The sequence below is a fragment of the Mytilus galloprovincialis genome, chromosome 12 (assembly GCF_965363235.1).
Source record: "Mytilus galloprovincialis chromosome 12, xbMytGall1.hap1.1, whole genome shotgun sequence".
NCBI classification, from domain to species: Eukaryota; Metazoa; Mollusca; class Bivalvia; order Mytilida; family Mytilidae; genus Mytilus; species Mytilus galloprovincialis.
The window spans coordinates 28,604,780-28,676,868 of NC_134849.1; the positions used below are offsets into that span (position 1 = coordinate 28,604,780).

A 72,089-nucleotide genomic window follows, 5' to 3' on the forward strand; every position below is an offset into this window, starting at 1 on the left:
TTATTGAAAGTAAAGTTCTTTGTGGACAATTCAAGTCAGACACCACAACTGTAGTTCGTTTTGAAACAATCAGAGGAGCATTAGATTTAATTGCCCTGTATGGTACGTCATCAGAAACTATTTCATTCTCGGGGAATAAGTACGGCTTATGGTCAGTTGATGCTAGAATTTCACCAAGCACCTTTTCATCAATACTTTCAGCTTTAAATGATGGGTTTTCATTCGAATTTATTATGACATGGTACTTAGTTTGTAGTGTTCCTTTGCATGTGTCGTAAAATCTTAAATCCTGTAAACAAAAAAGAGATATGCTTGATTTATTTAAAATATAAACTTAAAAATTCTTCACTTTATAAAGATGCCCATCAATAAAAAAAACTATAGTAAGTTTCAGCATTACAAAGAGCCCCCATGCATTGAATTTTGGTTGAAATCTAACAAAGTTCAATTTTGACCCGGATTTGGAACAACTTGTAAACGAGGCCCATCAATGAAAAATTTTATACATTCTAAATTACACAATTTCTATTCAAAGGAATATAAATAAAAATTTAACAAAAATCACTTTTGCTACTGAAAGGTCAACAACTCAAGAACGGGAGAAGCTAACGTATTGAAAAATAAATTTGATCGTCACATGATACAACATATCCACTTTTGGATAACGTCAAAGTGTTTTCATCATGTTCATGTTGGGCGTCTGTCCGCCTAAACTATTTTATCCTGGAAAATTCAGAAAAAATATTTGAACGACTTAATGCAAAACAAATATATTGTTCTCGATCAAAAAGGGGGGATTTAGAAGTATAACTAAGACATACATACTTGTTCTAAGATTTTGTTGTATATTCCTTTGTTAATCAATTGAGGTAACGGTGAATGTGTTGTATTTCCTATAGTTTTATGCCACAAGACTTCCGGACGGTAAAGAGGACTGTCTTTGTCCATCCATTTTAACATCATTCCAGCAATGCCTTTGCCAGCGTATTCTTTTGAAACTCTCCCTGCCCTAGTTACTATACTTCTCCTATCATCCACAGTTGTCATCAAAGTGAATCCTACCTAAAGTATGAAAATAAAATTGAGAATGGAAATTGGGAATGTGTCAAAGAGACAACCACCCGAAGATCATAGAGCAGACAACAGCCGAAGGTCACCAATGGGTCTACAATGCAGCGAAAAACTCCGGCAACCGGAGGAATCCTTCTGCTGGTCCTTTTACAAATATATATATATTAGTTCAGTGGTAAAAGACGTCATACTAATGGAATCTGATGTACAGTAGGTGTCGTTTGTTTATGTAATTTATACGTGTTTCTCGTTTCTCGTTTTTTGTATTTTATATATATTAGACCGTCGGTGTTCCCGTTTGAATGGTTTTACACTAGTAATTTTGGGGCCCTTATAGCTTGTTGTTCGTTGTCAGCCAAGGCCCCGTGTTGAAGGCCGTACATTGACCTATAATGGTTTACTTTTTTTAAATTGTTATTTGAATGGAGAGTTGTCTCATTGGCACTCACACCACATCTTCCTATATCTATAAACTCCGAATTATACACAAGAAACTAAAATTAAAAAATCACATAAGACTTACAAAGCCAAAACGCTCCTGACTTTGGACAGGCGCAAAAATGCGGCGGTGTTGAGTTTAACATGTCTTTTGAGATCTCAATCCTCAATATCTATTTAATATTAAAAAAACCAGTTCATTTATAAGTTTTCACTGCTTCTTAATTTTTGTTTTCATCATATATATATATATCAAAAAACATGCAATTGGCAACAATACCGTAGAGGCCCAAACAAATATATTTTTCTAAGAAAAAGGAAAATATTGAAAATATTGAACTCCGAGAATGAAGCATGTGACGAGTTGATATGGGATATGTTTCGAATTTCGTTACTACAATACCCTTCCCTTTTCACGAATGTGACCCATCGAATAAGACTATTTACCGGATTTGTAATAAAATAAGCAACACAACGGGTGTACCTTTCCGGAGCACCTGATATCACCCCTGTTTTTGGTGGGGTTCGATTTGCTTAGTCTTTAGTTTTCTATATTATGTTTTTCTGTACAATTATTTGTCTGTTTGTCTTCTTATTTGTTTAGCAAAGGTGTTGTCAGTTTATTTACAATCTATGAGTTTGACTGCCCCTCTTGTATCTTTCGCCCCTCTTTAACAAAGTTTTAAGATAAAATGTATAAATGTAATGACGAAAAACAAATGTAATAGGTGGAACACATTTGCCGGGCCCTTGTCTTTTATCTGTTTAAATCAAACAGATATGACATAAGTAAATCAAATACTCGTATGTTGAATAGGGAGCTAACTAATCTTGTAATTTAATAAATATTAGTTAATAAAATAAAATATAATCATACAAATTTATCCCCAATGACAGCAGCATACATCTCGTTGTTTGGCATATCAATCAGCATATGGAAATAATCAGGAAGATAGTCACCGCCATTATAAATCTCAGACGGTGGAAATATAGCCATCACTTTCTCATAGTCTTCTTTTGTCAACCTTTTACATCTTATCAGGTTCCTGATCATTGTGTTTACTTATGCAGTTAAAGTTATAAATTTCTTCATTTGTATCTGTCAATAAAAAATAAGACATCAATCATTTAGATTTAAGACAATTGAATACATGATGAATAGCTTACTTATAGAAATAACATAATGCATGATTCTAATAAGTCAATTCTCCACAAGAGACCAAATGACACAGAAACAAACAACTATAGGTCAACTTACGGCTTTCAAAAAAATCCATACTGCATGCATAGTCAGCTATAAAAGGGCCTCAAATGACAAATGTAAAACAATTCAAGCGAGAAAACAAACAGTCGACGAAGTGAAATCGCAAAAAATCGCACTGAAATCGTAGTAGGGTAGCATTAAAATCGTAGTAAGGTCGCAGCGAAATATTTTCCACTGGCCTATCTGGTTGCACCAATACAATGATTCTATGACCATCCCAATCTTACTACGTCCTGACTTCGACAATCCGATGCTTTTACCTTACTTCCCTACGCCTATTTCATCCGGCTCAAAACCTCTGTAATTAACGTATTACGGTTTTGAAACGTGAGCAGGCATTATCAGCGAGGTGATCACAATGTGAGAGGAGATATCAAGCTTGCTTTTCTCAAGCGCAGGGGCGGATCCATCCATTTTAAAAAGGGGGGTTCCTAACCCAGGACAAAGGGGGGGGGGGGGGGGGGGGTTCCAACTACATGTCCCCATTCAAATGCATTGATCGTCAAAAAAAGGGGGGTTCCAACCCCCGGAACCCCCCTTCTGGATCCGCGCCTGAAGCGTAAAACTGTTTCAGGGAAATGAAAACGACCAGTAATAGAACGATAAACAGATAATTGGGTTTTCTTCGTATACATATCTCAACATATAAGCCGCTCGATACAATGTGAAGCTTTTTTGTTCGTTAGCTACGCTCACTGTTCAAAAAGGTTCACATTGTGGCTGATATTTTACAATATTAATGTGTAGAAAATCCGATAATCTATAACTTCTACAGCTAATTTTTGTCATGTCTGCACTACATTATGAGCTAGTTTATATACAAAAATGCAAAAAATACACGTCGTTGTGCTGCTGTTTCTGTGACTGCTACAACACACATTATGATGATACTATTTACACACGTAATTAAGGTGTTAGACCAGCAATTACTCCCTCAAATTTAGAGAGTGAACGTAGGCCTACTCGGACAAAAAATAGTGCATTTGATGTCATTGTTTATTTAAATTAACCAACACATTTGCAGAAATGAAACCTTTGGTTGAAAGGGAGATAGATACATTTAGACCATTTTGAACCAAAATTCACTTGTCTATGAGTTTGCATTAAAAAGTTAGGATCAATGCGCTACATAGAACACTAAATTAAGATTCCCCGAAAACCGGGAGTTATTTTGGTAGTACCTGTGTTTTCAAGATCAGAAATTTCTAATAAAACTTAAATATTGGTTGAAAATTGACATGTAGAAAGGTGATACATGTACAATTCAGGATATACCTGCTTTCCTTGAAGTAAAACTTAAGGTTAAATATTTAGAAAGCTGCAAATTTTGGTTGAACAGATAATTTTAATTGGTGGTCTGACACCTATAGTTGATTGGTAGTATAAAAAAGAAGATGTGGTATGATTGCCAATGAGACAACTATCCCCAAAAGAACAACATGACACAGACATTAAAACAACTATAGGTCACCGTACGGCCTTCAACAATGAGCAAAGCCCATACCGCATAGTCAGCTATAAAAGGCCCCGATAAGATAATGTAAAACAATTCAAACGAGAAAACTAACGGCCTTATTTTTGTAAAAAAAAATGAACGAAAAACAAATATGTAACATATAAACAAACGACAACCACTGAATTACAGGCTCCCGACTTGGGACAGGCACATACATTAATAATGTGGCGGGGTTAAACATGTTAGCCTGCATGTTCATGTATAATTTATAATAAGAGATCATATCCTTTTGGTTAAAAATACTGTTCCAGTATCAGTTCTAAATCGGCAATAAAATTAAGATAAATAATTTATAATCATTTAAATCAGCAAATGCAACAACAATTTTCCGGAAGATTAATTATTACATTTTCACTTACTTTTCGTCCGAAGTAAGCTGTGTGGTTAATTTATAGATTATCGATCGTTTAACCGTAGTGTTGTAAACAAGTATAACGGTGTATCATTGTATCATGTGTGTATATATATAACGGGAAAGATTAAACAAGATTTGTATGCAGATCAAAATTGTGTCCTGAAATAGTAAATTGTAATCGTGCGTTATCTTTAGTAAATAAATGTCTATGACACTACTCTTTGATACAATTTGTAACTTTACATTTGACACACATTGCACCTGGCTCTTTTGAATTCTAATTCTTCAACTCTTCTGTCAAATAATGTCAATTAATTGTTGTTGTGCTTGTTATTCCAGTAAATGATATAATCATATATTAACTCATTGCCATACAAAGAAATGTATATGATGTAGACAAAAAGTCACATAATCTTTTAATCGGTTTAATTGAGGTCTCAACCTGGCATGTCAGTAACTACTGGTTGTCATTTGTTAATTTAAGTATCATTGCCATTTTGTTAGTTTCTTTTGTTACCTATTCTGACATCGGACTTCTTTAAAACTGAGATCTACATTGACTAGAGGTACATGTACATTGTATAGGGGAGGGTTGAGATCTCACAAATAAAATTAAGAATGGAGATGGGGAATGCGTCAAAGAGATAACAACCCGACTATAGAGCAGACAACAACCGAAGGACAAATCACGTTTAACCTCGCCGCATTTATGCGCCAGTTCTAAGTCAGAATTTATTGTGCCGTCCATTTTCACTGAACTAGTACACAATTTTATGTAGAAGCCAACTGAGGACACCCTCCACGTGCGGGATTTTCTCGCTGCGTTGAAGACCTACTGGTGGCCTTTGACATATTCCCTAGTTTTATTCTCAATTTTATTAGCAAATTGTGAATTGTGGAAGTTTTTTTTTAGTATCACAGACCAGCAGCTATACTTGTTGAGATCACACTTCATTCCTACTGGTGCTTTCATAATCAAACTTAAAAAATGATTATTTTGAAGGCGTGCCAACCTTCCTGTATCTTGAAACAACAACTATATATAAGAACAAACTATTATAATCAGTTGAAAAGGGCTTAATTCATCAGATCGATTCAAAGCAGAAATACAACTCACAAAAAAAAAGAGTGGACGTGGCCGGGTACTTATACATCCCAACATAAAAAACACGCTTGGTAAAGATCGGAGACTACTCGCAGTTACTGACAACCATTTCACAACCATTAACGACTAAAACAATATCCTATATCTAAGACTTAAATATGTACTTCCTTCGATATTTTACGGTGAAAAATAGGTCCTGTGTTTATTTTTTAATTTCGTTCCCACATCGTATTCCCGCAAGAAAATTGTCTTCGTCCAACAATATGAGATCTTGATACCAGAAGATAATATTCTACTTGTACCAACACGATGGCTTACTTTTTATGGGAATAAGCTGAAACATAGTTCACCACTTCAACGTACGAGATAGTACACTTACTTTACGAAATATAAAAACTAAAAGTGAAACACTAGGCTAAATCACATCGCACAGACTATGAAAAGCAACACCGAGGTCTTATGTTATCCACCCAAAATCATTATCCAGCTCATAATGTATCATAACGTGTTAAAACCCCTTTACATATAAAATAAATTGTTGATTAGACACATATTAACACGCTTTACACCTTTTTAGCTCACCTGGCCAAAAGGGCCAAGTGAGCTTTTCTCATCACTTGGCGTCCGTCGTCCGTCGTCGTCCGTCGTCGTTAACTTTTACAAAAATCTTCTCCTCTGAAACTACCGGGCCAAATTTAACCAAACTTGGCCACAATCATTAATGGGGTATCTAGTTTAAAAATTGTGTCCGGTGACCCGCCAAACCAACCAAGATGGCCCCCATGGCTAAAAATAGAACATAGGGGTAAAATGCAGTTTTTGGCTTATAACTCAAAAACCAAAGCATTTAGAGCAAATCTGACACGGGCAAAAATTGTTTATTAGGTATTTGCCCTGAAATTTTCAGATGAATCAAACAACCTGTTGTTGGGTTGCTGCCCCTAAATTGGTAATTTTAAGGAATTTTTACTGTTTTTGGTTATTATCTTGAATATTATTATAGATAGAGATAAACTGTTAACAGTAATAATGTTCAGCAGAGTAAGATTTACAAATAAGTCAACATGACCGAAATGGTCAGTTGACCCCTTTAGGAGTACTTGCCCTTTATAGTCAATTTTTAACCATTTTTCGTAAATTTTAGTATTCTTTTACAAAAATCTTCTTCTCTGAAACTACTGGGCCAAATTTAACCAAACTTAACCACAATCATCATTGGGGTATCTAGTTTCAAAATTGTGTCCGGTGACCCGCCAAACCAACCAAAATGGCCGCCATGGCTAAAAATAGAACATAGGGGTAAAATGCAGTTTTTGGCTTATAACTCAAAAACCAAAGCATTTAAAGCAAATCTGACAGGGTAAAATTGTTTATCAGGTCAAGATCTATCTGCCCTGAAATTTTCAGATGAATCGGACAACCCGTTGTTTGGTTGCTGACCCTAAATTGGTAATTTTTAGGAAATTTTATTGTTTTTGGTTTTTATCTTGAATATTATTATAGATAGAGATAAACTGTAAACAGCTATAATGTTCAGCAGAGTAAGATTTACAAATAAGTCAACATCACTGAAATGGTCAGTTGATCCCTTTAGGAGTTATTGCCCTTTATAGTCAATTTTTAACCATTTTTCGTAAATCTTAGTAATCTTTTACAAAAATCTTCTCCTCTAAAACTACTGGGCCAAATTAATCCAAACTTGGCCACAATCATCATCGGAGTATCTAGTTTTAAAAATGTGTGGCATGACCCTGCCAACCAACCAAGATGGCCGCCATGGCTAAAAATAGAACATAGGGGTAAAATGTAGATTTTGGCTTATAACTCTAAAACCAAAGCATTTAGAGCAAATCTGACATGGGGGTAAAATAATTTATTAGGTCAAGATCTATCTGCCCTGAAATTTTCAGACAAAACAGACAACCTGTTGTTGGGTTGCTGCCCCAGAATTAGTAGTTTTAAGGATATTTTGCAGTTTTTGGTTATTATCTTGAATATTATAATAGATAGAGATAAACTGTAAACAGCAATAATGTTCAGCAAAGTAAGATCTACAAATAAGCCAACATGACCAAAATTGTCAGTTTACCCCTTAAGGAGTTATTGCCCTTTATAGTCATTTTTTAACAATTTTCATAATTTTTTGTAAATTTTTAGAATATATTTTCCACTGTAATTACTGGGCCAAGTTCATTATAGAAAGAGATAATTGTAGAAAGAAGAATGTCCAGTAAAGTAAGATCTACAAACACATCATGATCACCAAAACACAATTTTGTCATGAATTTATCTGTGTCCATTGTTTAATATGCACATAGACCAAGGTGAGCGACACAGGCTCTTGAGAGCCTCTAGTTTTTTTAAATTTGCCATACGCGAACATTCTGTGCAAAGGTAATTATTTTCTAGGATATAAAGCTGCTAACTCAAGGCACTACTTTGCTTGTTGTTCCGGTGTAAATCATAATACATGTATGTTCTAGTAATTGGAGTGTAAAACAAATCTTGATTTTACAAAATGTACGTAAAAAAACTATACACAATGGCAGTTTATTTTTAAAAAAAAAAGGTTAAAAGAGTTGTACTTTTCAGTGGAAATTATTTATAACTTGTAAAGCAAAGTGTAATTTATTCAAGTATAATGTACTTATATATTTATAAAGTAATTGTTACATAATCATGGGGTAATACATGGAGTACTCTGTATAAATCTGCCTTTGCATTCACAACTTCTCATTATAGTAATTATAATTAACTTTTTGTAATTAATCTAGGGAACGTTATACTTCTGAAGTTCAGTGGTTGTCGTCTTTTCATGTGGTCCAAATTGTTTCTCGTTTTTATATAGAGTAGACCGTTGGTTTTTCCGTTTGAATGGTTTTACACTAGTACTTTTTTGCGCCCATTATAGCTTGCTGTTCAGTGTGAGCCAAGGCTCCGTGATGAAGACCGTACCTAAGATAAGATAAGATAAGATAAGAAATTTTATTTCAAGTCGGGTTACATTAAATACAAACATAAGCTCTGTAGACCTATAAAGGTACCTATAAAGGCACTTTTATTAATTATTACTTGGATAGAGAGACAGTTGTCTCATTGACACTCGTCCATTTTGTACCACATCTTCCTATATCTACATGTACTTACATACCTTAAATATAATGGACACAAGCTCAGGCTAGATCTGAATAGTTGAACAACTGAAGTTTTATTATAAAAAATTATCCCTTTTCCTCACGTGGTAACGCCAAAGATCAACCTAAAATGGCTTGTCCAATCAGATGTTAACTTATTCCCAAATTTACAACTAATTTGAGTTACTCCTCCAGTCACTATTGTAATCACTATTTAACAATAGACAATTTTAAAAAAAAAAATGCTTTGCCTTCGGCGGGACACTTTCCCTAATGATAATGATGTATATAATTGTCTAAAATGTGCCCGTTTTTCATAATTACTTAAGCTTAAGCTTTCTGGGGGATTAACATGTCACAATCTTTTATAAAATTTCCTGTTACATAATATTGTGTTGAAACTTTTTTTAAATCAATTTAACATAGTTTTACGAAAATATGAACCTTTCTATTTTAGATCATGATTCTAAACTTCTTTGAAAAACTGACAAATTTTTATTTTTTTTTTTTTTGTTATTTTAATTCTTAAATTTTCATTAATCAAATATTTTTTTATTTTTGAATAAAAGAATAACTAAATTACAGAAATCGCTTAAATTTTACAATTATTTAGTTTATGTAACAGCTTATTCGAAAACAACAATAAAAAAATATAGGTCACCGATGAGTTAAAAAAAATATTTCAATTTTAATGCCAAAAAATGGCATTTTTGCACCAACGGGAGATAATCTGGAGCTTTTTCAATGATATCTACATTTTAAAAGTCATCTGGGGCCAACAAGAATTGATTTTTTGGAATGATTTTTGTACCATATGATAAAGTAACAGCTACTAAAGGTAATAAATAAAATTTGTAATGAAAAATAAATGTTAAAATTCAACTTTAATTTTTTCTGAAAATCTTATACTCGCGAGCCTCCTTAAAATGAAATTTAGAATTAAATTATAAGAAACGACTGTAATATTTTTTTTCTGTCTATTCGAAATAACATAAAAAATGTGGTGCACTCTGATAAATAACCCGCTACGTGCACTAAATTTTTTATGTTATTTCTTCGTAGACAGAAAAAATAGTATAGTCATTCCTTAAATGAATATTTACTACGTCACAAATATCTGAAACAATAGTGTAACATCACAACATAGAAAGACATCAAGTACGTTATCGATATGAATATTATAAGAATAAGTCTACTTTAGTTTCCCCATTATGTAGGGCTCATAAAGAGCATATAAATCAAGTACATCTAGAAATTCATTCAGATATATATACGCTTGATATTGTGTTATCTTAATGGCCAGTGTCAAATATTTCACTTTTTGGGGGGCTCACATCAATAAATCATAAGACATTGTCAAGTTTTAAAAGAATGTTGATTGGTTGTCTTATAGGGATGCACCGGGAACGGTTCATTCTAAGTAAGTGAAACATTTTGCCTTGCAATGATTAATACTAGAGGTCTTTTAATTTACAATGAACGGGACATGTTCCATAGACATAAATATAACATTCATTTGTATTTACATGTACTACAAAACGGGGGCGAGCCTTCAGGGTATATAAAGTGCGAATCCAGTTTGTTTATTTTCACTGTCGTATGCATGTATGTCTATATATTGTAGAATAAAGGATGTTGGGAAAAACTGCGTTTGTTTACATTTTGAAAACACGAAATAATTCATTTGAATGTATGTTTTAACACAATTTCATTAGAATATAACCTTCTAATGTATAATATCAGGATTTAAGTCCAAAAAATTGTAATTAAAGCAGCTGAATCCATAATATTGATTACTGAATGTGATTCATTTTTACTATAGATCCGATGAATTATCACTGTAAGTGCAGTCATTTCTGATGTGGAATTTTTGGAGGTGCGATAAATTTTCATTGTTGTTTTATATGATAATTCGATATGCAACAACTGAAAATAGTCTTAAAATGACTAAAATAATATTGATGATATTTACAATGCACTTTAGACGTAGATGTTATCATAATAATTTGAATATACACGGGTATAAATTATGGTTGACTCCGGACATTGTGAGTTATGTACTGTTCGTCGATATTTTTCTGTATGTTCGTTGTATGTGTTTTTTTCGCAACAGTTCTGTACTGTTCGTAAGTGAAAGCTCGAGAACATCGTTACCTGTTTCTCTTGAAATGCCTATCTTTTATTCTTGTTAGCAAGTATTTGCAACTGTTAAAAATATTTGACATTCATTTAGAAGATTAAAATAACCTGAATCTTGTATTTGTTTGATGTGAAACGGAAATTACTGGAGCTAGAGAAACCCATTCATCTTGAGGTTAATGGTCAAGCTCACACGAAGGTCAGGTTGATATACGTCACGTCGCCTTAAAAATATGTTTGACGAGTTTGCTACTACTGTGTTATGGACTCGAAAATTTACTGGAGCAGAACATCCATGAATTTAACGTATTTTTATGGCGAACATTACTTGAAAAGATTTTGTACTCGCTTTAAAAAGCTTTGAAAATTTGTCAAGCCGTTTCATACATATTTCTACCATATTGATATGCTTTTGCACAACGAACAGTACAAGAATGCACAACGAACGGTACTAAAGAAAGAAAACAACAAACAGTACAAGAATGTACAACGAACGGTACTAAATAAAAAAAAAAACAACAAACAGTACAAGAATGTACAACGAACGGTACTAAAGAAAGAAAACAAAGTACAAAAAGAATAAATCGTACATTGCAAAATTCTGAGGTCAGTTTTTCAAGTAAATGTCTGCAAATCAACAGTCAGGAGCATAACTTAAACAAGTAACATTTAAAATTACCTATACAAGTAATGTTGAAAACGAGGCTATTTAGAATATTACTTATATAAGTAACTTTTCTAAATATTATTTTTATAGGTGTCCAACTATACAGGGTTTAATAGCTTTAGCAAATTTTCACGGTCATCTGGTTATTTTTCCCATGAAATATAAAATCTAATCTTTCTGAACCACTAATTGCCTTTCTGACGCACTTATCTTTTATATCGACGCTTTTGGGTCAAAGATTGGTCTCTTGGGACTATTAAAATATCATTTTCTTCAAAAATCTTGAAGGTAGACAGATATAAATAGATAGAAACTTGTGAATTAATTAAGACTTGATGTTATTTACAATTTGTAACCCAAAACAATTACATATGTTCCTTAAATAAGTCTTATTACTAATTCTTTCGAAGATGTATAAAATAACTTATTCAAGTAATATTTTTGTCATTATTTTCAAAGTAACCCTTTATCTCTATACTCCTCCTAGATCTAATAAATTCTTCATTTTATGATATAAAATGCTGTAAAAATTCATGAAAACTACATTTAGTTCACGCTTCTATTGAAATTTAAAATAACTCTATTGAGTAATTTTATATTTTTTTAAAACAAAAATTACCTATATAAGTAACTAAAAAAAAATTACTTGTTTAAGTAATGCCCCTGACTCAAATTTAAACAACGGGTTTCTCTTTCGCAATATGTACTTTAAACAACAACAAATCACAAAATACACGGCTGCATTTAGTGTAAGAGCCAACCAACTATGATCTAATTGTTACAGTAGTTTTATCAAGTTTGAGTTACACAGAGTGTTTGTTTCCCGATGTTTACCAGTAATTCACAGACCTGTCTATTTAAAATAGTCGCAGGGTGTACATGTAATATAAATATTATACAATGCTGTCAGAAACAGTACACTTTGTTTTTATAAGCACTGAATACTTAACTGCATGAACAGTACGTCAATTAGTCTTTGCTGAAAATGTTAGAACGGTCTATCTATCAATATTGCTTCGCGATGCAGCGATTAACGTCCGGAGTCAATTGCACGGCGGTTATACTAAATATATCCTTGTATTCTTAAAATTACGAATTTGCTTATTTGTAACAACGATTTATTAGAAATTCAAACATAAATTAAGGTGGTTCGATTGTTGCTCGAACTTTCTTTACTGTATAAGACGTAAATAGGAAAGAATAAATCTCATCCTACATATATATCTGGTTTGAACAAATTATCAGAGAAAAAAAATGACAATATTAGCAATAAATACCATTTTTACGGAATTTATTGATATATTACCTCAAACTTTCACTCACTTAGTATGCATATATAATCAATTTTGTTAGAGAGTCGGATAAATTACGACTTTATGTGATGAAAATTAATTAATATCCTTCTGTGAAAATGCATCGCACATACAATAGAAATGTATCGCCTTACAGTGAAAATGAAAGTCTAGTATCATTATTCGACAGTAAACATGAATCGCATCACAAAAACAACACAGTGGAATTTTATTCAATATCAACAAACTGAACAACAAACCCTGTTTTAAGTTAATATACAAAATTATTAATAATGTTAAAAGGTACATTTTTCTGCAAATGAATCTTTACTGCTACTTTTAAATCTCTTAAACGCTCTGTTAGTGAATTTTTTTTTAATATTAATTTTGATTATTAAAGTAATTATTATTTAACACCTTACTCACTGTGAAGTGCGATATAAACCTTTCTGCATCTCTTACCTACATGTGTATGATCCTATATAACAAGTGTATTAAAACAATCCATATGATAAATTATTTATTATTTCATTCAAAAATCATAAATTGTTATTATGTTTATTTATCATTCTACACCAGAAATTCATGGCATAAACAGTGAAAATCGTATTTCAGGATTCGCATTTACATACACTGAGCCTTGGTTTCCTTCATATTTCTAAAGCTCGCACACATAAATTGTTTATGTCCCTATAATGTGTTTATATTCTATAGATATTGACGTATAATGTATGTAAACTTTAATAATCTACTATACAAGATATATGATGATTATATAACGTTGAAAAGTACATCGTGTTTATGAATTGTTTTTTATTAAGTGATTATTATAACCAAATTCAGGCATCTGTATATAATTAAATGTTTCCCTGTGTTTTAAGGTGTATATAGTTGCTAAGATTACACCCTTTGGGTAATGCTCCACAATAAATGGAGGAATATACAAGCAACCGAACTGAGCTGTTGATACCTTTGTTACACAAGAAATGCGTTTTAATATCATTCATCTATCTGACGATCATGGACATGAAATTGATAAATGGTTAATCAGTTGTTAAATAATTTACACTAAAATTGACAAATACATTTTAAATAACAACATATATCAATTATTCGACACTAGGTGATGTTTTTTTCCTGGTTCGTTCATTTTTTCAACCGCATAACAACTATATATATATATTAATAATGTTTTTGAGATTTTCGTCTGATATTTAATGCCACCATAAAGCAGATAATTTCATGCTTTATCCATGTATAAATCCGTTACCTCTAAAAGTGCAGTCTAAAATAGTTCCTTGCAAGAAAGGGAGAAAAGGTATGATTGCCAATAAGTAAACATCTGAAAATTTTTGGAGAAGACGTTACTAAGTTGAAAAACTTGTGTCTAATTCATTTGACATTCTGAACAATAAAATCTGTCTAAGTTCAAATGAAGTAGATGTAAGCAATGTTCGACAACCATTCGGCCGTCAAAAAGAAGAGAAATACATCAGGCTATTAAAGTCACCGAAATGAAATATATAAAACAATTCGATTGACAAAGAACTGAAAAACGGCATAATTTCAGAAAATATATTAAGTAAATACCAAAAATCAAAGACGATAGACAAATATGAAACAATGAGATCACTGAACTACATGCTCCTGACTTGGGATAGGCACATACGATTGCTGCAGGGATTAACATGGCGTCAACCCGCCCCCTCCCCCCGAAACTAGTGTAGTCACTGTGGTGCAACAACATGAGAACAAACGTTATAATATACTCCCACTTTGAAAAAGTGGTTCAAAGTGGGGGTAATATATATGTCAGCTATACCATGTGATGTGTTTTCGGATTCATCACTCAACAACATCCTGTTTACCGGACACTTACATCATTTAACACGAGACATCCAGATAGAAAATTTTCGTCACATTTTCCTCAGGAATTACATTGCAAGGAATTCGGAAATTTGGTTTCATGGTTTATATCAGTTAGCTATACCGTGTGAAGAATTTTCAGATTCATCACTTGACAACTTCCTGTTTACCGTGAAGTATTTGGGCGGGAATATGGTCAGTGAGCATTAGTTCACACTTTCACTTTTTTTTTATCAAGGCAAAAAACGAAAAACAATTTAAAAAACGGCTATAAACGGTATCCACTAAATTACAGGTTCCTGCCATGGGATAGGCACAATCTATTATTTTTTTAATCTTAAGGATTCACCAAGGAACAAAATATTAAAGTGTTTTAGTCTGCTTCTGGATTCTTTGAGTATAAATGTTTTACTCGAAACACCCATTCAAGTTTGTTGATTGGTTGAATTCCGAGTCTGAGTAGGACTATCATGCTCGAATTTTTACTGACCACATGTTGTTTGGTTGCTGTCTCTTTGATAAATGCTCCATATCTTCTTTGATTCGAAAAGTCTGCATGGTGATATACTGATATCGCTTTTCTTCGTTGTTTAATAATTCATGAATCGTGAAATGATTTGTATTGAAAAAAAGTCATGCACATGTACTTGTTACCTCAGTTATGTAATACACATTCAGTGCGTGATATAAATATTCCCAAGACACTAACTGCATCATGCTTTACTTATATTCTTTTCGTTATGTAATAGTTTACAGATATAAAAAGTAATGTGCACCTGTAAGCGCGGTTAGGTAAGAGAATCCATCGCGTGATAAGAATAATTCTAAAAACAATTGTATTTATTTGATGTGAATACAGGTCGTTCAGATGTAGGTAAAATGTTACGAAACAGTCAATGAATCGTATGAGCTTGCATTAATTCACATGGACAGCGTGTACTTTGCTATGTCCGCAATGTAGAACTCATTCTGCATTCATATCGTTCGTTTATATAAACTTCGCACCACCTACAACTGGTCAATAAACGTGAGACTTAGAGTGTTTTTACAGTACATGTTACTGTTAAAATGTATAAATTGCATATAGAAATATTAAAAGGGATATTTAACCCGAGACACCGAAGACAAACTGACATCGCCATTGCGCAAACCACCAAAAAACATCGTCATAAAACACAACATAGGAAATAAAAGAGCTACACGAATCATCCCCCCCTTTTTTACCCCCAAGTTAAAATAACGGGAGTGATATCAGTTGCTTAGGAAGGATATGCAAAACCGGGTAAATTATGGCACCCGTCATGTTACTCCTGTTCGTACAAATTCGATGATATAAAAATAAAAATTCACTTTTACATATTTATACCAATAACGTGACAGACACCAGTAATATTAATATCATAACATTATAACATGTATAATCCAGTAATTCATGTGTCTTTACTTGACTAATGGCTGACAGAATATACCAACAGACCCAAGAATCAAACCGGAACCCATTAGAAAAAACGATCCTGCATATGAACCAGTTGTATCACGGATAAAACCTGGAAAAAAACAAATGAAATCTTGATCAGTTTGAATTTTACAAAAGTACATTATTATGGTAATGCGACATCGGACAACACCCCAATTCGCCGTTTCAGAATCTATTGCATTCTGGGTAATATTTTCAAAAATGTACACCGAAACGTCGTGATTGGTTGAAAACGTCCAAAACAATGGAAATTCAACCAATGTCGTGACGTTATTTTCATTTTGGGGTACGAACAATGAAATTACCCATGATTCTTTAGATTCTGAAACGGCTAATTGTTCAGTTTTGAAGAGAGACAAATGTTTCTACGATATACTTTCTTTAATCCCCACCTCCAAATAATCAAAAAAACTAGACAACGAAAATATTGTTTTCAAAGTTATATCCTACCCTTTTTATCACTCAAAACTCCTGTCCTGCTTTTTTGTTTCATCCTAGCCCCTCCCCCTCATAAAAATCAAAATGGTAGCCCCCTTACTATACAAGCGGCCTCCCCCTAAGTTTTGATATCATCACTGGACAGTACAAATTCGTGTGTGCCGAGTGTGTCTTTTTACAAATGCATCTACCCCTATAAAATGTACAATACAAATCATATGACTGGGCAAGTTTATTTGACTATATATTTTTCACCCTTAAAACATACAATAAACATGATAATCATCACGGGCCAGGGCAAACTCAGGCGATTGTTCATAGGGCGGAACAAATTCATGTAACCGCACGTCCGACCTCAAACATAAAATAAATCATATAATGAAAACTAATTTAATATTGGAATATGACCTCGGTAATACACAAAGAAACAGGTGCACGTGCATCAATACAGTGAAACCTTGACATTTTAGGGCATATGAACTACATTTTGGCTTTTGTTCAGAGAAAATTGATGGGAATTGAAAAAAAATATCATTGCGAATGACAGATTATGTCAATAGGCGACACGATGATGTTGTTTACATGTAGTATATGTACACTAAGGGAGCTACCATTTGATTTTTATGGGGGGGGGGGGGGGGGTGGGGCTAGGATGAAATTTGAAAAAAATAGGCAGGACAGGAGTTTTGAGTAAAAAAAAAAAAAGCAGGATGAGACAATTGCCAAAAAAAAAGTCAGGACAACAATTTAGGTAAAAAAAAGTCAGGATAAACTAAAAAAAAAAAAAAAAAAGCAGGACCAAACAGAGTGAAAAATAAAAAGGCAGGACAGAGATTACAGCTAAAAAAAAATGCAGGACAAAATTTTTCATCCTAGCCCCCCCATAAAAATCAAATGGTAGCTCCCTAAAATGGTTATACTGTTATTGCAATGAAATACACATAATCAGTTGCTTTACTATACGCAGATCCTTGAACATGTTGAATAGATAAAATTTTATAGATTTACCCAATTCCTTTTTTTTACTGACCAAACAAGATTTTATTTTTGCCTTACCAATAATATAAAAAAGTCTTTACTTATATCTTAGAAACATAAGATGTTGTTATCCGTGGATAGGTTTCCGAATTACCGATTTATTTTCATTTTTTTGCAAATTTGTCAATTTACCGGACTCAAAAATGAATACCATCTATTTTAATCAATTGAACACAATATAAAAGTTTTTTTTACGAATAATACATCGTATACCAAAGGTGTAATCCTAATAATTACACGACTGTGCGAATTTACATTTGTAAATGCGATTGAATGCATTTTTCTATAGTAACTGTTTCTTTTTTCTTTAATTTAATTTTGATGTTTGCTTGTTGTTGTTTTTTTTTGTAATTTCTTGTACTACAGATTTTTCTTTTAATAGCGATCTAGCAGGTGCTTTCGATTTCAATCCAAACTGACTAAGGTTCTATCCGGGCAACCCGGCCCTGTCTACCACTTAAATCTTACCAACACGATATAGCAAAAAGTGCTGAAAGTGCCGTTAAACACCAAACATCAATCAATCACACTGAGACTTTTTACTCTTTTTACACATACTAGACAATATATATATGTACTTACCAACAGACGGTGCAATTATTACAGATGACAAACCATGAATTGTAATCATCAGAGATAAAGCCGCCGATAAATTTTCAGCCCCTACACAGTCCCGGAGTACAAGAATTGACATAGAGAAATAAATGCTTCCAAACAGTCCATAAATAACAGAATATCCTATAAAAGCTGAAAAACTTGTGTATAACGGGTTCAACATGGAAGCTACACCAGTAATTCCTAAACAAAATCCCATTATATGGTGGCGTCTTATTTTTTGTGAATCTGTTATCCAAGCTAATGTAAATCGTGCAAAAAGGTCACACCCACCGATTATCGTAATTAAAAGTGTTATTTTGTCGTTTGAGATACCATTATCTCTAGCAAAAGGTGGAATGAATGTTATTATCATACCGCTTCCGCAAAATGAGAAAAATGCCACAAACAGAAATAGCTGTAATTTTCGATTCCGAAGAACTGTCATATCTATGATGTATTGGTTGAAACAAAATTCAGACGACTTGCTTTCTTTGCTTTCAATAGAACTTTCCTCTGATGTCTGTTGTGGTAAAGATCTCACACTACACTTGGATGTTGTCCAAAATGTTTCAGGTGTCCCCATACTACCATTAATATTAATGTTTTTACCTGTAAAACTCCCAACCAAATAGTCTGAGTTTTCTGGTACTTTGAATTTATTCTTTTCATTTTCTTTTTTATCCAAAAAGAAGTTGTATGAAAGGCTTCTTTTAATGTCTACACTTTTATCAGTTAGGTTCATAAAAAGCTCTTGGTCCTGGTTTTGATATTTTTGTCTGGAAAAGTATCCAGAGACATTATCGACTGAAACGGAAATTTCGTCGTTTAACAGATTCCTTTTCATTATCAATACATCCGCCTCGCTTTCAGAATCATCAGCCTCGGTTTCAACGACAACTTCCGACAAAAAAGGACGCATCAAAGACCCAACGATTACATTGTTTAAAATTAGAGCAGAAACAACTAACAAAGCTCCTTGTAAACCATAACTATCTAAAAGTTTCCTTATAATCACAGGCCAAACAAGACTTCCTATACTCCCTCCCACGTAGGCAAAACTATTAGCAAAACCAAGATGTTTCTCAAAGTATGTATTCAGTACAACAAATACTGGTCCTGTTGTGCATGCGCATCCAACACCTGAAATATTTATTCAAATGTTTAAAAACTGAAAATGTGTCAAATCATTTTATATCTTCATTATTTGATTATTAGATTTTTAATATTTTTATGTGGTACTAAAAAACAATTTGATGAGGCCATATTTATTTAGTTTAACTGCATGGTTTTTATTTATTTTGATCATACATGATAACTCTTAGATCTATACTTCAGTGTTGTTGTATTGTGTGGATGTATTTCTATGTTATCCAGATGAAGAGTTAAGCCTTTTTTTAACTGAGTTTTATAGTTTGTTCTTATGTTGTACTGTTTCATCGCTATTCCAGGTTAGGGCGAATGTTGGCGTCGTCACAATACACATGTAGTTAAACCACGTCCCATTCAATGTATGCATGTCCGAAGTCCGGAGTCTGTAGTGCTTGTAGTTTTAAAGTTGTTCCTCCTGTTTCTTATTCTTTTATTACTTTACATAGTGTGTCCATATGTAGTACTGTTACACCATTGTCCCAGTTGACGGAGAGGGTTTGGCGATAACAAACTAGATTAACCCAGCAACATAATGCATGTGCATGTCCCAGCCCAGGATCCTGTAATTCTGCGATTGTCGTTTGTTGCTGTGTAATATGTCTGATTTTTTTGTTCATTATATGTTCATACATTAGGCCGTTAGTATTCATGTTAAACAGTTTATAATGTTTTACATTTTTCATTTCGGGGTTTACATGATAGCTGACGTTGCAGTCTGAGCCTTGCTTGTTGTTAAAGGCCCTGCTGTGACCCGTTGTTGCTAATTTCTGTGTGATATGGTCTCGGGTGGAGAGATGACTCATTGACAATCATTCCATGCACGTCTTCTTATGTTTAAATGAAACATTTGTCACTGGACGTTCATTTAACAATTCTTACATTGCATATATGTATTATGATACATTATTGTGATTTTTTAATTGCTATCTCCCGTCATTCTGAAACTAACCTTCATTCCAAAATGAAACATAACATTTACGATGACACAGGCTTTCGCAATAAAGTGATCTGTTTCAGTTCCTTAATTTTTTCTGATTAAATATTATCGATTATAAATACAGAAAATTTACCATAAAGTACGCTTTGTGACAACACCAACACTCCAATGTTTGGCGAGAAAGCACTCAGCAGGTATCCCGAGAAAGATATCAAGCCTCCAATTATTATCAACCTCCGGTTTCCTAGAAGTTTAGAACCAATATTTAACACAAACAATGCTGAAATGAAAAAAAAAATATATTGTTGCATTTTGATTGGTTAATAATAAAAAAAAAAATAATCTTATGAATTAAAAAAAAAAAATGGAGGACAATAAAAATTTTAAAAAATCAAATTTAAACCCGGCCCCGTTTTCATGTTTTTTTCCCACTAGCCAAGTACCTCCGCAGTGACTGTCTCATGATATATCTTAATGGTGTGCTGGTTTTTGTTTGTTTTTTTATGCTAAATGGCTGATTTTTGATTGTCTCTGTTTAAATTTGTTCACAAGTTTTATGAACAATTCAGGCTTGACACTTTATAAAGACACATTTCTATTGGTTTAGTCTGTCTGATTCCCATTGTATGTCTATTGGTTAAATGTGTCGTTTGGATGCTGTCTCCTTTTAGTACCAGTACAGTAAACACACCGTTAATTTGTCGTCTGGTTTTGTTTTTAACAAAGTATGCATACAGTCATGTTGTTGTCAATTCTTAAACACAACATATAGTAACTATATAGCATGTATACCCATGCTCGCAGTTAAGTTAAGACACATAGTTAGACTTTTTTGTCAAATTATGTTTTTTGGTCCGAGTCATTTTTGTAAGTTTTTTTGCAGTGTTATCAATCAAATCATTTTTTTTTTAAAATTTAACACGGTATGGGAAAAATCTAGTTTAAGAATATATTTTTTTTGTATTATCTTACATTTTGTTTTAGATAAAACAATACCCCCCTTTTTTTAAAATTAACTGGTCGTTTCCTGGAAGTTTGCATACTTACATGATAAGCTTACTGTAAGTGTTTGTGCGGCCAGCATTCCGGACAAAATTGACGAGTTGGTGTCGTAGAACCATAGAAATTCAACAAAAAATAATCCAAATGATTTTGCTGTACCAATAAGAATAAAAACGTGTAACGTAGCTCCTGAAATACGATCGTAAAAGGTTTTCATATTATACAAATGATGGCGATGACGAATGACAACATAGATTTTATTCCTATGGTGAAAGTTAAAAACTTTTTAGACTAGCCTCGAGAGCTCGACATATTGTTAAGATACATGTCTACCTCTGGTTTCTTGCCTCATTAATGTAATTTAAAACATAATATATCCTAGTACTTATGACATATTTGAGTAATTTCTTTTGAAACATATAATCACCATTATAAAAATAATAATTATATATTTATAAGTATGTGCATATATTATAAACTCGTAAAATATAAAGGCAACCCAATATAAATAATCATAATAAGCAATAGAAACATATCGACTGCGCGTGTTTTTTTATATTGTGTTTATGTTGTTTTTGGGTTGCCGTCTCAAAGTCTTTATCCGATACCCCACAATCATCTATTATAGCATTACGCATATTTAAGAATAAAAATAAACAAATGCTAGGCATAGAAAGACATAAAAAATCCCTTTCCCGAAAAAAGAAAGATAGTACATGTACATTTAATATGTTGTTCTTACCTAGCGATATAATCCATGCCCATCCTGTATCTTTTTCACTTCTTCTCGGGATACAGATTGAAGAAGCTTCGTCCATAGTCATTTATCAACTTGTGTAACAAATCTATTAGAGGGATACATATTTAACCTTAGAATGAACTTCCACATGATAATGAATTAACTTTATTATGATTCAGTCAGTTACCTCATTGGGTATAATCTGTTCATTCATAAAAAATATAATACTACTATACTGGATGGGTGACTCGATAGTATACTTTAATAACATTTTGTAATGCTATATAAAGTGAACTAAATTGTCAGTGCATACATTCGATACACATTATATGCCTCATTAAAGGGTATTAAGGAATCACAACTCCATGACATCCTATAAATCATAACTTCAAATTGTTAAAAAAAACTCCGGTGCTAATATTTGTTTGGCCGTTAACCCCGGCTTGTGTCTAATAAAGGACCTACCTATAATTGCTTTATTATTCATTTGTTCATGTCCTGAAATATTAGCCACTGGGTGTTACGCAACTATAAAATTGAGAATGGAAATGGGGAATGTGCCAAAGAGACAACAACCCGACCATAGAGCAGACAACAGCAGAAGGTCACCAACAGGTCTTCAATGCAACGAGAAATTCTCGCACCCGGAGGCGTCCTTCAGCTGGCGGCCCCTAAACAAATATATACTGGTTCAGTGATAATGAATCATTCTACAGTTTTTGTTTCATTTTGGTTATGTATATATAAAAAAAGAATATGTGTTATGATTGCAAATGAGACAACTCTCCACAAGAGAACAAATGACACAGAAATTAACAACTATAGATCACCGTTTGCTATATAGAAAGCTGATAATTCATGTCAAACGATTGAAAACAGAAAAAGGCTCCAAATGCAATCTATTAATTTTCATAAGTCGAGTTCGGTTTGGTATCAAATCGTCTTTTGAAAAGCACCCCCCTTTTTTTTTTTATTAAAAAACAATCTAACTGAAAATATTTACTTTATCCGGCTTGACCTGTCGCACATTGTCTAAGTCTGTATTTCCTGATGAATGCGGTTTTCTTTTGCGTAAGACACATCGATATAGTTGCTCGTCAAATTGTTGCCAAATGTCAGAAAAGGTCTTAGTATTCGTTGGTATTACTATACGAATGAAGATCATCATAAATTCTACTTACTTTTAAATTATCTAATTCGAATATACCTACCATTTTTATAGTAGGTCGTTCCTGTAAACATGCATATTATGATATTAGCCTGGAGTAGTAGTTTACATTCATATCACTTTATAAATGAAATATTCATCCTAATCCAGACTAAATAAGTTTTAAAGTCAACTTAAGATTTAAATTAAATTTAATTTTAGTAATACTAAATATGTGTATTTATAAAAACCAGATTCAAACGTCGTTAGTCTCTTAACAATATACAATCCACGTAGTGCAAAAAAGAAATGTTAAAAAGGGAGCAACCATTCATCTTCTAGGTGGGGGAGCGGGGGAGTTATGTTTTTTTTTCTTGGTCCAATTTTTTTTTTTTTTTTTTTGCGCGGAATAACGAGCTGTCGGAATAATGAGCTGTTGGAGTATTGGACTGTCGGATAATGAGCTGTCAGAGTATTGGCCTGTCGGAATTATGGGCTGTCGGACCAATGAGCTGTCTACCAATGGGTTGTCGGAACAATGACCTGTAGGACTAATGGGCTGTCGAAAGACATCCCATTAGTCCGACAACCATTATTACGACACCACATTACTCCGGCAGCCCAATACTCCGACAGCACACTTCTCCGACAGTTCAATACTACGACAGCTCATTATTCTGATAGCCCATTATTCCGACAGCTCATTATTCCGACAATTCATCAGTAATAATGGTAGCGGTTAATTTTTCTTGAAAAGAGCAACTCCGCTCTCGAAAATATTTGTGGTTGTCCGTTTAGATTCGTTTATTCTTCTCCTACCGGATATGTGTCTCAGTGCCTTGGATTGATAAACATGCTTATTGCAAATACTGAACCCTTACCCTCGTTTCCCTTTTTATGTCGTATGTGTGATTGAAAAGTGGAGCCATTGCACTTGGGGTCTCTATAATAAAGTTATCATTTTTTAGATACTTCTTGAAATTTGGACAACGATCATCACTATAAAATTAGATTTACAGTACGATTTCTGGCTAAAATCACATGACATGGTAACTTTCTTACTTTAATATTTTAAGTAAAAAAACTTTATCATGGTAGTACATGTATATATACTGACCGACTATAGAAACGCAACACTAGATTTTTCTTTGTAATTCCCATTTTTAAATATAAAATTTTTTGTTGATAAACTTATGAACAGAAAAATCTTTCATTATTTCAATGTTTAAAAAAAATCCAGGTCAAAAGTTGAATTGATTACGTCATTTTCAACCGTTCAAATATTGTGCTATACACCGAAACACTAGTTTTACCCTTACCAATTAACGTGTTACCGTCAGAAACAACGACTGCCTGTAGCAAACGCCAATTTGAAATGATTATCAAAAATGTCAACCAATTCTGTTCGGCATGTTTTGGGTTCTGTTTTTCACTTTCTGATTTTACAGTTGTTTAACCCATTACAATTGGTTTTGGCAATTATGTGGTCGAAACTTTAAGGCTTTAATTTTTTTTTTTTTTTTTGCAGTCGATTCTTTGGTAGTTCAGTTAATGGGAAACATTTATGACATAAATCTGTACAAAAATGGCATCTTGCAATTTGATTGGCAGTTGACGTTTCGGTCGTACATGTAGGTCTGTTTCGCAAATGACGTTGCGTAATCAAATTCTATTGAAGTTGCATTATCACTACATGTTGATCTGGTCGTTGATGGTCTTCAACAATTCCCTTCTACCGGTATCATTGTCAAAAAGACGAGTTTCTGACGTAAAATTATCTGGTTGCAGCACGTTTTCCTGTTTGCAGTAATCTAATGGGTTGATTCAGTTTTTAATTTCTCTGTCTTTGCAATATGATGATGCAACATTTTTTAAATGATTTAAGTGGGGCCAAGTATTGAAAGAACTGTTTCACAAAAAAGAAAAAAATGAAAAAAAATCTTTTATTGGCTCGAAATTGTGCTTTCTGAAATTCGTGAGATCTCAATAAGTCGGTTTATCTTACTCATATGCATTTCCAGGAATATGATTGGTTAAAAGCGTCCCCCTGCAAACCGTGTATATTTGATATTAGGTTAGTAGGGAGGCGGGGCTTATCTCATACACGGTAAGTAGTGGAGTTACGTCCCTTTATATTCCATATTAGGGAACAAAGCGGTACTGAGAGAAAAAACTTAAAAGTTCCAACAGACGAAGAAGTTGATGATTAAGATTGAAATAAATTCATAAAACACATTTAAACCTTACAAGTCGTTATTGTTCGCATCTGTTTTTGTAGGATCAATGGAAGTATTTTCTTACTGCTAATAGTACTGGAGACTTGATCATTTTGAGAATCACTTGTCTTAATTTCACACGTTAAGATAGTCGATAAGATAAATTCGTTACATAGTGTGCTAGTGACGTAATACGGTATATATGGGCTCAGTAAATTCCATATGGGGATCCGAGCTTCGTTCTCACCCCATATGGAATTTATTGGCCCCATATATACCGTATTAGGTCACTAGCATACTATGTAACTAATAATGTTTAATAACCATAGGTAAGTTAGATGTTGATTTTTTCGAAAGAGAAAGAATTATGATAAGCATGAATAGTAGTTGTTTGAGAATCAAACATGATTTGGTTAAAAAAGATCTACAAAATGAGTGTTGCGTTTCTGTAGTCAGTCAGTATATAATAATGATTTAAAATACGTGTTACCTGGTTCAATCTTCAGTTTGTTAGTATGGTACACACACGAAAAGCAGCATAGTTCCTAGAAGATTTATACAACCGTTCCACCTTCACTGCTTCCTCAGACTGCTTTATAGCCTATATGCTAAATAAAATAATTTCTTTCGTCAAAAATACCTGTTCGAATGCAAGACTATCGTTGTATTAACATTTGTTAAAATGTTACACATATTTCTTAGAAATACGACGAACATTTTGATGAATGAGCAATACATATAATACTTGCACTTTTTTTTTTAATCTACTGTTATATCTGTATGATATATATATGACAAGGAACTAAAATGCATAAACTTATGTTTTAACGTGACATCACCTTTAATTCTTTATAAGCCAAAAATAGTTTTTCTTAATGATTTTCACTCTGTACATGTAGTGCATGCTATTCATATCGGAAACACGTATAAGCCTATTTTCTCTGGACATGTAGTGCATGCTATTTATATCGGAAAACGTATAAGCCTATTTTCTCTGTACATGTAGTGCATGCTATTTATATCGGAAACACGTATAAGCCTAATGTTATTAAACTTCCTTTTTTGTTGGTTTCACAAATCATGTATAACATATGTTTCTTTCTCGTTCGAGCTATTTATATTCTATGAACCATTAGACCTTAAAAATTAACGCATAACAATGTTCAAAGAAATTATATCCATTTAGATTCCAATCTCTTTTCCAAGAAAAGTGTAATGACTTTGTATGTTTGGATACCATATTCATCGGCAGATATATATCTATTTCACGAAAATTCCTTTAATTCGGGGTACACAGTGCAGTTACATTGTTCTTGGCCGTATTTATTTTTAACATTTAACCGCAGAAATTTAAAGACTTGACATACATTTTACCTTTTGTATAGTATAAAACCATACAGAAGTAGTTTTCAAATTATATTATCCTCCAACAAGAATGTTAATGAACTAATTTAAGCACACATTATTATTTGTCAGTTTGACTTAAACAACTTTTTAAACAGTCAACTGCTTTTTAATTTGGGATAACTTAAATGGCGTTTAACTCCTAAAGTCCCGAATTCCCGACAAACCTACCCCATATTTTTCCGATCCCCAAAAGTAACCCAATAATTCAGGAGTCTCAATAGGAGTAAATCCCGAATCTCGAGAGAAATGAGGGGGGGGGGGGGGGGGGTGGTCTAGTTTGATGAAAAAAAATATATTGGGGTTAATACGATGACAACAAATATTTCTGAATCCAGGTTTTCCCCATACCTTATAGTTTTTAATTTTGAAAAAAAATAATTTGATTGATAGCGTCAAAATTGAAGAAGAAAAAACATCTGAATCAGATAAAAAAAAAACAAAAACATACCTCCCTCCCCCTTTTAGATGTTTAATGGTTGCTCCCTAAAGGTCCAATCACGACGTCCCTGAGGAGGTCCTTAAGCCACTCTGTATAGACTGTGAAAGGTTGAATAGAGGATGAAAATCAGAGGATACAAGAATTACACGTACAGACATGCATAGACAATTAAAGTTCCGGTTTCTTAAAGTAATCTTAAATAAAACAACATTAGAAAGACATACTCTTACCTCTGTATTGTTTATATTCCAAATATATTAATACATGTAACATGCAGACAACACGTGTTCTTTTATGTTGTATTTGTGAACTTCATTATGAACTCGAAATGTTTGCGTATGTGTACATTTACGTGTAATATATAATGATGTTATCATTTTATATTTTCTAAATGACATTTTTGATAGCTATACAAATAGTGTTGGCGTTTGTCCATCTACGAAGGCCGTAGTACACTGACCACTAAATTTCTATTTTCGTTTTACTTAGGTATGTTACCAGGTTATATGTTGTCAAGTATCAACCGTTCAACTGCAAGGGGTATTTTTTTTTTGTCGGAGTCAGAAAGTTCTTTTTGTGCAAAACGCGAACAATTTTTTTTTTTAGTTTTTCGATCGACGCTTTTAATCAAATTATATGTTTTTGTTTTCTTCAAATTTTACCACTATTAGGTATGGGGAAATCCTGGATTCAGAATATTTTTTTTGTCATCTGCTTAACCGCAATATTTTGTTTCCGTTAAATCGGGGATAAGGATATATCTTTTAAAATTTCATAACCATCTTGCAGAATCTGTATAAATATAAAAAAAAAAAGAAGATGTGGTATGATTGCCTGTGAAACAACTCTCCACAAGAGATCAAATGACACAGAAATTAAAAACTATAGGGGACCGTACGGTCTTCAACAATGAGCAAAGCCCATACCTGAAAGAGAACGGAGTCTTAAGATCCACCGACTGGTGCAGTGGTAAGTTTTGAAGAAATAAAAGCATGCCCAATAACTGCCGATAAGATTTTGAATAAGAAATACCATTTAAAATTTGCATTAAATTATAAATATACTTTATAAATCCTTAGTTTAAACACTCATTATTTATCATTGCAACTTTTAAATATTTTGAGATTAATGATAAGATTTTAACTTCTTCCAACTTTAATTTAAAATAAGTTAAGTAGTAAGGCTTCAACTAGACATAGTGGTTCCATGATCAACCTTTTGTGAACTTATACATATACACAAGCTTACCTAGTGTATACTTTAAATACACGAAGGACAGACTCGGGGCATAGTTAAATCTAAACTAACTATAATACTTGTTACACGTTTAAAAAGTGCATTATTGATTCCAAGGAGAGCGTCCAGATTATTAAATTTACGCGATTGACGAAGTACGGATCAGTTGATGATGTTAAATATTAAAATTGTTCTTACACTTTGTTTGGCTTGATAATTATTTTGATATGAGCGTCACTGATGAGTCTTATGTAGACGAAACGCGCGTCTGGACTACTAAATTATAATCCTGGAACCTTTAACAGCTATTTAATGTTTCTAAAGTGACCAATAAGTGTTAAAATTGTACCTTTATTTGAATACTAAAAAAGTTATTTAAAGATCAAACTTTAAGCATTGATAAATAGTTCATCATGCGTGGGTGACGTTCAATCATTTTTGTACTTAAAAAATAATTATTTTCGATATATTTAGATTTTTTAAAAATAATTTTTGACTCAGTCTAGTTTTAATACAGAAAGACACACATGCATGTACATGTACGAATAGAAAGGTCGAAAACAGTTAAAGAAGAACTATTAAAAAAAGATATATAATAAGTTTTACTAAGTATAAGCTAAGTTTAATCATATAATACGTATACATGACCTCTCTTTTAAAAGACTATATTATCAAATTAAAAAAAAACAACCAAAGGTACTGCTATTGAATATGTGTATACCCATACTTTAATTTGTTGATAGTTTGCCAGGATTACATGAGTGCTAAACCACGAGATTTCTCGTTTGTTTTTCAGCAACCACACAGCACAAATGTGAGGGAACACTCTTATTGAAATAAGTGGTATATATAGTAAACATAGAAAGATGGGGTCACACATGCAGGATTTTGATAGCCGGTCTGGACCATTACCGATTTCAATTTGTGAACAAGTCTGATCAAGATCCCGTGAATCGTGTCTAAAAATCCAAACTTCGATTAAAATTCGTAAAAACAATTATTATTTAATCACGACAAAAATCATATATTGTTCAGATTATCCACTTTCCCAATCCGACTCTAATCCGATTTGTATCTTTCGCATGGTTAAAAACGACAATATTCGTTAGAAAGCTGTTTACATAACGGAATGATCAGGGATGCAATCTTATCACAATCTGTTGTACCACATTGCCAATGGCTCTTTCGGGACTCCATCGTATTGTGTTCTGTAAGTGTCGAGATTCTGACGTAAGTATCATTGCCGGATTTCGTATTAACAATGGAACTGTTCTGGAACGGTTTCGGCAAAGACGGTTCGCTTTCGGAAAGATTTTAATGCAATCTGGATTCAATCATCAAAGCAATTACAAATTTCCCAAGAGCATATAGAATAGAATATCTTTTCCATAAGAGGTACCCTCAAGGGGCATAATGCATATACTTATATGACAATATAAAGTTACAATTTACAAATACAATAAAGCAGAACAATGAAACAGTATGCTAAAGTTAGACATTATAAATATTGCTAACAGTATCCCAGTGTTATATAATAAATGTTTACTCAAAGCAGGTGTTTTGATAAGAAATAGCCAAGTTGTTTCAAAATATTAATAGACTCACAGTTTAATAACCAAATAAATTTATTGACCATGTCTAAGGAGTAAAAAATTTTACATTCTTTAATATGTTTTATAGGACATTATACATAAAACACAGAGAAATTGTTACAATTTTAATCTGATATAGATAGAAAAGGCTGGAAAATATACATTACATTGGTTCAAGATAATTTTCATAAAATCAAGAAACTCGCTGTACAAATGTATACGAATTTAGATAAAAAATGGAACAAAGAGAAAGGGTGGATAAAAGTGAGTGGGACAGAGTATCAAGGACACGATATTTGATTTTTTTTGGAGAAGAATTTGACAATTTCCCGACCTGGTAAGAGCTGATAATTAATAATCTTGAAAATAACACAAAGAAAATGAGTATTCTGCATCATAAACTGTATAAAAATGAAAACGATTTTTTTGCACGCATGCGTGAAAACAATTGATCATGCATATTCAATCTCTCTCAACTCGTAGAATTTTACACGATCTTTCTAGTATACTGTATTCCCCAAAAGTTGAATACCCAAGGTTTATAACGTGTGTTCCTTCTTTTCTGTATTCTTTGATTTTTCGAGTTATTTTCTTTATCTTTAAAAAAAAAAAATCTACTGTATTTTATAAACTTCTCATAGTAAACATTTTACGATTTAATGTAAATATTTATTACTTGATTTGTTTTATTCTGTATAAATGTTTAGTTTTTAAATCAGTATTTTATAATGTAATTCTTTGAATTCATATTTCATTGTTATTCTTTTTTCTTTTATTGTGACATTTTTACACCCCATCATTATCATTTCTTTATTTTTGTACTCAGATTAATGGTACTCTCGATTCATTTTTTTTTTATCATTACTCTCTTTTCTGTAAAAAATACCCAACCTTCAGATCCGTTAAACATAAAGATATGTCAGCTACACAAGCTTTATTATCCACAAGTTACATTTTGAGGACATTTTGTCTGTATGGGATTTACAAAATATATCAATGGGTCAAATCTACAAATCTATCTAAACCTTAACCTCACTAAGAACATCCTTTTTGTGCTATTCCTTCTGTTTGAATGGATAAACATTATACATGTTATATGCAGTGGATGTTATACTATATCATCATTTGGAGCAAGGAGGATAGGGTAGGGTAGGGTAGGGTATAGTAAGCAAAGGAATTATAAAACTCGGATCCCAATCAAATAAACCTGAAATTTTCAGGTAAGATACATTGAAATATGGCAAATGTCTTTTAAGCATGGATGTTTAGCGTAGATATAAAATGATGAGGTATGTTGTGTAGATATAAAATGATGAGGTATGTGGCGTAGATATAAAATGATGAGGTATGTGTGCCAATGAGATAACTCTCCATCCAAGTCACAATTTGTAAGAGTAAACCATCATACATGTATGTCAAAGTATGGCCTTTAACACGGGGCCTTTGCGCAAGCAGAACGGCATGGTATAAAAGACCCTTCAAATAACTTCAATCAGGAAAGCTACGGTCTTATTTATGCAAAAAAAAAAAAAAAACAAAAACAAACAACAACATTAAATGAGAAACGATAAATCTATTTAAACTTTAACCTCACTAAGAACATCCTTTTTTGTGCTATTCCTTCTGTTTGAATGGATAAACATTATTTGAAGTGGATGCTATACTATATCATCATTTGTTTTGTAAATTATTTTTCTTGTAAGATGTTGAACCTAGTTGAAAACTTGGTCACTGCTACGAAAAGACTCTGTCTTTTTTATAATTAGTAATCGAAGAGCTAGCTTCATGACATGCTTTCTTATAAGGGATAAATGCCAATCTTTCTTAAATATGATGATGATGATAATTTTTTTCATAGATACCAAGATTAAAATTAATTATTAGTATACAAGAGGCATGGTCAACATCTTGATTATAATGATATTCTTTGAAAGATATATTAAGAGTTATTTGTTCAGGTCACTGAAATATAACTCCTATTAACTTTTCGCAGAACCAGTATTACTATACAGTAAGCAAAGGAGTTGAAGATCTAGATATAAGGACTGAACCACCATCTAAAAAAGAAATAACAAAGGTAATTAAATCCATGAAATCGGGAAAGGCAGCAGGCATAAATGGGATTCAAGCTGAACTACTGAAAGTTGTCATCAACACAGCAACAGCCATACTCTATGATCTCTTTAAAGACATATTGGAAGAAAACAAAATACCTGATGAGATTTTTGAAAAAAAATCGCGAGAAAAAGATGATTTCAAACTTTTATCTTATAGTTGCATTAATATCAAATCAAAAGGGAAAAAATAAAAAAAACATCTTCCATTTTTTAATTGACCTTTTATGAGTTTTTGAAGTCTTACATGAAAAGAAAAAAGGATTTATTGGGAAATTAATTGAACCGATATTGATGGGCAAAGTAGCAAAGAGACCGAACATCTGACACAAATTCCTAAACCTCACCTAACATGCCTAAGTACATAACTAATTGATATAAACTTCTGTTGAATTGAATAAAAAACTATAAGGAGTGTTTGTTATACAATACATGAACCATTATTTGTGTTGTAAATTATTTTTTCTTATAAGATGCTGAGTTAAGTTGAAACCTTGGTCACTGTCATGAAAAGATCTAGTCTATCTCATAATTACTTATCGAAAAGCCAATTATAATTTAAGCTTCATGATATGCTTCCTCATAAAGGACAACTGCTAATCCTATTTATAAATGATGATAATACAATTTTTAAAGATACCAAGATTAACATTTTATAGACAAAACGCGTGGTCAACATCCTGGTTATAATGATATTCTTTGAAAGATTATTTAAGATTTATTTGTTCAAAGCACGGAAAAATGACTCCATTACCTTTTCACCGAACAAATTCACTATACAATAAGCAAATGAATTATACGACGCTGATTACGATCAAATAGCGTTGAATTTTTAAAGTACAAAAAATGTAAGGTACATTAAAAGTATTGCAAAAGATGTTTAAAAGATAACAGATGGACAGTCAAACTCGTAGATCGAAAATAAACTGACACAACGCCATGCCTAAACAAGAAAAAGACAGACAGAAAATAATAGTACACATTACACAACATAAAAAACTAAAAACTGAGCAACACGAACCCCTGGAAAACTGGATGTGATGGCATGTGCTCCTGAAAAGTAAGCAGATCCTGCTTCACATGTGGTACCTGTTTGGTTCTCATGTTGTTACACACCCGGTAAATAGTCTTATACGGTAGGTCACATTCATGAAAAGGGAAGGGGTTGTATACGTAGTTACGACGTAAGAAACATATCCGATATCATCTATGAATTGGTTATTCCATAACGGTCAACCAACTTGTGATGGCGTCCTTAAAATTTACGAATTATATATGAAATGTTGCTACATAGAAATGGAAAATTGTTCACATTCAGGAAGCTGAAATCATCTCTTTTGTCGTAAAGTTTTGTTTTCAACCGGCCCTCATTGTCAATTTCTAGATGTAAGTCAAGATATGACACCGACTTAACTGTATCTGTTAAATGTCTTTTATGCATGAATTTTTAGCATAGATTTAAAAAGATGAGGCATGAGTATAAAATGGCAATTGAAATAGCTTAACGCAATCAAAAGTCACATCAACAAAAACAAGTGAACATACACTGAACGAACAAATTTCATTGATCATGACACAATGTTAATAAAAAATTTATAAAACAATTGAGTAACTTAAAATAATTTTGTAGTAAGGTATTATATATTTCTCTGTTGGTCAACACTCTGAATGTGGTAATTAGAAATTCCGCATAAATGTTGATCTAGTCTTTTGCACAGTTTAATATTTAAGAGATAACTGTATTGAATTTAAACTTTGCGGACGTCCATCGGTAGTTTATGATGCAAATCTAGTTTGCCTGGCGACGCGTAGCGGTAAAAGGTAAACGGGTATTAGCGACAGTAAAACTCCCGACAATCAATTTCAATCATTATTTCAGAGTAAATAAAGGCAACAGTAGTATATTGCTGTTCGAAACTCATGTTCCTTCCGTCGTAACTACAATCCACTTCCCTTTCATGAATGTGACCAACCGAATTAGACTAGTTATCGGATTTGTTATCTCATAAACAACACGACGGGTGCCACGTGTGGATCAGGATCTGCTTATTCCGTCGGAGCCCCCGAGATCACCCCTAGTTTTATGTGGGGTTCGTGTTGTTTATTCTTTAGTTTTCTATGTTGTGTCATGTGTACTATTGTTTTTCTGCTTTCCTTTTTCATTTTTAGCCATGGCGTTGTCAGTTTATTTTCGATTTAAGAGTTTGACTGTCCCTCTGGTATCTTTTGTCCCTCTTTTAGGGGCAACATGTGATATTTTTTGCTTATTATTGTAGAAATTACATGTCACTACATTTTGCACCTCAAAATGTCGGCTTTCTTAGTTACAGACAAGAAGATAGAGAATTTTGCGCTTACTGTCATCCAATCACAACCTTTGATATACAATAATTGCATTAGAAATGTCCCTTTTCAGTGTTAAACTCCAACATCAGACATTTGAAGATATGTGTACGCTTCAGAATGTAATACAATTTGACAAGAAGATTGTCAGGTGAAATATGCGAGTAATTTGTAGATCCGTAAAGAAGTCACATACATGTTTGTTGAAATGCACGAACTGTACATCGTATTAATAACCTTTGGAAGTCACCAATGGCACAACAAATAGTCAATGGAAATGCCGTAATGTTGTTTTGTGATACTCGATAAGCTAATCAAGCTGATTGTCGTATCGCTTGTTCGTACCATACTCCAAGCAGTGTGATACAAGAAATATCTATTCATACAAGCCTAATATTTTATTAACTGTGCATTAGCATTCAGATATCGCAGATCAAATTTATTCGTTTATAGTGTATAAATGTACGTTTTTTGATTGAGTTAAGCCTGCCAATTGATATTTTATCGTATGTTTTTCTATGTTGTGGTGTTATGCTATTGTTTCAGAAAAAAAGGAGAAGGTTTGGATCCATTAAAACGTTTAATCCCGCTGCAAATGTTTGCACATGTCCTAAGTCAGGAATCTGATGTACAGTAGTTGTCGTTTGTTTATGTAATTTAAACGTGTTTCTCGTTTTTATTGTATATAGATTAGACCGTTGGTTTTCCTATTTGAATGGTTTTACACTAGTAATTTTGGGGCCCTTTATAGCTTATTGTTCGGTGTGAGCCAAGGCTCCGTGTTGAAGGCCGTACATTGACCTATAATGGTTTACTTTTTTTTAAATTGTTATTTGGATGGAGAGTTGTCTCATTGGCACTCACACCACATCTTCCTATATCTAAGGAATAGATAAAAGGTAAAATCACAAAAATACTGAACTCAGAGGAAAATCAATTCGAAAAGTTCATAATCACATGGCAAAATCAAATAACAAAACGCATCAAAAACGAATGGACAAGAACTGTCATATTCCTGACTTGGTACAGGCATTTTCAAATGTAGAAAATGGTGGATTGAACCTGATTTTCTAGCTAGCTAAACCTCTCACTTGTATGACAGTCGTATCACATTCCATTATATTGTCACCGATGCTTGAACAAAACAAACAGACACAATAGTTAAAAATGTCAAAAATAGGGGTACAGAAGTCAATAACAGACAACAACCATAAGAAAATCTCAAATATTTAACCGCTCATAATCAGCACCAGCTATCTGCCTACTATTTTGATGAGTTGGAATTTTTTTTTCTTTGCAAATTATTAGGATATGATCGAAGTTTTGTTTAATAAGGATAACATAAGCAATAACAGATAAAGTTAACACATTTCTTTTTTGTTGTTCATTATTTTGTTTATTTAATTAGGCCATTAGTTTTCTCGTTTTGATTAATTTACATTGTCATTTCGAGTCCTTTTATAGCCTACTATACGGTATGGGCTCTTTTGATTGTCGAAGGCAGACCCATAGTCGTTAATTTCTGTGACATTTGAACTTTTGTCGAAAATTGGCAATCCTACCACATCTTCTTAATTCAAAGTAAAAATATGAGAGCAACTTTTAGTGTGTCTTGCATGACTGGTATGCATACAGCTTCTCAATCCTCTTGCTGCCAGCTGGTTTTCAATGTTGCATATATAACGTGTGCCACAAAATGCAATAACTCGACGTCTGTGACGTCATGTGTCCAACAATGACGTCATTCGATAGGTTATGTCACGTCATGATGATCGTTACATTTGGAACGCATTGAAAAAATATATAACACTTTGATTTTTGGTCTTTTGTTTGAAAGGCATACAGCAATTAGAAGCTTGCATTGATTAAAATATAACAAATGTGTTTCCAAAGCACAGTCGGTATTGTTAGAGGGACACATATGTCATAGTTTAAAGTTATGCAAGGGTCTCTTCATTGCTGTATCTTTTTCAAATAAAAGACAAGAAAGAGTTATATTTTTCGTCAATGATTTCCAAATGTAACGGTCATTTTGGCGTGATGTCATATTTCGAATGACGACGTCGAGCTGTCGTGTTTATGACACACGTAATGAAGCCTTGAAAAACAAGGGGCAGCAAGAGGGTTAAGTAAGGATGTATTCAGAACGAACGGATTTTTTCTACATAATCTACGATACAAATGTATTTTACGCATTGTAATTTTGATGGAGAGTTGTTCCATTGGCACAAATTCTAATTTCGAGCAACAAATTAAGTAAAAAAAAAAAAAATTAGACAACATTTCTATAAAAGTTATGTTGTAAACAGCAATTGAAATAATATCATGGGACAGCAGCACACAACAATCGATATGAAAATTAATTGATTGTTGTTGCTTTAGAACCACTTTTAAGTGCCACTGTTATGCTATTTCGTGTCGGCCAGATTTTGTTAGTGAAAGAAGAGGAAGTGCCCGGAGAAAAACACCGAGTTCGATAGGAAAACTTACAATCACAGTCAATTAAGATTGCATTCGAGTGCACCCTCACTCACAACCTCAGTGTTGACTGGTTACTGATTATATTAGTATTACTACTTAGACCGCATGCATGGCCACCGTGGCCAATATCAACATTGATATAGCATTTGTCTCTAACTCTATGGAAATATATCTCTTTCCGAACCCATTGTATTTTTAAAAAAGACGTGTGGTTGCCGTTGATGTCAGAAGATAATTGGCTGAGTTAAAGGATCACAACCTTTCTCAACCCCTGAAATGATCAAAATGTTCTAACAGGTGTTAATTTAATTAACAACTTTGTGAAAAGTTGAAGGCACTCAAAGGGGATTTAAGTTTGGAAAAAAAGGAAAATATATCTTTTGATCATTAGAGAAACAGTTTATTACATAGTAAAGTGTGGATTATCGGATTTATCCAATCTCGATAGTTACATCGAGGCTTGGACTAAATTGATAATTTAATCTAGATGAATCAATATAATAATTTTTGTATAACAAACATAATATTAATTAATAAAGAGAACTTCTTTAATTAACAATAATATTTTCAAATTATTGTTATAAGTAAAATTAACACAACTGTTGGTATTAGATGGACATTGAAATGCAACCCTCAATGAAAAGTGAATCTGACAAAACCGCTGTTTTTTTATTTCTTTTCTTTTTTCTAAATTAATATAATCACTTTCATATTCACTCGGCATAAAACTTAAAACGATTTCGAGATATTTATTTTTATTCAAACTAGATACAAAGTATATTATAGGTATATCATATATAAAACATGTACAATATGACACAACATTTAAATACAATTGGACGCAAAACAGTACTGTCTGAATAATAATTTAAAAACATTCAATTGTATCTAAGGTAGGTTCCAAAACTATGGCAGGTTTCAAATCTATGACAAATATAATGTCACAATCGCAATACAAATTAAAATTTATTATGGCAGTCTTTTTTTTGTTCTCCAAATCTATATCATATTTTGAAATTGCGTAATAGCCGGGTAAAAAGAGTAAACTATATTGTATATATATATAACGTAGTATCATGTTGTTTTAGATGGGAAACGCAAAGGTACTGTCTACATTGTTAAAATATATATATTGACTTGTCCCCAAATCGGCCGTAGATGTGGATACAAGACTAGTTCGCCATTAAACAGAAGCTAGGAAAATTGTCATAGATGTGGATTCTTTAAATTCTGACATCTATTTAGAAACGGTTTGACGTCAAATGTATTAGGGATTTTAAGTCTGCCATAGATCTAGAATCCACCATAGAATCGAGGCTTACATATACATGATTTGAATGTATGAATCGACCCAAACTTCCTGGGTAATTCCAGCTCCGATTCGCATACTACCAAGAAAGGAAAAAAATATAGTTCCGAATCGGAATCAATTATTGTGCGAGGTTTGGAATCGACATTTCCATTTGCACTTTCACCTCATGGTTCCGTTTGCAAATCACGTTTTCTACATAGTACCTTTGCAACCTGTTGACGAAAATCTTCAAGACAAAAAACATAAATAAATGGATCTAACAATGGATTAATCATTACTAAAAGTCTGGTGTAAAAAGTCCATCTGATGATGTTTTCCGAACGTTCATAGAATTCTGAATACAATGCAATAAAAGTACCTGGTGTGTTACCAACTAGTGTGACGAACGACACTACGCTAAGTGTTTTGAGAGCCTTGATCGTCATCTGTTGCATCATAGTGTTGCTAGAGGAACGCGGACGACTAGTTTGTATCTTGTAGACTCTCACTACGATCACAACATAAATAATAATTGTACACATACACAGAAAAGCCATTGGTATAACGAAAACTGTCTTGATATCTTGATCATTTGTATTACACTCTGTTAACTTGTTTTGAAACAGGAATATTTCAATCACAGTTAGAAGAACCGAGCCAAGATGACATAACATGCATCCAATGACAATTCCTTTGATTGAAGTTATTCCTTTAACAATCCTTAGTTCTACAGTAAAGGTTGCATTCAGACGTTCTAAGCAAATCAGCAAACATTGAAATACGGAAAATATATATGTCCCTGCTGTTAAGTTTGTAATACTAAGACATGCATACTTATATGCTTTATCCAGATCGGTAGCAATTTCTGTCGCTACAATGTAAATGATAACTTCAACAATAAATATTATGTCACTTATACTCAAATTGATAACTAACTTTCTGAATCTCGACTTTCGTAACTCAGGTGTATTTTTCAACACCATTAGCGAAATGAAATGTAAAATTAAAGCGAAAGTCAAAACCACTAAAACTATAATTATTGAGAGCTGCATGTTTATTTCTTATGAACAGAGCTCAACTTCTAATGTGAGTTTATGCTTCCAAACGTTTTATAAATATCACTGAATATGTATTTGTTTTACATCTTTTCTTGAAGATTTCTGATTGGTTATTTTATATAAAAAAAAAGAATGATTATTACCGCCTTTTAATAATTGAATCTTAAAAAATGATTATAATAATAAATCAATGTAAATGGATCTTGATAGATCAAACGACTTCTTCGCTGAACTGTCGTTCCGCTAACTATGCATATAACATTATCTCTCGCTGTTAACTTTAGTTTTGTATTCTTGATTAATCGTACGCCTTTGCAGGTATAAAGAAGATATTGTATACACAATATTAACCAAAAGACAGAACAGAACAAAAATAGTTTGCGTAAACAATATATGATGTAAGCTTTATAGTTGGAGATATCATGGACATAATTGTGCAAATCGTGATACAAGCATGAAATATGGTATATGGGTGGTCTAAATGATAATTAAAAAAATCAGCTGCTGGCTATAAAAACATTTTATTTATATTTAAGATGGCCACCTTGTCATATTTAAATAAATGTATGAATGTGGTAGATAAGAGAATATCACATTTTGAAAATAATTTAGAAGTAAATAATAGAGTATACAATACACCTATTCTTAATATAAGAAATAAACTTCAAGAACTTCCAAAACGGTTTGTGTTTGTACCGGCCGACAAAGCAGCCAACAATGTGGTGGTGGTATGCCGTAAATACTACACGGACGTTCTTAAGAATGAAATTTTAAATTCATCTACATTCAAGTCCATCCGCCACACAGAGAGTCATAAAGTAAACAAACATATCACAACCACATCAAAGCTTAGGGCTCCTTCTGAACATTTGAAGGCCCCTACTATGGATTGGCTACCTAAACTACACAAACAACCATTTGAATATCGTTTTATCTCGGCCTCTAGTAAGTGTTCTACAACTAATCTTCCAGTGCTTTTAGCAAGTTCATTAACTACTATTAAAGAGCTTATCATAAACTATTGCCACACGTGGAGCAGGATCTGCTTACCATTCCGGAGCACCTGAGATCACCCCTAGTTTTTGGTTGGGTTCGTGTTGTTTATTCTTTACTTTTCTATGTTGTATCATGTGTACTATTTTTTGTCTGTTTGCCCTTTTCATTTTTAGCCATGGCATTGTAGTGTATTTTGGATTTATGAATTTGACTGTCCCTCTAGTATCTTTCGTACCTCTTTTGTAATAAAATATATGAACATAGTGGTATGAACTATTTTTGGAGTGTAAAAAAAACTTTGGATGTTTTAGATAAATTACGTGCTTTTGATGGTCCTTTCGATTCTGTTGACAGTTTTGATTTTTCTATTTTTTACACTACACTTCCACACTATCTTATTAAACAAAAAGTTTCCTATTTAGTTAAATGGTCGTTTGGTAAAGCTGAATGTAGATATATTTGCTGCAACTCATTTAAAGTCTTCTTCTCTTATGAGAAAGGTAAATATGCTAGATATACTTACTGGAGGTTTGATGAGATAATTGAAGCTGTTAATTTTCTCCTTGACAATATTTATGTACGTTTCGGCAACAAAGTTTATCGACAGGTTGTAGGTATCCCCATGGGCACTAATTGTGCCCCTTTTAATAGCAGACTTGTTTTTGTACTGTTACGAATCACAGTGTATGACTAAACTCAGTAAAGACCCGTCGAAATTGCATTTAATTGATACATTCAACAACACTTACCGTTATCTTGATGACATTTTTTCGTAAAATAATCAAGAATTTTCTCAATATACTGCTGAAATTTACCCAAAGGAACTAACTTTAAATAAATCAAATTTATACGATAATAACTGTCCTTTCCTCGATTTAGATATTTCGGTTTTAAACGGGAAACTCAACACTTATATTTACGACAGAAGGGACGATTTTTCATTCCCTATTGTTAATTATCCATTTTTAGATGATGATGTTCCTTTGGCACCATCTTACGGTGTTTATATTTCACAGCTCTTTCGCTATGCCCGTGTCTGTTGTGACGTTTTTGATTTTGACGAAAGCAATCTATGTATTACGGGTAAATTATTAAACCTGGGATATCGTTACCATAAATTACATAAAACCTTTACTAAATTTTTCCATAGATATAAAGATTTGGTTTTGAAGTTTGGTTGTACCTGTCGAAAACGTATTTCAAACGGGATAGAACATCCTCATTTTTACGAAAATGTTATCAACCGTGCCTGGAAATTTAGAAATGATCCTTATAAACTTGTCGTTTCTTTAAATAAACTTATTCTAAAAGGTTACCAACTCAACACTGTAATAAGATCATTGAATATTGTTTTTATTGGTATAAATATTGATTTTGTTATTAGTAAATTAAAAGCAAACTAAATATTACTTTTATGTTATATACATATACACATTCATGGATCTACAATCTGTCGATACCTGTAACTTGGCGTTGCACAAGGTCATGTTTTTCTCTGACTGTTTATGACGTCTTTACACTAAATCCATTGGATGTTGGATGTGTTGATAGTTTAGTCTTAGATGCATGATTTTTTTATTAGTTGTTAGTGGCTTTGAACTAGCTTTCAGATAACTGCGAGTACTCTCAGATCTGTTCCTAGTGTCTTTTTGTTGTTGGGATGTAGAAGTAGCCGGCCACGTCATTTTGTCCAACTGATGAGTTGAGCCTTTTTCAACTGATTTTTATAGTTCGTTCTTATGTTGTACTGTTATACCACTGTCTCAGGTTAAGGGGATGGTTGGGATCCCGCTAACATGTTTAACCCCGCCACATTATTTATGTATTTGCCTGTCCCACGTCAGGAGCCTGTAATTAAGTGGTTGTCGTTTGTTTATGTTTTACATATTTGTTTTTCGTTCATTTTTTTTAATACAAATAAGGCCGTTAGTTTTCTCGTTTGAATTTTTTTACATTGTCCTACCTGGGCCTTTTATAGCTGACTATGCGGCATGGGCTTCGCTCATTGTTGAAGGCCGTACGGTGACCTATAGTTGTTAATGTCTGTGTCATTTTGATCTCTTGTGGATAGTTGTCTCATTGGCAATCATACCACAACTTCTTTTTTATGTCATATCCAATTTGTTACATTCTTAAATCTTTCTGAAAGCTGTTAAATAGGTATAATCCAATGATAGTTTTGATAAAACTTAAATTACACTCCCTAAAGTACGAAAAAACAAAACCTAGATGAAGAAAAAAAGTGACTTCCGGTCCCAAAATGGCAGTAAAACGTGAAAAATGTCAATTTTATCATTTCTTTCAACATAATAAGAGATAAAACTGACTTTGTTCAGTTCAAATGCATATATAGTTTGTTTGCTTAGAAAGACAGGTTGCTTATCTCATAATTATCTGACAGTTACCAATAGAACGGTAGCATTTTCAGTTACCAACACAGCTAAATGTCTTGCTTCCGCATTTAAAAAAATCATGACACGAGGATCAGCAGCCACTTAAGAATTTCATTTTGGTTTCCAATTGTCATTGGTTTTTTTTTAACCCAACTCCTGAGTTCATGACTTGGTACATGAACCTGTCAAATGCATAAATCCGGACGAACCAAAACATGTCCAACTTGATATGCTTCTCTTTTGATGTGCTCCAGAAGAAGGTTAAACTCGTTTGCAAGGAAGGAGTGGCCTTATGATATGATGCTATTCCACCTACCACAGGTAGTGTATGATTTTAATTTGTGGTAGGCGGAATAGCATCATAAGGCCGCTGCTTCCTTGCAAATGATTTTAATCCTGCCTCCTTAACAGCAACGGTGATGTTTCTGTACATGATGCAAACAAATACTTCTATTATGTCCATGTCTGTGTCTTCATACAAAATCGGGCAAAAAATGTCCGTTACATCTGAGAATACTTCCAATGTATGGCAAGCTGACCCTTCACTTTCCGATGAAATGTCGACACAATATCACTAAATGCATGGAAGAAAGGAAAAACTGCTACCCGAGGACCAAACGCATTTGATTTGACATGTACAGGAAGCCATCAAAAGTCTTTATTCCTTCAAAAACCTATCCACAAATTGTCCACACCCAATCTTGCAAGTACTGCAATTCCTAATACTACTACATTTATGTCAGTACTACTTAAAATTCCTTTTAACAACAATTTTCAGCAGCATGCTTATCATGGACAATCATTATCTGCTTTTTCATGGTTACAAGGGGATAGCTGGGAAGTACATGGGAAGGCAAATTGCAGAATGTAAACCCATTTGCTGCGATTTAATACTACATCCTGACACAAAAACAGAGGAGCAGTTTGTTTTTTCATGGCTTCAGAAGAAATGAAAAGTCTAGAAAACAGATTGCAATCAGTGTTCAGGTTTTCTAACTTTGTTTTTTTACAAAGAAAATTCCAGTTTCATTTTACGGCTTTTATATGAAAACGTTCTTTTTTATATCGATAAAAACAGCAGATTCTCCTTTGTTTGGCATGTGCTTCAAAAGATCATACTGTTTGGACCCAATATCTTGGAGTTTATACACATATCTTACTTACTTCTGAATCAACTAATTCCTTTGAAGAGTAAATTTTGTATAAATCTGAGGACTCTTCACGAATCTTCTAGAATTGGATTTCCAAACTCGTTCATCATATTAGACAATGTTAGAAAGCCTTTAAAGATTTTCGAAGAAATCCTTTTATGTTTTCGTAGAGTCATCATGACGTCGTTCATCTGTTGTAGAAGAACTCAAACCAGTAAATCTTTCATACTCATCTACCAGTCTACTGACTTCTGGTCCAGCTACCATCCATCATCCTGAAGGGATCTTCGATTAAACGTATGGTACCAACATCCCCGTTCACGACTCATTATTCTGTGTTTGTGCCTTATCAATAGTAATATAAGAAATCAACTTGCTAGTCTTACATACAGTAAAAATTACCATTTGCAAATTTCATTGCCACCTATGGGTGATGTTCGTGAAGGGAAGCCATATCTTGGAGATGGATCGGTAATTACTATCGAGCATAATTTACACGATCAAGACCAATATTGGTATCATGCTTGATATGAACTGTTTGTAAAGTACGATATATGACTCGTGAAGTGAGCGTACTGCCGAAGGCACATGAAGTTCTTAATTCATAATTAAACGCAAGAAATTAAATTGTGGTCGATATGACCCTCTTTCCTTACATCCGTTGATCACATATACTTGAACGTCAAAGATCTGAAGTCATGAAATATATTGTCTGTGTTTACACTTTCATAACGGCTGGCATTGTCAATTCAAACAAACCACATGCAGTTACCTGATGCGCGTGTCTATTTCTAATTACATTTGAACATACATGAAAAGCATCTGCCATTCTAGGTGTTGCAATATCGGCTTCAGTGAGAGCACATGTCCATCCACTATCACGCAATATGTCACTCAGAATTTTAAAACAAGCCATTGTAATGTACAATCCACGAAACATGACGATAAACTTATGTTCTCCGTACAAATCTGGCCATTCCAATTGAAATTGCTTAGCCAATACCAAAGGGTTTATCTGCAGCTATAATTGATTTTTACCCGATATTATGAAAGTTTACCACCTTTTTCTCCTTATCCATCGAATGCTTAATCATTGCAACTGAAAGGGTGTGCTTTCAAACAGTGGCATCAAAGAAGCAACACTTTATACTCGTACAGAAGAGCCTAGACGCTTAGAGGAATGAATGACGACCAAGATATGTTTAAGAAATTCAAATCCTCATCTGTTAGATGAACTACGATTTCCATCATTGTGCCCTTGTAGTGCGTGTAATTTGTTCTTTGTTTGTAAATAGTTTGCGCATGCGCGGAATTGTTAATGTGTTTCCTAACCTTAACAAATGTCATCAAACAAATTCAAAACATCATTCAAAATTACAAAAACTCTAAGCATGTAATAAATAGTTCAAATGGTTGTGTGTGAATTTTGTAATATTTTCACACATGCGCAAACCCAGAACATGTTAAATATTAATTACTAGTATATACGTCACATATAAAGAAGTTATCCACAAAACTGATAATATTTTTTACTCAAAGAAGGTCAAAGAAAACATTTTCCGGAAAAATAATAATTTCAATTTTGAAAAAACAGCCATTTTAGAAAAGGTGGTGGCCATCTTAAAAATGAAATGTTCTTTTGGCCAACAGTTGTGTCTTATAAAGTATATAATAATGATGCTTCGTGCTAATTGTTATGCTTGTATCATCATTTGCACAATCCTTTGATTTTGCTTGCTAATATCTTCCACTATTAGTCGGATGCTTACATAGATAAAGGAAGATATGGTATAAGTGCTAATTAGACAACTTTCCATCTAAGTCAGAATTTGTAAAAGTAAATCATTATAGGCCTGTGATTATTATTTTTATAGATGAAAAAAGTGTTATCAAAGAGGAACGAAAGATACCAGAGGGATAGTCAAACTCATAAATTGAAAATAAACTGACAACACCATGACTTAAAATAAAAAGACAAACATACGAATAATAGTACAGAAGACATAACATAGTAAACTAAAGACTAATCATCACGAACCCCACCAAACGCTGGGGGATGATCTCAGGTTCTCCGGTAGGGTAAGCAGATCCTGATCCACATGTGGCACCCGTCGTTTATCAATTTTAGTGTGTTGACGAAACATTCTGCTTGTAATTAACAAATCTATATTTAAAATTAATCTTTTTACTTCAAGGTGTTTACGATATAGCATGAATAAGTCAGGAATAAAGGCAACAGTATTATACCGCTGTTCGAAAGTCATCAATCGATTGAGAGAAATAAATCCGGGTCACAAACTAAAACAGAGGTAAACACATCAATCATAAGAGCTAAACAGCAAAACAACAGACACATTGAAGTGCAATAAAAAAAAAACGTTAATGCAACACACAGAAAAGAACTATAAAATAGCAACTGCCATTTTCCTGACTTAGTACAGGACATTTTAAAAAAAAAATGATCGATTGAACCTGGTTTTGCAGCTAGCCAAACCTCGCACTTTAATGACAATGTTAAATATAACACTACAATGACAACATTACATGATAGGACTACACTACGAATAAATGCTGTAAATCAGTGGTTGTCGTTTTTTGTGTGCGTCATTACTCTTGTATGATTTGCATATCTACGAATACCTGAGTTGGATTGTTCCATCATAAGTTTTCACTTGGTTTTTACACTTCTATTAACCATGTTATCGAACTTACTTTCACTGTGATTTATTCATGCGCAATACCCATGTGATCCAGGTGTATTAAACAAATAGAGATTGATTAACAAATTACTCTTGTTTAAGCATTGAAACAAAATGATCAAGACATACTAGTATTGTTTGAAAATGTATCAACTTCAAATACAATCAAATTCCGAAAAACTACACAAATTATCTTACCGGGTTAACGTTATTGCATTTAATACATGAAAAGAATTAAAACTATCAAAATTAAGATGATTTTTGTAACTTTTTAATTAAAAGATCGCTTTTGAGGTATCTTCAATTTAATTTGAATTTTAAAGGGGCACTTACTGCCAAATTCATGGTCACCGATTTGACTCAAATTCTCATATTTTATTTATAACAATGTAAAACATTTTTCCAAACTATCAAAAGTATAAAATAAACAATTTACAGGACATGACGTCAATGAGATGTTTCTTCGTTTCGTGTGAATTTTAGCCAAGACGCCATCTAATTAACTATCGAGTTGACCTTATATGACCATATAAGCGATGTAAACATAAACATGGATATAAATAGATTAAACAACTCATGCAATTGGATTTTTACAGGTCTGTTCAATTTTGTATTATAGATTAAAAATTTATGATTGTCGTCGTTTTTACCTTTATGAGAATGATTTTGTGTGGATCCAATCAGTTAATCAAATTATTTACCTTTGTTTCACTTTCAATGTTGACATTCTTTTCCTTTAAATACCCGTACACGGGCAATGCATGCGTTATTCTATCTCTATCTACTGGGTTCGATTGGAGTTCAGATGAATACGGATTTAATGAGGTCGAATTATTCATTTGCAAGTGAATAACTCGTCATCAATGTTTATGAGCTTAATTTGACAAAATTGAACCATTTTAGCTGACAAAAGCAAATTATTATTTCACTATTTCACCTTCATTAATGATTGAACAAACAAAATCATACTTTTGATTTTTTTATACATCTCGTAGCTAGTGTCCCCTTAATTGGACCATACATGTAATAGCACATTTATAGATTTCAGAAAGTCCATACAGATGATATACACATGTTCATGATATAGCAGCTAATGTTTTACATTGTCATATCGGGGCCTTTTATAGCTGACTATGCGGTATGGGCTTTGCTCATGGTTGAAGGCCGTACGGTGAACTATAGTTGTTAATGTCCGTGTCATTTTGGTCTTTTGTGGAGAGTTGTCTCATTCGCAAACATATACCATCTTTTTATTTTAATAAAGCCTTAGTTACGACATGTCTATTGTGCATTTGGAAGTAAACAGAAGCCAACAAAATAAATTGCGAATGTTATGCTAAAGATCAAAGTAATTAAACACATTATTTTTTCTTCTTCTAAAATTGCTTTAATTCCTTAAAAAAAAACGTTTTATCCGTATTCAATTTATATATTTCATGTAGATCATCGTGTACAATAGTTTTTGTCGGTAAACTATACACATTGTGTTGAATTTTATTTCATTTTAAAATCGTCATGAGGGCCAATTAGCAGTGACAGGGAAAAATAATGGAAATACTAACAATATAAATGAACCGCGTTAACATTGAACTATTCAATAATGTATTTCATATTTTATGTATCATATGATCAAAACATCTCATAGCAATATTCGCACAAAACAAGTTGCTAACACCACCATTTAAAGATCCAATAAAGTCATGTAGTTTGTTTCACATGAATACTTTTATATCTGTTATCGTAGGACTAAAGCAACATAGTTCTTCTAAAAATCAGACTGCTCGTTATGTCGGTACCAATCTGCTCTATCACTCTCTCAGCTATGTGTTATTTATATTATGTTGACTGCAGTTTATTCACACTGTGTGTCAATATAATTGCATTGTTTGCAACGTCATAATTTTCTTTATAGGGAATTTGACAGGTTTTTCATTCGTGTGAATTGTTTTAGCTTTGCTTTTTGCCGTTTCGAATTTTCCTTGGAGTTCAATATTAAAAAAGTTATGCATTTTATTAATGTTTATATGTTTTAGGATTATTAGTACCACATCACCTAACAATCAGTATAATTAAGGTGCATATTTACATAAGCAAATGTCGGGATCTTCGTCTTCTCCCGACTAATAGTCATTTTGTTCATCACACCACTTGTCTTCATTAACACAATGGTTATAATCATTACCCCTTTGAAACCCATAAACACATTATCTTGCTAAAAGAAGTAAGAAGATCAGGAAAAAAATCAGAAATAGAGCAGTGGTAAATTATGTGGTATCTAAAGACACGCAGAAAGGATGAAGCGTACGTTTACTGAGACGGCGTGCACCAAGCTTAGTCCACACAATAACGGCTTCAAATAGCTAAAATCATAAACGCCGTCAGCATTTTCCCCCAGAAAACGTAAGCGTAACAAACACACTGGGCACGTAGTTTATCAAATAATTTTAAAAATTGACTTTCAACATATTTTATTTTTATCGAACAACAAAGAACAGCAAATGTACATTCTGGAAATCTAAAAAATACATGCTTAGAGTAGGTAATGGAAATAATAAACGACTATGTCGAAAACCCAATTCAGGAAATAGCGTTAACGCGTCATTTCTTTAAACTTTAAGTTAACATAATAGCTGGACATTTAAAAAAATTCAGGTGTTTAGTCTGGACTGTCGAATCAATCATTTGTTTCAGATTTATTTAAACCTCTTGTTATGCACATTTGGAATATTGAGTCATTTCGAAACAAGAAAAATAGCAAGTACATATTTTTTGTTCACCGATTCTTCCATATGCTAATATTAATCCTTTCAAATTACTACTTTTTACGCATAACGAACTACACTCCGAATTCATCCGCCATGGACGATTTTGATTTTTTTTTCGGTGAAGTTTGATGTCACAGTCTGACCCCCCTCCCCATAAAAAAGTACGAAAATGCAGGAAAACACGTTAAATTTGTACAAATTTCAAGTCAAAAACTCTATTTTTTGCTTATTTAATGTTACAAGTTACATATATTTTTGCCGTTTTCTCCTTGTTCGTTTCATTTTTTATAGATTTATTTTTTTGATAACCTTTTTAATTATGTGGATTTTAATAGCTGGCTCTAATCATTTTAAAAATATATGTTTAACACGTTTGTATTTTTTTTGAAAGCGCATTTTACAGTGGCCGTCAACTTTTTGCACGCCGTCTGACCGAGAGTATGTCATACACATATTTATTCTTGATTATAACGGACTAATAATGCCAAAAAAGTTTGTACTTTGTAAGCTTGACCATGGTTGTCGGCTCATATTAGACCATTTGTTTTAAAATCAACAATCTTTTTAATAGCATTCACAATATTTTTAAGCTTATTACACATCATTTAACCCTACAAATTATGAATTTAGAATGTTTGATTTAAACATGCTGAAAACGTCTTATATGCATTGCAAGATCGTGAATTCATTCATATTAATTTTACAAACAAATGCATCACCCTCTAAAAACAGCACAATAGACTCTTCGACGTTTTTCTACTCGAATTATTATGAGGCACTTTAACAAATGTTGTGTCGTTAGACTACAGAAACATGTAGCATTCATTATTAGGAAAGATAGATAAATTCAATAAGTAATTAAAAAGGTAATTTCTTTTGGGCGTCGCTAATTGGTCTTGTGTGGACGAAAAACTACTTGTTCATTCGTTTAATTACACTCAAATGTTATAATACTGTCTTCTCAAACTAACATTAAAGCACACTTTTAACACAAACAAACATTCCGAAGGCTTATTGTGTTTCTTCTTTTTGAAAACAGCTTTATTCTGGGTGTCAGAAGAACTCACTGCCTAAGTAAATTATTATCATGGATAAACACCGATATTGTCCGAAATATTTTATACCTGAGCAGAGCATGTTCCTAGGAAAACTCAATCCAGATAACAATAAAATACTTATAAATGTATTGGAAAGCATAAAGTGTGAAGGAATTGATGGATTAATACATTATTTATATCAACACTACCATACACATTATCGTTTCCTAAAAATCTCAACCCGAATATTCATCTTTTATATTCGACTTTCTATTTTACAGGACATCTGACTTCAATTGTGTTCCTCCGTTTGACATAGCACAATGTTAGGAAATACTAGAATTTACTAAATATTTATGTAAGACAAAAACATCTTCATTCATTGTTGGTGTATGTAAATACTATCATGCTGAAATAAGTCAATATGCAGCGCGATTACATTTACTACCAGCATCAATAAAATTGACTGATAGATACAACATACACAAACGTTATCATAGACATTTACAGGACGGTATTAAGAAAGATGCTGTTTCAGGCTGGTTGTTATACGCGCCATTTTATTATGTTTCAGGTCAGTTTAATGTTACACTAAAACTTACGGATTATGTTATGACCAAATGTTCACCTGATATGGTAATTATAAATAATCAAAATCAGGATGACCGACATATCAAGTTCTACAGAAATCGTGAACATTACACCATGACACTTCAGGAAAACATGAGAATGGCAGTTGTAAGCAATGTTGAGTACGTACACAACTCTTCGTTAATACCACAGGAACTATATATGCTACTGTTGGAGGTGAAAGATCAGTTCATACTGATACCTCCTACTGTTATGTGTCACTGTCTTAGATTTCTCTGCTATCATCATTTCGGAGATATGTTTAACAGACAACAAGCTTTATGTGATTTAAACTTAACAGTAAATGATGGAAATTTAATGCCTTTTAATACCTTATATAATTCTATAACAATACATGGAGTATGCCATGAGATATCTGATGATAAGGACACTGCCTATCAGTGTTATGATGACGCTTTACAATGTGAACGTTATATATGTGCTACAGCAGAAGAAAGGAAATCAAAACTTTTGATGAATAAAGTATGATGGTTTAACATCAACAGTTATCTATTGATGTAAATTAAATGAATCAATTAATATACATGCTATAGGCGTATACATTGGGTGTATCCTTATTCGGCTATACTAGAACACACCCGTGATATCGCGGGTCCGTGACTGAATTAAAGTATATAACTATGCGTAAGCCTTATTTTAGTATTGGTATTATCATCTGATAAAGTCGTGCCGATCAAAGGATGCACAGTTTTCTCTGCTTTCAAAATCTTTCTGTTTGAACCCGTCGACCTGAAACTTATCAATTATTGGTAATATTAATTATTTGGAAAAAAAGGTCCTGGAATGGAGTATTTTTTAATCAACATGTACAGCATTGTCATATATTAGTTATACATACAGTTGAATTATTTGAATCGCTGTTTTACGTCATGCCTGCTATAAACAAATTGAAAACTGTACCTATACGCCTTATTTTAAGTCCAGATATTTAGTATTCGCACTGGCATATGAGAAAGTCTTACTGATTAAAATACCACAATAGGAAACTATTTGACAATGATTGAATTTAGTAGTGTCAACCCTGTGATTATGACCCTTGTTTATAGCGAAATCCGAAATACACCGTTTTGTGGTGCGCCTGTCAGATGCAGAACGTAAAGATAAGGTAATAGGTAACAGGTGAATATACTATTGATATCGGTATCGGATTCGACCCGGAACTTATTAATTATTGGCAATATTAATTATGTGGTAAACAAAGGGTCTTGAGTGGTGTAATTTTTTATCTAAACCATTGTCCTATATTAGCTATATATAAAGTTGAATTCTTTGATTGAATAATAGAATTTGTAGAATGTGTGACACTGCTTCAACGTCAAGAAAGGAACCAAACCTGCATTGTCCACGTAATTGGGAAAAACGTGCAAAGGCAATGGAGGCTGACAAGGCTGCGTGACTTTTGAAAATACTGGAAGAAACCACTGGACTTCAAGTTGATATATTTTAATTATGGACGATGACGCATCTACGATTTCAAGGGTTAAGCAATCCCTACATAACATGTATGGGTCAAAAGCTCCAAAACGTATATGTTACAGCAGCAGTGAGGCACTTTGTATTCGGACAAGTGCATCCGTATCACAGAAAAAATTGGGGTATACGTACTTATCGGAGGTAAACACAAAGGCTGGACTGTCGCCAAATAAAGTTACCATTAAGCATGAAAGGGAGTTACAGATAGAGCATAACAGGCAGTTATCATATTCAGGTAATCCCGATGTGAAAAGGAGAAACATTGATCATACACTAAATAAAACAGTTAAGCAGGCAGCTCTTGAAAAGAAAGAGGACTATAATACAAAACGGATATTTGCTTACAGAATATAAGTGAAAGCACAGAAATTCCTTATATTAAATACAAGCCTGCACTAGACAAAATTGAGTTATTTGAAGGTATAGTCGTTGTATTTGATATGAAAACAAGCTGACTTAATGACGATTGTTGTATCCTTTAAATTGCTGCAAAATCAACAAAATCAGATTTAAACACCTATGTTCAACCAACAAAACCAATATCTACAGCAACTACAGCAGTGAATGTCGTTTCAAGTGGAGGTTCAATATTATATTACAAGGGAAATCCAGTGTCAATGTCTATACCAGAAGCGGCATTTCAGAGCTTTGTGTTGTTGCTTGACACTATATCACTTGTGGCTCATAATTGTGAAACATTTGATGCCAAATGGTTGATTTTTAACATTTCACAATGTAGTTGTTTAAATGTTTTTCGGGAATGTGTTATCGGATTTTCAGATAGACTGCCGTTATTTAAGAATATATATTCACTAGATAGCTATACCCAAGAGTCGCTTCATAAACACTTACTAGAAAATGACTACATTGCCCACAATGCAATAAATGATGTCTTATCTTTGGAAAGTATCATAAACAAGTCGGAAGTGGGGGCTTCTTTAATTTGTAAATATTTATTTACAACACTATCATTTATCAAGCAGTCAAACTTTTCGCTAGAAACAATGAAAAACATAACGACTGTTGACAACTTGAAAAATGGAAAGTTTACGTCTTCAGGAATTATCCATATGATGGCAGAATCTGGATTACAGTTTTCTCATTTGATGTTTGCCTATGAAAGAAATGGATCAGAGAGCGTGAAAAGTCTGTTAATTGTGAGGTGGAAGGGTCAATAAGTATCCCTATCACTCTTGTTTGTCTGTCTTGTAAAGAAAACACACTTTTTTGTATGACCCATTTTATGCCATTATGATTATCTTTTCTGGTCTTTGCGTCTGTCGTTGTGTCCTGCTTTAGGTTAAACTTTTTTGGTCAAGGTAGTTTTTGATGAAAATGAAGTCCAATCAACTAGAATCTGAGTACACATTTCCTACTGATATGGTTTTTGTCGACCTGCAACTTTGTTTCAGAAAGCTCGACATAGGGATAGTTCCCTGTCTAGTCAAAATCACCGCTTGCCGAAGCTAACCCTACCTACCTTTTCTGGGGATATTCTTCAGTGGCAATACTTTTGGAAGTCGTTTGAAAACACCATTCACAGCAATTATACACTTACTGATGTCCAGAAATTCACGTACCTACAGTCACTCCTTGATGCAGACGCTATGAATGTCATAAATGGTTTCAACTTGTCCAGCGCAAACTATCACAAAGCCGTGGAGTTATAAGTAAATCGCTTTGGGAAAACACACAAATTTGTGAACGCTTATATGAAGGCTCTTTAAGAGTTGCCAGCACCCTCATACACAATAGATAGTATCCGTAATTTTTCGGATAAGTCAGAAATTTATATCCGCGGATTAGAATCTTTAGGACAGTGCCAAGATACGTATGGTTCCCTGTTAATCCCAGTTATGTTTGGTAAGCACCCTATTACCGTAAAAACTTATATAACAAGAGAAAACGGAAACGACGACTGCACCCTTGGGAATCTAAGAAAGGCAATACAACGGGAAATATCTATTCAAGAAGCCAGCACTAATGGAAGAGAAACTTATGATATACCTCCCGCAAGTTTCCATGCCGGAATTGGTAGGAAAAATGGGAATTACGTAAATAAATCAAAATCTAAAAACTATTCTCAAAGTAAAATGTGCATAAATGTGATTTATTGCAATGACCAACATTTCCCTGCAGAATGTAAAAGGTTCACCGACAGCAAATCAAGAATGGAGATTGTAAAGAAAAGAAACCTATGTTTCAATTGTGTGGGTAACCATAAAATATCAGAATGTAGATCGAAAAACACATGCCGTACATGTAAACGTAAACACCACACTAGTTTATGCAATGAATCTTCAATTGAAAAATCACAGAATCAGAATATTACAAGTAATACAGAAAACGGCTAGCTAATCATGCATACATCAGCTAAACAGGAAAACTCGACCGTCTTCTTGAAACAGCAATCGCTCCAATATGGACACAGAATCAGTGTGCCGACGCTCACATCCTTTTCGACGAAGGAGCGCAACGATCATTTATGACGCAGGAAATAGCCGACAAGTTGAACGTCAAGCCAGACAGAAAGGAAACTCTCAACATATCCGCCTTCGGAAATTCTGACAAAAATGTTCGTCACATGAATAAAGCCACAGTGTATTTAGAAGCAGACTCAGGAGAGAAAATACCTTTACAGGTATTGATTGTACCTACCATAGCAGTGCCGATTCAGAATAACCGCAGGTACATTTCGCAGCAACTACATTATTTGAAAGGACTAAAATTAGCCCACCCATTATCAGAGGATAATAGCTTTGAAATTTCTTTACTCATTGTAGCAGACCACTACTGGGATGTAATCAAGGATGATATCGATCGAGGCGACAGACCGACAGCGATGAGCTCAAAAATAGGATATTTGTTATCTGGACCACTTGCATGTACAAGAGGACAACGCAATTCACATATGATGCACATATTATTAACTCACACAAAAGAGGACTATGATATTGAGAGGTGTTGGAAATTGGAGTCCCTTGGTATACAAGAAAACGACAAACTTAACACGGAGAAACAGAACATCAAAGAATTTTCATCGACATCGATAACATATGAGGAAGGAAAGTACGTTGCAAAACTTCCAAGGATTGAAGAATGTCCTGAATTACCGACAAACGACATGATTGCAAGAGCAAGGACCCACAGAGTCGTTAACCGCTTAAACCAGGAACCAAACTTACTTAAAATATATGTCGACATAATTAAAGAGCAGGAAAAACGTGGATTCATCGAAAAGGTAGAAGAGAAGGAGGACGAGCCACTGCGCATACAATATATACCGCATCACCCCGTCAAGAAAGATTCTACAACTACTCCGATCAGAATTGTGTATGATTGCAGTTGTAAAGAGAACGCAAAAAGTCCGAGTTTGAATGACTGTCTTATAATCCTGGTACCTTTGATAACTATTCACTCATATCCGCCAATTTCAAATGACATAACAGACATAACCAGATTTCGTACTCAGAAGTTTGCAGTGACAACAGATATCGAAAAGGTATTTCTGCAAGTTGGACTTCATAAATTTAAACGCCATGTAACTCGCTTCTTTTGGTTAAGTGACCCAACAGATTCAGCCAGTCAATTTACATTTTGTCGTTTCAAGTCAGTCTTATTCGGAGCTACATGCTCACCATTTATACTAAATGCAACTTTATTAAAACACTTTGAAGAGAATCCTAGTCCAACAGCTTCAAGAATTACACAAGACTTGTATGTAGACAATGTTTAAACTAGTTTTACTGATGAAGACGACTTAATTCAATTTTACCGTGATTCAAGAACGGAGGCTTTAACCTCAGATCATGGAACTTTAATTCTAATAGACTACAAGAACTTGATGAAACAGAAAACGTACTAGATTCCAGTAACGAGGTCAACATACTTGGAATGCGCTGGAATGTTGCGGACGACAAACTTTTATTTGCAAAAGTAGACATAGATTCAACCATGGTAGATGTAACCAAAAGAGAAATATTACGACAGTCGTCTAAAATCTATGATCCGCTTGGCATACTTAGTCCTGTGACAGTAAAAGCTAAGATACTGATGCAGTCACTATGGAAACGTAATTTTGGATGGGACGAACGCTTACCCGAAGATGTAACTACGTAATGGACTACTTTATCTACAGATCTTAAAGATACAAAATCAGTTGAACTTTCCAGACTACTCAACAACGATTGATTATCGCTACAAACAGCTAGAATACACATTTTTACCAATGCTAGCAAACAAGCTTATGGAGCATGCGCCTACATTGTACAAGGAAAACAGTCGCAATTAGTTATGGCTAAAAACAGAGTTGCACCGCTTAAAGTAATTATTTTGCGACAAAACACCCATTGACAAGATTAATTATTTTGGACGCACACAAACTACAAAATCACAGTACGTAGAATAAATGGGACAATTACATTAATTCAACAAACATATTGGATACCGAAAATCCGACAGAGAGTGAAAACCGCATTACGGAATTGTATTCCCTGTAGGAAGATAATTAGTCGACCGTATGTGGCGCCTGACCCACCACCGCTACCAAAGGATCGTCTTTGAGAAGACCCGCCATTCCGCGTCACGGGAGTTGATTTTACAGGAGGTTACATGTACGACAAAATGGTGGCAAGGAAACAAAAGCGTACATATGTCTTTTTATGTGCGCCTCAAGCAGAGCTGTTACCATTGAGTTAGTTCATGATTTAACGACACATTCATTTTTATTAGCTTATCGCAGATTTGTTAGTCGTCGATCTTTACCGAAAATTATGAGCGCATTTGTTTCTAACCTAAACGATGTAAACGACTACGCGCGTAGTCGTTTAATCCATTTGTTTCCTACATTTTGTGGTCAACGTTGACAGCGTTCACATAAACGATGTACGCGCAAAATAGTCGCGTAGTCGTTGACCGTTTATCGTTGAGACGTGTAAACGATAAATTTGTTTCTGCATCTGTCGTTTAAATAATTACGAGCACGTGTTGTTTTCGCAAAGTCCTGGTTATTTATTTCCCGCACTTTTACCTGTTTGTTTACAGTGCGTGAGTGTAATCTATTTTTGTCTGACAACGTGGGGTCGATAAAGTTTATTAAACGATGTATTTGTTTCTAGCAGCTTAACGTTTACTAAACGATAGTCATCGATGAGAAAATTTCGGGTTAGAAACAAATGCACTCTATGATATCTGACAATGCTTCTACGTATAAATCTGCAGCGACAGAGATTTGTTCAAATCAGAAACTGCATGTGCACGGAAAACTTAGTGAACTTGGAACAGTGTGGAAGTTTATACCCAGCAGGGCTCCTTGGTACGGAGGATGGTGGGAGCGACTAATTGGACTCACAAAAACTTCTCTCAAGAAAACATTAGGACGTGCCTGTATCGACTTAGATATGCTACACACAGTTGTTTCATACAAGTACCTGTACGCGTTACCGCTCTCTATATGTAACGTCATGGTTGCCATGCCTTAACGTCATTGTATTCCAGCATTAAATCATCTTTTTTTCTCTATTCATAACACAACACAAACTATAACTTATACGATCACGAGAATATGGAATGGTATCATCTGATCTTTACCTCATTTTCATGGAACAGTGGTCAAAGATATTTTTTTGAGTTTTCGTCTTTTTTTCTAATGCTTATTGTAATAGGTCAACTATATTTGGTGTATGAAAATATTTTATGTCAGTCACGCAGGTTTTATTTGACCTTGACATCATTTTCACGGTTCATTGCTCAGTGTTAAGTTTTTGTGTTTTGGTCTGTTTTTGTAAACTTTCAGCAAAAGGTCAACTTTATTTGTTGTATGGAAGAATTGTCAACTGTACATGCCTGCCTCATTTTCGTGGTTCATTGGTCAATGTTTATTTTTCTTGGTTAAGTTTGTGTGACAGTTGTAATAAAGCTTTATATTTAGGACTATCAACATAAAATCAATGATAAGTAAAGAAGGCGAATTATTTTAGAGTGTGCACTCTTGTTTTTCTAATTTTAATGCACAATTAGATATTGACCACAATTTCATGGTCCACTGAACATAGCAAATGGTTGTGGGATGATCCCTGCACTATGGACACATTCTTGTTTTTTTACCTTCTTTTCATCACGGATTGAAATTGACGCTACAGAAACCAGACTGTTCAATCAATCTATTTATATTATACAATACAATACAATGCGACACATTATTTTTCTTTAACTTAAAGATAACTTGTCACATTCACATATGAAATAAGAGGTTAACATATAAAAAAAAAACCACAATCACAAAAAGAAATATATCAATTCTTGTTGTCTTATGTAAATTAGATTGTAAAGAAAAAAAAGCATTTTTATATATATATACATACATCAAAACACGGGATACTGAGTTGATAGGTAATCACGAAAAACACATCCTTGTTAGAAACGTCGCTCTACAATTGAGAAATTTATTCAATCTTGTTCTGATTTCCCTATAACATAATTTAACTTATATCCGAGGAGAAATGAGAATATCGCTTGTACCATGACACAGCCAAACGCTTACGTATACCTTGATATGCATCTGTAAAATTTTGCGAAGTTAAACATATTGTACAAAATCCATAGTATTGAATTTTGAGAATGGAAATGGGGAAAGTGTCAAAGAGACAAATAACCGACCATAGAACAGACAACAATATTTTATTGAAACTTTAGTCGTGGAGGACATATTTTTTATACCACATTTTCTTATTCATAAACATATATATATTTATGAAATGTAAAATATTTTGCTGACACTGCTCACTGAACTTTAATATAAAAAATATATAGATATAGATTGGAAAATAAATTATAAATCGCCATGTTGATTACAGTCAACCAGAACAAACGGAAACAGATAGACGGCGACATCCTATCCTTGTATTTTTATTGCATTTCATTTAAAAACAATATTTCAAAATTTTAATGTTTTTGGTGTATCGTTTTCTATATAATTGCAACATAAGACAAAAGGTAAAATTCTTTGATGACAATTTCAAATTACAAGACGGAGCATTTTATAGTTCAAAGTAGAATCATTCATTTATTTTAAACGGAGTCTTTTACCGGCAGAAATAACGTAGGAAAGAGAACGTCATCACTTCCTGATGGAGCAACAAACGTGACGTTCAATCCCACCACAACGTGACACAGTCGGAAAAGCTGTATTTTTCTGCAGATTTTAATAAATATCTTGAAAATGAGTCCATGGAATCCTATTTTTCAAAATGTCAATTTATTTCATTTTGTATGGAGATTATTTGACCCAAATTTTATAAAGCTGTAAATAGAAGAATGTTTTTAATTTTATAAACATGCAGCAAAAAGTTTAGTTTTTTCCTCAAATCATGAACATTTGATAAATATAAGTTCTTTCTGAATAAAAATTGCATATTTTTTTTAAATACTTATAAAATACAGAAATTACCGATTATTTAACAAAAAACAGTTTGTGTTTATCTTTTATAACAAAAAAGTTATGTCTTTCTTTCATAAAAGAAAATACGGGCCACAAATCTGAATTTTGAGTAAATATACAAAATTTCGACCTCATTTTAATCAAAAAGTAGCACATGAAGGTGTACATTTTGTATATTTCTTTTTACATATTTGATTTAATCAAGTAAAAAATAGCCTATATGCAAATTTTTATAAACTTGTAAATACAGGATTAAAACTGTATCGTATGCCCTTAAGGATGATTGATTTTCTTGTTTTTAATTTTTTTTCTCCAGATATTCGGAATCATCTGGTTTTATCCATGAAATGCAATTAGAAATTTTCCCTCGCTAACCCATACTTTTCTTTTCATAATTTGACTACATATAGTTAAAAAAACACATTTGAAAAACAGTGCTTTATTTTTTCTAATTTTTGTCAAGAAAAAGGATGTCGATGTTAGATGTATGAAAAGTCTGGAGAAGATTCAATGGCTTCAGATGTATATCTCAAATACAAGCACACGAACCCTTCAAATTGTTCTGCATTTTTAGATTCTTTATTTATATTCTATCAATTTATTACAGTGTTTTAAAATGCTTGTTTTTAACAGAACAGTGAACTTCCTTAATCAGTCATTTATTCTCCTACCTATTTTTGAATGATTATAGAATTGCGAATAAATAATGGACGTATTCGAACAATTGAGACCTTGATAAAAAAAATACCTTGAAGTCAGGTAAAACAAGTTTCTTTAAATAAATATGTTATTGGAATTATTAAACAAATGCATGCAGATAAACTAAACTGAGTCTTGTATGTACGTTTTTTAAATATTCATTATGAGTCGATAATATATTATCGAGAAATAATATTTCATTCAGTGATTTTTGATCGCATTCTACTAGTATCTAACTTTCTAGACTGTTGCCAAAGTTTACCAGATTGTGACATTGATAAACAATAAACACAGATCCCGTGGAATATGTAACAAATAAATTAATTGAAAAAGCAATGACATTTATTTTTATATTTTCCTATTTGTTTAAAACTTGTCATTAACAGTTGTTTAATGATTTGTTGTATTAGATTTATTCTTTCAAAATCTGTTATTTCTAAATACCTTCCAGAGCACGTCTTGTTACAAGACAGAATGTTTTGGTAGTTCTACTTATCTGTATATAAGTTTTCATCGTTACTATGTCATAGATTATTAACTAAAAATAAATCTTTTTCACTCAGGCACAGAATCCTTATCTAACTCCCCTGGTCTCAGTGGGTGCTTAAACAATATTTGACAGATGAGATGAAATATGCGATTACTCGGTTTCCTTCTTAGAACATTTATATCAGCACTATCTACTTTTTTTTTAATTTACATATTATACCCATCTATATATCAGTCATGTCAGCGTCAAATAAAAGCGGATATCAAACTAGAAATTCCTTATACATTTCCAGTGTTGATGCATATTCATAACTACCATCCATCGATAATTTCACCAAAGGCAAAACGTTTATAAATATTCGTTGACTTGCAAATCTCCTAGATCATTTATTTCCCTATAGTTAGTGATATGCAGATTAAAAAAGAAAAGAAATATGTGTATTGTAAAGGCATTCGATATTAAAATTTAACGAAAAAAGTAAGATTTGTTGTAAATACTTGAATGGAAAAGTTTCACTATAACACAAGTGATCGTGGTCTCTTATTTACATGTTCACAGAAAATCCTTTATACAATCAAAACATAGTCATAAATGTACCTATTTTGAAAATTTACTTCCCTGACAGTAATTTGCCGGTATTTACCCGTATGCATTGACATTAACTACGAGACCTTTCGGTATAAAACTGTCACCCGTACAGTCTAAGTTTGAGGGGAAAACAGTAATAAAAAAAATGTAAAAAGACGTGCTCTGAAAGATAAATAGTAACAAAAGATTCTGAAGGAATACAACAAATCATTTAACAAGAAAGATAAGAAGTTCGCAATATCCTTTAACTATATAGATGATGTACTTTCACTAAATAATTCAAAATTTGGTGACTATGTGGAACGCATCTATCCAATCGAGCTAGAGATTAAGGATACTATAGATACACTTAAGTCGGCCTCATATCTTGACTTACATCTAGAAATTGATATAGTCTATAGTGTATAAATAAAAAAAAACTAAAAAGGCAGAACAATATGAAGGGTTCTTGTGCTTGTATTTTAGATATACATTGTAAGCCATTCAGCGCGAAAGAATTCTCTCTAGACTTTTCATACAATTAATATCGACAGCCTTTTCTTGAAAAAATAATTATGAAAAAAAAAACAAGGGTTTTTAGCAATGTTTTTCGAATGTGGCTTTTTTAACTATATGTATTCAAATTATGAAAAGAAAAGTCTGGCTTAGCAGGGATTTTTTTAATGGCATTTACTGGATAAGACTAGATGATTCCGAATATCTGGGGGGAAAAATCAAAAATAAAAAGAGCGAACAGCCTTAATTCTACTCAATGATCTAAGTGTTTAGCTGCTATAATATCATAGATTCTTAACAGGAAACAATTTTACTTATCTCGAGCACAAATTCCACATCCAGTTTTCCTGGTCTAATTTGGAGCATAGAAAATGATTACGTCTGCAAAGCTAAATAATTTGTCCGTATCCATGCATCTTACTGAAATTGAAACACTCAGTACTGCGTTCACGGTCATCCCGAGAAGTCGGATGAAATATTTGGTCAACATCTGTTTTATCTGTTAAAGTGTTAATATATCATTGTCTCTACAAAGCATACATAGGTACGATGTAAATGTATAAAACATTTACACGGAAATCACAAATTACTACCGAGAAATGTGTATGAGACAGGAAATATTTTCAAGATGACCGTTGCATATACCAAGGATGACCGTTATTTGTAAAACGATATTGTATATATTTTGTAAAGGATAATCGTAATTTATAAAGGGCGACCGTAACTATAAGGGATGACCATCTATTCTAAGAAATATCCGTATTTGTATGACTTTTTTTGTATCAAATAATTAGTCGTGTTGGCATCAAACGTATTTATTAGACAGTATTCTCCTATAGGTAGACGAAAATAATACGTGCTTCAAATATATAGTTCACCATAAATTTTGCCATATGAAGCCTTCAGCTTTAAGCCAAATGATTTTTTTTTTATTGCAGTTTTGGGTTTACGCAGTATATATTGGACGATGTCCGTAGTCTTTCGGAACACCGGATGTTATTCGGAATACATCTGTTCTTTCCATGGCCACCTTGCATAATAGCTTATTAATTGACCTGTTGAATAAGCATTAGCATCTTAAAGTTGCTATAGAGATATGTTACATAGGATGCATAATTTATTATGACGCAAGCTACCTTAATTATCATTTGAATACTTCCTTGCACGCAATTACAAGCTGGTAATATTTACTTTCAATATATGCGTAGTTATTTGAATTAGAGTCAAACGTTGAAACCAGCTGTGTTTAGATATGAGATAAGATTTCATGTAAGCAATACGATTTATATTCGAATCGAGATTTGTTAACTATAACATCTATAAAAGAAGTATTATTATCATTTCATTTAAGATTATGAGTCTAGGGAATATGTACATGATGTACAAAGCATGCTATTTTTTTTCATACTGAAATTAGAAGGAAGTCTTTCTTGCACTTTCTTTAAATTTTACGTCTAGGATAGACCAAGGACGTGTATACATAATCTTAAATACATGTACGTGCCCCGAATAGGTGTAAAAATCGAGGATTTTTTTTTTTAAATATCGTTTATTGAAAATAACGTTAAAATTAATTATGAAAGTATATTTCCGTTTTTATTTTCATTTAAATTGCAAATTTAAAGTTATTTTCTTTGTTTAAATATATTGCAACATTATTTACTTTTTATTAAAACAAGGAGGTCACATAATCCTTTTCGCCATTAAAATGTGACTGAAAAGTAGATATTCAATATGAAGAGAAAAAAAAACACAAACTGAAATCTAAATCTAAAATATATTTAAAAAAAAGAATACATTTGACCATGCAGATGTTAGAATTAATACTTCAAGCAATGAAACAACGAATTAAATGTGCCACTTTAATAACGACTGATAACCTTAAAATTAATCATGCATTCAATTTTAGCAGACTTAACATGGTCGGCGATAAGATATCAAATATAAAAAAAGAAGATGTGGTATGAGGTCAATGAGACAACTATCTACAGGAAACCAAAATAACACAGAAATAACAAACTATGGGTCACCGTAAGGCCTTCAACAATGAGCAAAGCACATACCGCATAGTCGGCTATAAAAGGCCCCGAAATGACAATGTAAAACAATCAGTCAAAACAGAAAACTAACAAAGTCCGTATACGTAACTTAGTTGCTCGCCAGAGGAACGTTTTGAGACACGTTAAGGGCACGTTGTATACGCTTCAAAATCGTTTGACTTTAACTAAAACAAACACCTCATTGGTGTAACGTCACAGACACTCCGAATGCACGGATTATCGTTCCAGATACGACCGGGACACGTCTCAAATACGTTCAATAACATTTTTTCCTTCGTAGCGTACATTCCATCTACGTAAGACAAACGCCAACATACGCCCGATTAACACTTAAGTACGCTTCTCGCATGCTCAATACACGCTTTAAGCTCGTTGTGCACACGATACAGATATGATTGACAAGTTGAATGCATCCAAAATTACTAGCGTATTGGTAGCGTGAATGATTTTTTACCACGGCAAACGTACGTCGGAGCTATACGTTGATGTGTGACGTTCCAGTAAACAATCAATGTCAATTTCTTATTCTTATACAACAAAAGTAATATAAAACAATACATCTTTATTAAACAATTATCTAATATATACATGTAATGCCAAACAAGCATTTGGGTTTACGATTGCATTTCTTTTTTTAAAGAAACCAACTTGTTTCTGGATTTTGTATTAGTGTCGTATATTAAATAAATAAACTCATCATAGATACCAGGACTAAATTTTGTATATACGCCAGACGCGCGTTTCGTCTACAAAAGACTCATCAGTGACGCTCGATTCCAAAAAAGGCCAAATAAAGTACGAAGTTGAAGAGTATTGAGGACCAAAATTTCTAAAAGTTTTGCCAAATCCAACTAAGGTAATATATGCCTGAGGTAGAAAAGCCTTAGTATTTCAAAAATTCTAAATTTTGTAAACAGTTAATTGATAAATATAACCATATCAATGATAATTCATGTCAATACAAAAAGTGCTGACTACTGGGCTGGTGATATACACCTTTTCATTTTTTTTTTAGAAATGCCAACGCATGTACACCCATTGATATTATATCGTTTCTACTTCCATGGCAAAAGTTTTTTTATTTAAGATAAGTGCATGTATTATCATTATACCATCTGCAAATTCACATCATCGAATGTAGACATTATTTAGATACACACTATAGACACCTCATGTTGGTCCACAAACATTTAGTTTTAGATGAAACACTTGTCATTCTGTATTTCGGTCCGTACATGTCGGAGTTGAAGTAACAAAACTTAAAATGATATTAGGATAAGGTTATAAGCAAAATATAAATTTAGAAGAACTAACTATATCATTCAAAAGATGTACCTCAAATTCAAAAGTCAGAGGCGGTTATGTCGAAGAAGGATGTCAAACGGAATTTAAAAAATACCTTTATTAGGCCGTTACTTTCCTCGTTTGAATTGTTTTACATTGTTATTTAGGGGCATTTTATAGCTGACTGTGCGGTATGGGCTTTGCTCATTGCTAAATGCCGTACGGTGACCTGAAGTTGACAATTCCTGTGTTATTTTGGTCTCTTGTTGAGAGTTGTCTCATTGGCAATCAAACCACATTTTGTTAATATATTTATGAACTTTTGCCAAATATCGAAGCAAAACTAAAAGAGATAGGGAGATACGAAGACTTCATTTTCGTATTGAAATCCATATCTAATGGAATATTAACTGAAAATATTTCTTTTACTTTGTTACTGGATGTCGTAAGGTTTTATTCCCAGTCAACAATATACTCTACAAGAAATGTTCCAGAAACGCATGCATTCTGGATTTCTGTAAAATAACTATGCAAGGACAAAGGAGTCAAACCAACTGAATGTAGGATACATTTTGCAGTTCCATCGTATCCGGTGTTGTCAAGGGAATGTGTTAGTTTTCATGCAGATGTTAAGATTTCAATCTGGAACCATTCACATGGGCAAAAGATAAATATGCAATTTACTATCAAAATGCTGTATATAGTTAAAAAGAAATTGATTAAAGATATTTATATCCGCTAACCGAGCCCCTATTTAGACGAACTGAACAAAATCTATGAATACAAATATGGATATTTCTTAGAATTGACACTCATCCTTTAATAGTAACGGTGATCCCTTTATAAATTACGGTTATCCATTACAAATTACGGTCATCTTTTAACCAATTACGTTCACCCTTTGTTATAAATCGCTGATCCTGTTACTGTCATCTCAATTATGATTTACTGTCATCTTATCGATTTTTTCAAATCCCATATCCTGTACATGTTTCATACACATTTCCCGGTAGTAATGTGTGATTTCCGTGTTAATGTTTTATTAGTTTACATCGTACCAATGTATGCTTTGTAAAGACAATGATATAGAAACACTTTAACAGACAAAACAGATACTGACCCAAGTTTTCATCCGACATCTCGGGATGACCGTGAATGAAGTTACAGTCTTTACCCCAGTGAAGTACAAAAGCATGTATTTCTTCGTCTATATTACTAACATGGAAGTGGGTAAAGTGTATCAGAACAATTGGCATTAAAGGGAAGATGAGAGGTTTTAGAGTTGACGGAAATGAATGTTAATTATTTGCAAAATTAATGATATCCAAACATTATTGTTATAATAAATTAACATTACTTCCAGACTAATAGCATAATAATGTTTTTTGTTTGTCAATCTGAATACGTTACAAGGAAATATAAATGTGTTTTTATAAACGAATTACGTCCCTGTTATTGTCAAATGTTCAATGAAAATGTAAGAGATAATTTTTTAAACTATTCGTAATTAAAATATAAAGTATAATTTAAAAAAAATGTAGACTAGCATACATAAAATAGAAATCGTTAAATATACAGTTTTTAAGTCCCAAATAGTTAATATGTATTATATTTTTTTACATTAAAATGAGCAGAACAAAATGAAGGGTCCGTGTGCTCTAATTCCTAGATATAAGGCATTAGTAGTTCGGCGGGAAATAATTATCTCTAGACTTTTCATACATTCAACATTGGCAACGTTTTTCTTTAAAAAATGGTGTGGAAAAAAGTATAAGAATTTTTAAGCATTTTCAAAATTTCACATATTCCACATGCACTTTTCCTGGTACATTTATACCTGGACCCATAGAAAATGCTTGATAGATAAAATATGTGATTAAAAAAAAAATAATAGCTGTAACTTTTAATTGTAAATGGTTTGACGGATTTGCAAAATATGATTGTTTTAATTCTTATGTTTTTGCATATTTTTGAAAGTTTAAATGTAAAATAATCTAGCTTTTGTACGTTGATTATTTTGACCAGCACTATGGACTACATAATTTGCAATTTACGAATTGTAGATGCAGTGAAAAATACACATTCTCCTGTTGACTGTCTACTTCGGTATGCGTTACAAGTAACACTAGTGTACTTTTTAAGGGATGGGGAGTCCAATTCATAAATATTCACTTTTATTGATAAAATTTTAATAATTAAAGCTTTTTTTTTTGGCAAAATTAGTGATATTCCAAAAATTATTATCAGAATAAATTCTAGACTCACAAACCTAGAGATATGATTATACACACCTTTCATAATTTCTTTTTTCAAATATGTAAAATTCATTGTGGACAAATAATAAAATTTTGAATTTACAACATAATATTATATTCTGCCTATAAGTGTAGGGTTTTCTATCTTCTGTTACAACTTATATCATGCATGGCTCTGTTCAAATACCTTCATTACGGTTCCGCTGAATTCTAAATTGAAGACGTTATATTTCCAATATTACAATAAGGTTTGTCATTATTTATACCATATATATGTTAAGCCCTTTCTGATTTGAACATTAAACCAAATATAAAAAAGAAGATGTGGTATGATTGCCAATGAGACAACTATCCACAAAAGACCAAAATGACATAGACATTAACAGATATAGGTCACCGTACGCCTTCAACAATGAGCAAAGCCCATACCGCATAGTCAGCTATAAAAGGCCCAATTAAGACAATGTAAAACAATTCAAACGAGAAAACTAACGGCCTGATTTATGAAAAAAAAAAAAAAACAAACAAATAAAAACAAATATGTAACATATAAACAAACGACAAGCACTGAATTACAGGCTCCTGACTTTGGACTGGCACATACACAAATAATGTGGTGGGGTTAAACTTGTTAGCGGGACCCCCCCTTACCTGGGACAGTGGTATAACAGTACAACATAAGAACGAACTATAAAAATCAGTTGAAAAAGGCTTAACTCATCAGATGGACAAAAATACAAGTGGACGTGGCCCGGTACTTATACATCCCGACAACAATAAGACACAATGAACAGATCTAAGAGTACTCGCAGTTATCTGACAGCTAAATCAAAGCTACTAGCAATTAATAAAAAAAAATCATGCAACTAAGACTAAACTATCAATCCGTACACATCCAACATCCAATGGATGTAGTGTAAAGACGTCATAATCAGCCAGAGAAGAACATGACCTTGTGCAATGCCAAGTTACAGGTATTGACAGATTGTAGATCCATGAATATGTATATGCATATAACATACTAGTAATATTTAGTTAGCTTTTAATTTACTGATAACAAAATCAATATTTATACCAATAAAAACAATATTCAATGATCTTATTACAGGGTTGAATAGGTAAACTTTTAGAATATGTAAATTTAAAGGAGGACGAGTTTACATGGATCATTTCTAAATTTCCGGGCACGGTTAACAACATTTCCGTAAAAATGAGGATGTGCTATCCCGTTTGAAATAAGTTTTCTACAGGGACAACCAAACTTCAAAACCAAATCCTTATATCTCTGGAAAAATTAAGTAAAGGTTTTAAGTAATTCATGGTAACGATATCCCTGGTTTAATAATTTACCAGTAATACATAGGTTGCGTTCGTTAAAATCAAAAACGTCACATCAGACACGGGCATAGCGAACAAGTTGTGAAATATAAACTCCGTAAGATGTTGTCAAAGGAACATCATCATCTAAAAATTGAAAATTAACAATAGGGAACGAAAAATCGTCTCTTTTGTCGTAAATTTTAGTGTGGAGTTTCCCGTTTAAAACCGAAATATCTAAATCCAGGAAAGGACAGTTATTACCGAATAAATTTGATTTATTTAAAGTAAGCTCCTTGGGGTAAATGTCCGCAGTATATTGAGAAAATTCTTGATTATTTAACGAAAAAATATCATCAAGATAACGGTAAGTGTTGTTGAATTTATCAATTAAATGCAATTTCGACGGGTCTTTACTGAGTTTAGTCATGAGCTGTGATTCGTAACAGTACAAAAACAAGTCTGCTATTAAAGGGACACAAAAAAATGCATATTTTTCCAGTAAAAAATTGTGTAACTCAAAATGTCAGTCGAACAGCAAACGCCTGAATCTGACAGAAAAAAGTCAATCTGTCGACACAAAAAGTACTCGTATGTAAAATGTTAACGCCCATAAACAGCGCAACCTTCAACTTTTTCTATGGCATCCTTGAGAACGATGTTCCGTTCTGTAGTTAATTAAAACATTAATTAAACATAGAAAAGTAAGTGTATAAAACACGCTGATAATTTGCGCAATGCCTTTTAATCCAAGATTGGAAGTTAGTTTGTTTCCTAAGTCAAAATGGCGGATTCTAATGTTTACATTTTTTCATCAATTTGAGAGCCGACATAACTGCGTATCCAATCATTAATTTTCATATTATGTATTTTTTAGGGTAGCTTATCTAATGGGATATACTGTTATAAAGTGGCTATATGTTCCCATCCATCGTTACATATAGCCATGGGTTTTGTGGGGATACCTCAGGAATTTCGTGTATTCAAACTTTTCAGTAAAAAAAAGGATTAGTAAGGGAACACTTCACATATAGTCAAGTGGGTAAGTCTTTTCTTTTTTGTCTCTTTTATTTCCTTATTTATATTATTATTTCTTATATTCATTTGTACATGTAGAAAGCAAAAAGCTAGTATTACTCTTGCTTCCTCATTTGCTCGAAAATGAAATGTATTCATTGTTGATGTCTGTAAAGTGACTTATAATTTAACTGCAAACAGACAATTGGACTCTGGTAGATAGTTTATAGACTGTCATCTCAATGGCAATCATACCACATCTCTTTATTTAAGAACTAACAGGTTAAATTCGGAGTAAATGAGAGGTTGATAAGCTAAGCCATGGCTGTAAATTCCGATAATATCTTGATTTTTTTAAAATTAAGTAAACAGTGCAATCAAATTGATTATCTAAATAAAAAGAACTCACATTCTGATTTGATACTATGAGATTATGTCTTATATCATTGTCAATTCATCAACACAATTCTGAACATACTGTATTTAAGTCAGCTTTGTTTTTGTCTGAGACAACTGTAACATGGAAAGTATCCAAACTCTATGTTATAATAGTCTGCGTTTTTTTTTTTTGTAGTTTAATTGATTAAGCATTTAAGAGTAGGTAAATATGAATTTGGATTAAATTTGAAGTTGATTCAGTGTAGTTTATACATCGTACCACTCTTTTATTTCGACAAAGTATTTTCAGACTGTATTTACTGGTCAGCTTAACTTATTATTCATCATGCAATCAATAATATCATATGATAATTGAAGGAATCAACAGTTCTTTGCAGGACTTTTGAATTCAAATATAAGGGAAAAAAATGTAGAATATGATTTATTAAACCTGGATTTAGAGCGGTAAACTTCTAACTTGTATAGCAGTCGCTTCAAATTCCATTATATTTACAATGATGCAAGAACAAAACAGACATAGTTACGGTAGGTAAAATTGTCAAAATATTGGGTACAGCAGTTAGCACTGTGTCACAATATCAATCAGAACAAAAACAAACGAATATGTAACAAAGAAGCACAACAGGCATGTATTAATAGATACTCCTTGCATTGTCATTAATTCCGATAACGTATTTATCGCAAGATATCTCTTAAGCAAAATGTAAGTTTATCCGAGTATTGTGATTGTATGAATTAAAGTAATCGCCCGATTCATCATTGAATACTCTCAGAATTATTGCATCAGATACTCCGATAATTCACTTGTCAGTATTATCAATAAACGGATAATGTATTTAAAGCCTGTTAGATATATTTTATTAATTGTACGGAAGCACATGTATTTGTTTTGGTAAACATCAACACGCGTTTTTATAATACCTGTAATGTTTACAATGTAATCCAACAGGTATTCTAGGTATCGTATGATTTTGGCTCGTGTTTCTCGTGCTTGTTGTTTGATATAAGTTAAATGTAATTTATAATGGTATTATTCGAACTTCTGTCTTACGCTGGTTAGCATACGCCGTACTACTGCCTTTCCTGTATTCCCCTTTTCACCCCACTACCACAAAGAGCATCTATTATTTTCATGTTGAAAGTAATGATTTATTTATAATGATTTATGTAACTTGTATTTCTTGTTTTGTAGATACGTGTATATTTGTATTCATTAATGGCTGACTGTGACCGAGCCAGTATGACTGTTTTAAGTGTCTCAGTGAGAATAATGAGAATAAGCCGCAGTGTGCTTAAATAGACTTTCAAACGAACTATTTGATTTAGATTTATTA

At 32.9% G+C, this 72,089-nt stretch overlaps 1 protein-coding gene and 2 long non-coding RNA genes across 5 annotated transcripts in view; all 3 read right to left on the bottom strand.

Annotated features, from left to right (window-relative positions):
* LOC143054369 (histidine N-acetyltransferase-like) overlaps positions 1–9,007 on the bottom strand; it is a 9,295-nt gene extending 288 nt beyond the window's left edge. The window contains exons 1-4 of one of the 2 annotated variants that reach the window (XM_076227370.1): positions 8,901–9,007; positions 2,387–2,608; positions 826–1,062; positions 1–289 (exon numbers count right to left, since the gene is read on the bottom strand). The exon at positions 1–289 is cut by the window's left edge and continues 288 nt beyond it. In XM_076227370.1, the coding sequence (XP_076083485.1) occupies positions 1–289; positions 826–1,062; positions 2,387–2,563 (703 nt within the window). In that variant the 5' untranslated portion in view covers positions 2,564–2,608; positions 8,901–9,007. Of the gene's footprint in view, positions 290–825; positions 1,063–2,386; positions 2,609–8,896 lie in introns of both variants that reach the window. The other variant, XM_076227371.1, reaches the window with a different exon arrangement.
* Positions 9,008–16,192: 7,185 nt separating this feature from the next.
* On the bottom strand, positions 16,193–19,044 carry LOC143055326 (uncharacterized). The gene is made up of 2 exons (XR_012971992.1): positions 18,383–19,044; positions 16,193–16,394 (listed from the first exon to the last, which is right to left on the bottom strand). It is a non-coding gene; the product is annotated as an uncharacterized LOC143055326 (long non-coding RNA).
* Positions 19,045–19,065: 21 nt separating this feature from the next.
* LOC143055325 (uncharacterized) lies at positions 19,066–27,692 on the bottom strand. Of its 2 annotated transcripts, XR_012971991.1 has the most exons (6): positions 27,664–27,692; positions 26,078–26,195; positions 22,228–22,330; positions 21,531–21,674; positions 20,617–20,763; positions 19,066–19,537 (listed from the first exon to the last, which is right to left on the bottom strand). It is a non-coding gene; the product is annotated as an uncharacterized LOC143055325 (long non-coding RNA). The 2 variants fall into 2 exon arrangements; XR_012971990.1 differs by lacking the exon at positions 27,664–27,692 and having other exon boundaries at positions 26,078–26,215.
* Positions 27,693–72,089: the final 44,397 nt, after the last annotated feature.